A 72,089-nucleotide genomic window follows, 5' to 3' on the forward strand; every position below is an offset into this window, starting at 1 on the left:
CAACTGGAACACTTTTTTCTTGATTCCGTTGAATTGTCAAACTCAGAGATTGGTCCCACATTAATATTGGCTTTAGGAGGGGTGACTTTTTGGGCGACAATCTCTTTCTCCTTAAGTTTTTCTTGGGTCACCCTAGCTTTTCTTTTACTTTCTTTCTTCAATATTTCTTATTTCTCTTTATGTGAGGAAGGTGAGGACCCATTTTCATCATGGATTTCTGCCAAGGTTTTGCCACATATTAGAGTAGAAACAACCCTTTTTTCTTCAACCAAGTCAGTTTTAGCTTCTTCAACATATTGTCCCCCAAGTGTATCAACAACAAACTGGGCGAGAGGACCACTTCATCAAGTAAAGACTTAAAAATAGGCTCTTTTTTAATATCCTCTTTATCATTCTCTTCTTGGCCCACCAAAACAATTTTTTCTTCCTTCCTCACAAGTGGAGGAGGTGGGGACCCAACTCTATTTGGAGTTGATAACTTAGCTTTTGCTTTGGCTACTTCAACGATGGCTTGTGATTTGGCGCGCTATTGACTCCCAAGCTCTCACGTATTTTTTGGACGTTTTTCAAGATTTCTTTCTTTGATTCCTCAAATGCCCAATAAGCAGCTAGCCTTCTTTCCTCTTCAATTTTCTTAGAATCCTCCATTGGTGGGGAATGTTGACACTGGGGCTGAATAAAATTATATTGCCCCCCTTGTGTGTCAACATGGCTATTTGGATGAGAATTGGCTGAATAGTCATGAGGTTGGCTGTGGGGTTCCATGTGGGTGTGTTGCCCCTCGGCCGTGTCGCTAACTCCATAATAATCACCAACATCATCTCGGCTGCCATCACAGCCGAGATAATCGACCTTGGCTGTGTCATAAGGGTGAGAATAGCCATGATATTGGCCGTGAGGCTCAATATGGGTATATTGCCTCTCGGCCGTGTACCCATAATAGTCATCATAACTATTTTGGTTGCCATCGTGGTTGAGGGAATCATCCTCGATCGTGTAATCCTGCTCAGGTCAACATTCTGCCCTCCATATGGGTCCACATAGTCATTATAGTCAACATAGTCATCATGACTATATTGGTTGCCTTCATCTACATAGCTATATGGAAAAGCATAACCGTGATGTGGGCCATGGGGTTGAACATAGTTGTACTGCCCCTCAACCTTATCTCTGCAATAGTCGTCCTTATACCCCCAATAGTCCTTATAATAATAAGATCGGTCTTTAAGCTCATATGGTCACCAAAATAACTTTGGTTGCCATTGGAGCCTGAATAAGCATTTCTTGGCTCGTGGGAGTCGTATGAATATTGCCATCGATTGTTCATCTATGTCCCACTGGGCGTGCCAATCTGTTGAGGCCTAAAAATTACCCCGGCCATGTGGAGGGCCGAGATGGACCACAATACGCCACGTCGTTAATGCAACGACAGCGTTTCCAACCTTTAGAGCGGGTGCGAGTGTGCCACTAATCGGATGTGAGAAGCCGATTAGAAAAATTTAATATATACTAAAGCTGAACCCAACAATTACTGTTCCTAAGCATGTTCATGACTTTTCTGCCCCTATTTTTTCTGGTTTAGTCTTCTTTATCCCTATGATGTGTGGGCTTTCTTATGTTAGTTGGCCCACTATTTTGTGTGATGTAAACAGCCCACCCAAGATGTAATCAGGAGAAGACCAGATCGATGTGTCTGGTTAGAAAAGAATGAGGGCTGATAGAGAGAGCCAGACCAGATCGATGTAATCAGGAGAAGTAGATCGTTGGACTCTCTGATGAAGTGCGGTGGTGTCAGGCTCCTTTCCCCATGGAGAGTTTACTGTTCGGTGTTGATCTGTGCTCTTCTACACCGTCGATTTGTTTTGATGATTCAAAAATCACCTTTTTTGGTTCAGATAAGTCTCCCTCATTTCTGGTTTTTCTTTGGGATTTTTTTGTGCTGGTTCGTGCGATTCTACCTTCTCTTTCTTCTGGGTGACTCCCAACTTCTCTTTTCTTATGTTTTCTTCTGTTTTCATCTGTTTTCATCTTTTTTTGTTTTGCGTTTTTGCTGGATATTGTTTGTTTTTTTATCTTTCCTGTGTTTTTCCTCCCCATTTCGTTTTTAATAAAGAGCTTATAGTGCCACTTTTGATTTATTTATCTCTTGGTGCCTGAATGAGGCATGCCATAAAAGTGAGTATTTTTTCTTGATAGTTAATTTGATGTGTATCTGTTTAGTTGCTGAGGAAGTGGAAGAACAAAAAAGAATCAATACAGGAGAGGAAACAAGCCAAGTTTCAAACTTTACTGGAAAACCCATTTTTTACAAAGCTCGAATGTTAACAAGATAAAACTTTTGGGATCAGTTCCTCAACTTCCAATTTAAGGGAAATGCCACGGAGGGATCTTTCCATTGTCTTTTCCTACTGAGAATATGTAGAAGAAATGATTTTGTATTTGGTTGCTAAAAAAATAGTTGACAAATTCAGGAACTCATGTCCTATGTCTGTGTCTGGTTCATGATCATTTACTTAGGTGATGTCCTGATCATCTCTTCACTTCAGTAAATTTTAATCAGCTCTCAAAAAAATATGCCCCTTTCGTATGCTGCTTTTCTAATCCCCCACACGGTCACACCCCTTCCTTTGGTTGGTTAGAAAAGTAAAAGTAAAAAGTGAGTATATGAAAGGAGCATATTTTTTAGTAGGGCAGCAAGTCTATATCCAAGGGTACATTGACCATGGCCAGTATTTTTAACTTTCAACTTTGAAGCCTTATCTTCTAATTAAGCTGCAACCATGGATTGGTTAGCTGGAACTGTTGACTGTAGAATCACTAAAGGGAATTGAAAAAATCATGGAGCTCATGATTGCAATAATGAAGTGAAGTTAAATTTTATCTTTTCGCGAAAAGTTGTTATGGTGCCCAGCTTTCCTTGATCATCCAAATATTTTTGTTTGTTCACATGTTTTTAATTAAATCAAGTCAATCAGCTCATCCCCATTTTCGTTTTGATAATCTTTATATTTGCCTTTTGATTACTGTTGAGCCATTTACTGGTTGTTCAGTGCTGAGATTTACCTTTTATGCACAATTGATATATATAATTTTTTTGTTTAATGACTTTTAGATTTTTGAGTCGGATATGGTTGACATATGTTGTATGATTGTCTCTGGTTGACTATTTATCAAAATAAATCTGGTTGGTTATCATCCATTTATTGTTGAAGCACAAACATTATAGTTGCTTGGAATTTTTCAGGAATTGGTGGCAAAGATTGGACAACTTTAGACGAAAAGAGAAGATCTCCAAGGACAACTGAAAAAGGTTTACCCTATATTCCTTATGTCACTCTTACACTTTAGGAGATCATAGTTGTTTACAGTACTGTTTAATTCCTTTGTGATCATTCTTTTCTTAAAAATTGTATATCTGATTTTTTAATTTGATTAAGGTTGAAATCTTTGCCTTAGTTTGTGATGGTTATTTTCTTAAATATTTATGCAATTCAAATTTTCATCATCAGCCACACAGGTGTTGCCAAGGAATCTTTGATGAGTCTGTTTCTATATTCTAAATATAAATGCCAAGACTCTACATGTCCAGTCTTTTTGTAAATATTTTCCAGGAAATTTTTTTCTCTTTTTTAACCCAGTTTTTAAGTCGCTTTAAAACTGCTCTCCAAATTTTCACAACTTTAGACCTGCCTTGATTAGAAAGATAACATATATAGGGTACCATTTTATAACATTTTACCATCCGCAATATCAAGTGGCCACCTACAACATTCATATTACTATTTAAATTTCCATATATATATGTAAATAGTATTATATTTCCTATATACTTTTTTAAACTTTCTACACATTTTATACAGTTTTCGCACCCGCAGCATCGCGCCGGAGCAATCATACTTTAATCCATTTTAACCTTTCTAAATATAAAAATTTATGCTTTCAATGTGGTGTGAAATTTATGCAGCTATAAAAGGTCTAGGTGCATGGGAATCAAACTTTCGATTAAACAAGTTTTTAATAAATTACTTACAAATAGACAAAGGTTGAGAATCAATGGATCAAATTTCCAATTGTTTTATGTCTATTTTCATCAAAAACTGGTTGTGTTAAATCAAAAGACATTTAGTTAAAAAGCTAAACAAAGGTTCGAATCATCACAATTTCAAATATGTAACTACCTTACCTTTGTGTATCAATGTGAAAACATTTTATAATTTACCTATCAACTTTATGCACAAATCATGTGTATTAAACATTTTAATTTTACAAAAAAAAAGGCAAATGACATGCGCTTTTTCATAACCATATACACATTTTTTGTAATTGATGATTTAGTGGACAACCTTAAAGAACAACCATCAAATTTTCTGATAGAGTGATCTATCTGCACATGAGGAAAAATTTTTTTTTTTGCCCTCACAGAGTATTTCTTTTTCTTTAGCTGTTGCTATGATAAAATCTTTTCATTTGTGTTTTTCTATTTCTTTTCTTACTGTGTTTTTTTTTTTGGGTATAGGAAATGCCAAAAATAAATTGATTTGCTTATATGTGCATCTTCATTTATTTCCTTTTCTTGGGGTGAACATGCACATATGAGAAATGTCTATTGAAATAACAAATTGGTCCTAAAAATTTCTACACGTCACTAAAAATTAGTTTTTCATATTTTAGACTATTTCATTTTCTTTGATTGTTATGACAGTCAGATGTTTCCATTTGTGCTATCTATTCACCATAATAGGCAAATTTCACACCTTTAATGGCAAATAAATTTATGCTTTGTAGGTGTTGTTTTCCCTGCGTTTGGAATAGCTGTGTTGAAATTGCTTCATCAGTCGGTTGTGCATTGCTAAGCAACTGGTCAGTTTCTATTTAATGCGTTTTCAACACCTTTTTTTTTCCACTTTTAAATTTGTAGTACAATACCAATCTGCATCTATTGTTTTAAATGTGTTGCCTCATGACAATCTGCATGTGTGTTTTCTTTACAAATTGTATACTGTTTCAGTCTTTGTATTACTTGCCTTGGCCAATTGTTTATTTGCCCCTGTATTCTTTTCCAGCTGCAAATCTATTTGTCCGTGTATTTTCGTTTCAATGCAATGGGTACAAATACTAGACTGTCTAACAGAGCGTTTATAATACAACAAGCCCGTTGTACAAATATCCCGAAATCTATAGGAATACCTGGAACAGACAACTGTGATGTTCTTAGTGGTAGTCAACATACTCAAAAATCTGCAAATCATAGTAAGAAAAGGAAATCTATTGACAGTAGTCTAGCAGACGATTTCAATGCATCTGGCATAAGTGCAGATCAGATTCAATTCAATCAATTGGATTTTGATTCTAATCCTTTGGGTTGCTGTGCAAGTCCTTTTCATTCCAGTATTGAAACTTTGACTCCCTCATTTATTGAAAGCGCTTCAAATCAGACCAATAGGGGTCAGGCATATTATCACAAGAAAAGACAGAGTATGTCTTCTTCTTTGTTGAAATTTTTTTCAAATTTCAACATTGTTGCTATCTTACTGATAATGTGTGTTTGTCTTTTCTGCATTTCTTCTCTTCATAGGAACTGTTGATGAATATGTGGATTTTGGAGATAAGACTTATAAGTGCATTTATGGTGGTGCACTTTTTTGGTTAAAAGAATCCGTTCAGAAAAAAACAAAGAACAATGAGCCTATATTTACTCTTTGTTGTCAAAAAGGCAAGATCAAACTTCCAGCTGTAAAGCCCACACCTTATTTTTTGGACACTTTGCTTGATCCTAACAAAAGCCAATCAAGTTTGCTATTTAGGGAGAACATTAGGGCGTATAATTCTATGTTTGCATTCACTTCAATGGGAGCGAAAGTTGATCATTCAGTTAACAATAGACCAGGCCCTTACATTTTTAAAATTAGTGGTCAAGTTTGTCATTTAATGGGTTCATTAATACCGCCTGAAGGACAATGCCCAAAATTTGCTCAACTCTATATTTATGATACTCATAATGAAGTAATCAACCGCCTTAATGCTGTTAATTCTAAAGAAGCCAATAAAAAACTTGATGCATACATTGTTAAGGGTTTGATTACAATGTTCGATGAGTGTAATGAATTAGTCAAATTCTTTCGAACAATGAGGGACAAATTTGAACATAATTCTCTTGATCATGTGAAAGTCAAACTCTTGAGTAGGCAACCAAATGATAGTAAACAATATGAGCAACCAACATGCAATGAAATTGGTGGTCTGATTGTTGGAGATATAGGCATTTATGATTCGAATAGAGATATTGTCATAGAACTTAAGGATGGAGGATTAAAACGAATTACAAAATTACACTCAAAATTCATGTCTTTACAATATCCTATTCTTTTTCCTTATGGTGAGGATGGGTATGAACCTAATATCAAATGGAATGATTCATTTAAAGGCTGCGGGATTCAAAGAAAAAGAGTGCCTATGAGAGCTTTTATAGCTTATCAAATCCAAGAAAGAGAATTTGAATTTAGTACATTATTAAAAGGTGGAAGATTGTTTCAACAGTTTCTGGTGGATGCTTATGCAACACTAGAAGAGGACAGATTGGATTATATTAGAAAAAACCAAAAGAGTTTGAGAAGTGAAATTTTTAAGGGCATTTATGATGCCGTTTCAATGGGTCATGCAAATGGTAATGATGTTGGACAAAAGATCATATTGCCAAGCTCATATACTGGAAGTGCTAGATACATGATCAATAATTATCAGGACGCTATGGCAATCTGTAGAAATTATGGCAATCCAGACTTATTCATTACATTTACTTGCAATGTAAAATGGCCTGAAATTCTTAGAGAACTTGATAGAAAACCTGGGTACAAGGCAGAGGATAGACTTGATATCGTTTCTAGGGTTTTCAAAATGAAATTGAATGATATGATTGATTATATCAAATCAGGAAAACCTTTTGGAGAAGTCATTGCAGGTGAATGTTTAAAACCCAACATTTATCATCTGTTTCGTTTCTTCCTTTTTTAATAGACATCATACTAATTAAATTTTTTTATTCTGCTCATTGCAAACATATGTTTGTACAATTGAGTTCCAAAAACGAGGATTGCCTCACTGTCATCTACTGGTCTGGTTGAAAGAAAATTACAAGTGCGTGTCTGCTGTAGATATTGATTCCATAATTTCTGCTGAATTGCCTGACAAAACTATGAATCCAACCCTTTACAATGTTGTTAACCAATTTATGATTCATGGTCCCTGTGGAGAATTAGATTTTAGCTCTCCTTGCATGCGAGGAGGTAAATGTTCTAAACATTTCCCAAAAAAATATAACAATGAGACAATTATGGATGAAAATGGTTTCCCTACATATAGGCGTCGAGAAGATCCAAACAAATTTGTTATAAAAAATAGAACAAAGGTTGACAATAGATTCGTGGTGCCTTATAATTCAGAATTACTAATGAAGTACAATGCTCATATTAATGTTGAATCATGCTGTCAATCAATGCTTATAAAGTATCTTTTTAAGTATATAAACAAGGGTTCAGATAGAGCTAGAGCTGTAATTCAAGACAAACCAAAAGATGAAATACTAGCCTATATAAATTGTAGATACATATCTCCATATGAAGCTGTTTTGAGATTGTTTGAATTCCCTATTTATCTTAGGGAACCTGCTGTTGAGCGATTAGCAATTCATTTGCCTTTGGAGCAAAATGTTGTTTTTAGTGCTGATCAATCGCTTCAATCAGTTATTAATCGACAAGGTGTTCAAGATACAATGCTAACAAGTTGGTTTGAAGCAAATAAACAGTATCTTGAGGCACGAGAGCTATGTTATTCAGAATTCCCTACAAAATTTGTATGGGATTCTCGAGCTAAGATTTGGAAACCTAGACAAAAAGGAAGATGTCTAGGTAGAATAGCCTATGTTCATCCTGCATCTGGAGAATTGTATTATCTTAGAATGCTTTTAAATTTGCAAAAAGGTGCCTTCAACTTTGATCATATAAAAACTGTCAATGGCATTAGACATTCATCATACCAATCTGCATGCAAGGCTCTAGGTCTGTTAGGAGATGATAAGGAATGGGTTGAGGCCTTGGAAGATGTTAGTACAGCAACATCTTCTGAGATGAGACAATTGTTTGTTACAATAATTTTGTTTTGCAATGTAGCAAATCCTAAACACCTTTTAGATAGTCATTGGCAAAATATGTGTGAAGATATTTTAAACAAACTTCGAAAAGCTTTTGACAAGCCAAATCTAATTGTGTCTGAGTTTGAATTGAAAAATTCTCTTTTGTATGAATTAGAACAACTTTTCAATGCATCATCCAACTCTTTAAAAGAACACAATCTTCCAATGCCCGATGAAAATAGAATGGCAGACATTAGAAATAAATTGTTGAAAGAAGAAATGAATTATAATGTGAATGATTTAAAAATGGAACATTCAGCCTTAGTAACACAGCTTAACAAAGAGCAAAAAAGTGTGTATGATTCTGTCATTGCTGCTGTAAGTGATAAAAAAACTAGGCTTATTTTTTGTTTATGGGCATGGAGGAACCGGAAAAACTTTTTTGTGGCACACAATAATAAGCAAAATTAGATATGAGGGAAAAATTGTATTAGCTGTTGCCTCCTCTGGAATAGCATCTTTGCTATTACCAGGAGGTAGAACAGCTCATTCTAGATTTAAGATACCCTTGACTCTCACTGATTGTTCGACATGTCAAATAAAAAAGGGAACACATCTTGCCAAATTAATTGAAAAAACTGCTTTGATTGTTTGGGATGAAGCACCTATGAATCATAAAAATTGTTTTGAGGCATTGGACAAATCACTGTCTGACATTTTATCCCCCCTAGACAATTCATGCAATGATAGCCCATTCGGTGGAAAGCCTTTCTTACTAGGTGGTGATTTTAGGCAAATACTACCAGTTATTCCAGCTGGAACAAGAGAGGAAATAGTAGATGCTTCCCTTAACAACTCCTACTTATGGCCTCATTTTAAAATTTTTACTTTGAAGGAGAATATGAGACTATCAAGAAAAGGCCTTGGCATTGAAGAAAAACAGAAAATAGCTGATTTTGCTAGCTGGATTCTAAAAATTGGTGATGGTCAAATCAATGATATGAATCATCCAGATGATGAGGATGCATCTTGGATAGAAATTCCTGAAGATTTGCTCATACAATCATTCACAGATCCTATTCATTCAATTTTCTTAGCTACATACCCAGTTTGACAATAACTTCCACAATTTTGACTATCTAAGAGAAAGAGCCATCATTACACCAAGGAATCTAACTGTTACAGAAATCAACAATTTTGTGATCAATTTATTACCTGGCGATCAGTGCACTTATTTGAGTTCTGATTCTTTATGTTCATCGCATGGCAATTTTGAAAATCTTAGTGTAATGTATCCTGTAGAATTCCTTAACCAGCTTGAATTTAGTGGTTTGCCTACTCATAAGCTATGTCTAAAAATAAGGATGCCTATTATGTTGTTAAGAAATTTAAACCAATCCTCAGGGCTTTGTAATGGAACAAGATTAGTTATAACTCAAATGTTTGATAGAGCTATTGAAGCTAAAATACTCACTGGTAGCAATATTGGCCATAGAGTATTTATACCTAGAATTTGCCTTTCAGCCACAGAAAAAAAATGGCCTTTCATTTTTAAAAGGCGTCAATTCTCAATCAGGCCGTGTTATGCAATGACAATAAATAAAAGTCAAGGTCAATCTTTGAAAAAAGTTGGACTATATCTTCCTCAATCTGTTTTCACCCACGGACAACTTTACGTTGCATTGTCTAGGGTTACATCAAGGGAGGGGTTGAAAATCATGATAAACAATAACGGAGAAGTGCCAAATAAGTATGCTAAAAACATTGTCTACAAAGATGTTCTTCAACATTTTGTCACAGGTTGAAAGTGCTATTCACATACAATCATACAGTTTTATTTATTTATACATATTCAAACTCACTTGCATCTAGATATTATATATTATATTAACAAAAATAATAATGTGATTGCAGATTTGTAGCACAATGGCCATGGTTCCAATCCGCTCTTTGAAGCCTTATGAGTCCGACAAAAAAATCAGGGTCTGCATATGCCGAATGTGGAGGCCCAGAACTTTTGGTTCTGGTTATCAATATTCTGGCTTACACTGCATATTAGTGGACGAACATGTAAGAAAATTAGTTATTTATATTTGGTTTTTACTGTTTCTATTCCTGATTAGTCTCTTCCAAAATTAGATCTTCAACCTCAATACATTAGTTATATTCTATGGTTAATTCTGCACTTTCATTCCCTTCTTTTTAATTACCAAAAATTACTTTAAAAAAAGTGATGGCAAAAATAGCATGGCAACATGGCGGTAGGTTTTTCCAAACTATAATTTTTTTTAACCAATGTCTGTGTTTGGCATATCGATTATATATATTAGATAAAATAACATGCATGTTAAGGGAATGTTTGTGGCAAAATCACATAGATATGAAGGGAATGTAAAGTGAAATGACAAAGGCCAGGCATCAGTTCTTATTTTACTGCTTCTTTGACTTTGCCCCTTTCATAATTTAATCCTTCTTATTAATTATCTTCCCTCACTTAATTTTGATTAATCAAGCTGTTATTTATTTTAATTATGGATAGATTGATCTATCATATATTGAGTACTGTGACTGATCGAAGTATACTACTGGGGTTGTTTAATCTCCATGAAATAATAGCCACCACTTGAATTATATGCTGGAACACATAAATGAATCAAAATGTAGAATTTCAACATTTTGTCAAATGAGCATGACTTATGTAGAATTTCAACATTTTGTCGAATGAGCATGACTTGATGCTTATCGATATGATAATACTAAGGAAAAGCCAAATTAAAACATATATGCATTTTGTCTTGATACCCTTGCAACCCTATTAAGCTATTAGCTACCATTTCTTCATCAAATTGAAGTGACTCATGAATTCTTTTTATTAGTTCACTCTTCGGTGCATTCCAATTCTCTTAGTTCAGTCTTCATTTGGTAAGAAAAAATTAATACAAATAATTTATTAAAATTGTTAAAATAAAATGTTACAATTTATACATCTCCCATATATACTGTTACAATTGTTAAAATAAATGTTATTCAAAACCTCTGCCTTTCTCCAAATGATTAAAAATAAAAAACCCAAATTGCCAATACACTGTAATAGAAGCAGTACGTAAAAGTAGCCACCACTTGAATAATTGGGTAAGTAGACTCCAGCGACCAGCATATAATAGAGGTAGTACGTAAAAATATAATTGGCTCTTACACTTTTTCTTTTTGGTCATAGTTCCTGCAACATGTTTGCTCTTCATTTCCTTTTGTAACTAAACCATGGCTACAAATGACATTCATATCAGTTTGTAACTAAACCATGGCAGAAAAAACCCAAATTTCCAATAGACTGTATGATTGGGTAAGCATGTAGTTGATTCCCTTGAAGAAATAAGAATGTCTCTTTTTTTTTCCTTAATTATATTTTTCATTTTTATGTATTCTGTGACTGATACTGATCAAAACTGTTAGGTGGTCTAACTGGTTTGTTTAAATTTTGTTGTTTTTTTCTTTTCTCAAAGAGCAAACCCATTTGATGTGATACTGAGTGATTTCATGCGCAGGAAAGTTTTCTTTCCTCAAGTTTCAAAAGACATTAAACATATGACTGAGTGAAACTATATTTGAGAGACAAAAAGTCTTGGACTTAATTACTACTAGGAAGAACAAGCTAAGAAAGTAAAGACCATAATAGGCCTATAGAACAGAACAAAAGCATGGCAACAAGAATTAGAAGATGCTATGCAGACGCTTTATTTCCTTAATTGCAAAGACAATATATAAGACCCTTTTTAATGGCTTTTCCAATCAAATTTGAAACAAAATATATTTTAGATGGAACAAAATCTCTACAACAATAATTTACCATAGGGCATTTTAAATAAATGACTTTTCATGCAGCACAAAAATACCTAACAAGTGAAACTATTTGAGAAGCATGCTAAATCTATTTGACTTATACCAGTTTATTTCTCCCTCACTGTTGTTTTCCTTTTTAAAACTAATCCAGGCAGATGCAGTGCAAGCAACAATTGATGAAATTGATTATGAAGCTGTTGCTCCAAAACTGAAAACTGGCTTTGTATATGACATTTCCCAGTTTCACACTGTCAAAAGCGGACTCACATACAAAGTAGTTCCCCATATTGCTGTCGCATACTTCAATGAAAGAACAGTTTTCAAGCAATTGAAAGCTGTTGGTACCAAAACTCCAATGCATTGCTTCTATCTGCTTGATTATAGTCAGCTGGCTTCTAGAATTGATGTCAACACAGTTCTGACAAGTAACTAATTGGTTAAACAATTGTCCTTTAAATTTTATTTCACTTTGAAAAATCTTTTAAAATGTTTAAATTTTCACTTGCAACCTACTTTTACATATTCCGACAAGCTAACTATCCTCCTTTATAAATTGTAAGATGTTATTGGACGTATAATGGCCATTCAGCCCTTGGAACAAAAACGGGTTCAAAATACCCGAATTGAAGACAAGTGTGAAATTTTTATCGAGAATATGAGGTACAATTATTAATCAAATCTTCATGCATACATAATTTTTTACCCAAATCTCTTAAATGTTTGTCTTATATTAACTATTGCAGGAGAGAAGAAATCAGAGTGACGTTGTGGAGTGACGCTGCGAAAAGCTTTGATTTTGAAGGTGTCAAGCAGTTAACACCACCAGTATTTGTGGTCTTCACAAGCCTCAAAGTCAAACAATTCATGAGTATGGAAATAATCTTTTTCTTCTATTTTGTGTATCTAATTTTCAACCTCACAACACACAAAACTTATGTCAAATTTTTACATATACAGAAAAAACTATTTTGAGCAGCAGCAACTCGACTGTGACTTTCATCAACCCTGCAACACCAAACATTGAGTCCTACAAGCTAGCGTATGATTTTTGTGCTTTTTTATATACACATCTATTATTTTAATGATCTATCTTAAGTTCTTAACACTTTTGCTTTCTTTTAAAACAAAAAATTTCAGTTTTAAAGATTTTTCAATGCCTCTTAAGATCCTGCCATCATCCACATCCCCACAACTGTTGTCTGCACAACATCAATCTGCTCCCCAACAGACTGTAGCAGATTTGAATGTTCTTGACCCCAACAAATACAAGGTAAATACACATTAAACATCCCTTTAACTTTTTCTTTGATTTTACTGCTGTCAATATCTTAACCAATTTGCTCAAACATGCTACAGGATCAAATCATAACATGCAGAGCAACAATTACACGTTTTGATACAACTGCTGGATGGTGGTACAAAGCATGTCCTTCCTGCTACAAGCAATTGAGATCTATTCCACAGAGCAACAAATTTATCTGCCCAAGGCACAATACCATAGATTCAACTCCAGTCCCTTGGTAAAACAACTATACATATTCAATTTTCAAAATCATTTTCGTAGCATTTTAATACATGTATACTTTGCTTATAAAAAAAAACAATTCATTAAAAATGCAGGTTCAAGGTCAGCTTGCGCATTGCGCATTGAAGATATATCTGGCATAGCCAATGTTATTGTTATTGGAAAATCGGCTGAACAACTCTTTGGAGTGTCGATCTTGCCATAGCTTAGTTGTGGAGGCTGGTTTTGTTGATCAAAAACAATTGCCGGACGTTGTTCTTCGACTCAAAGGGCAAACAAAAAATTTCCAACTCAGATTTGGTACCATGAGAACTGATTCAAATAGAAGTGACCTTCTAATACATGGGGTATATGATGATCAGCCACTTCTTATCGAATTAGCATCCAAGCCCTCGAATGAAGAAATAGCTGCACAGAAGAAAGAGTTGTCTACACAAAGCATCACTTCTACTCCAGCACACAACTTACAAATAGCTCCAGTCACACCAATTCCAACCTCATCCACCAACATTCCATCAAACACAAAGTTGGTTAAACAAGCAAAACTTGCTGTGAAAAGGGCTCTTTTCACTTCCCAACAACACACAAAAAAGAAGTATAAAAGGTCAGTAATCTCTCAAAAGTTCATGCTTTGTATTAAAACCATACAATTTACTAATCATCTTTTTTTTTTTTTTTTCTGCTTTACATATTTTCAAGTCATGTTGCAATTCAAGGCAAGCTTGCAAGAACTACTGCTCTCCAAACTCAAGAAAGTAACTTGGATTTCGATGACCTTCCCATCAAAGCTTTAAAAAGCAAATCAACCACCAAAAAATCCAACAACAGGTTTGTTATCCTAACAAATATACTATCAATTCAATCCAAAGTGAACTTTGTATGTCTATCTTAAATAATCTGCTATCACTTCTTATTTAGTTGACTTTCGTTTTACAAAATTGTCTTAGGTTACTAAGGTTTTCTTAATTTGCATCTACTTTGTGATTCTAAGTTTGAAAATGCTTCAATAAGCAATAATTTCAAATGAAAATTGCACCTATGAAATTCAAAATTCAAAATTGCACCTAAGTTTGGGCCTGCTTTAAATTGTATCAATTTCAATGTGTATCATTGTCAATCTGGGTTCCAATTTGTGGACAAAATCTGCTTTCCTTTTATTTGTTTTTGTTTGGGAGCTAGGTCACCTTTATAGGGTTCATTCCCTTTCATTTATGGTGCTGGTTTTACTTGCTTTATGGTGAGGCCCACTTTTTCTGCTTATTTGTTTTGTTTTGCTATACAGCATCATACCTGCTTTGTTTATGCACCATGTTGATCATTAGTTCTAAAGTTATGGGCAGCAACTGTTAGGAAAATACTGATGGTTGGCTAGACAAATATAACTTATTCCAATTTTTATAAATGGAAAACCAATTCAATAAATTACAACCGCACAACTATAAAATTATTATCCATGCTCTTCTTTTGAACACATAACTTCAAATTCCATACAGTTGCCTAATTCCATGCTCCCATTTTTTCTCATCTCATCAATATCAATTAAACCACTCTTTTCATTTACACAAACTAACATTTTCTTAACTTGCAGCCAACAACAACACAGCACCACTCTACAGAATGATCCCACTGCTGCATAAAGTGAGGAAGGCAAGAATACCACTCCATCTGCTGCAAAACCAGTTGAAGATCCCACTGACAGTCCGGACGACAGCGTTTACTGACCTTCCTGTAACACCTGTCCCAAAATGTTTTGAACAATTAGCAACTAGGTTCTGCAAGTCTTTTCATTATGAACACAAACAAATCTACTACTAAGTTGTTTAATCATTTTTGTTGTTTAACCCTCTTTTGAATGCTGCTTGGTATATTAAGATATTGACAATATCTTAACATTCCAATCAGCATAAAAATTGCCTCATCAGTTTGGCTTTTGTAACTAAACCATGGCTACAAATGTTCATGCATCTAAGATATGTACAAAAAACTACACTGTCAGTGGTAAATCATGTATGAACATATTGCCAGTAGGTAAGTCATCTATATGTACAAAATACTACTGTGTCTAAAAACTTTGCTTTTGTCTTCAAGTTCTGCCAACACTTGCACTTACATATCTTAATTGTTCACTCAATTTCAATAATTATTTATACCCGCGGCAACGCGCGGGCAATTTACTAGTATAATACTAATTGCGAAAAATACAAACAAAAATGTAAATGCACCAAAATATCTAACTTCTAACAAGCGATTGTGTGATAGAAACGGAACGAGAGAAATCTATCTAAGTTCTTTTCTTGCCTAGATAGCCTAGGACTTTGAAGATGAACAACCAAAATGTAAATAAAAAGCATGACAAAAAATAACATTTAAAATAAACTCAAAGAACAAGAGGTGTTCTTGAAATACTCAAACTACAAGGAAATTGCATAAATATAAGGAAATAAAATTAAAAGGGGGCTTGACAAGCTAGACAGATGAAAATAAAGAGAGATTTGGGAAACAAAAGCTATGAGCTGATTTGGTGAGCAGAGAGTTTGTTGAGAATTAATTTCACATTGTGTGAGAGTTTTGGGGGTTTTATTGGGGGTGTTGATTGTTGTCCTTCAATTGCATGGTCTCTTCCTTTTTATATTGGTCTAATTCTTTTGTTCCCAAGTTTAATAGCCACATATGTGGCTTTAAATGAATTAGGGCCAGTTTGGTATTGCTGTGAGGAAAAACAGCTGTGAAATAAAACAGCTGTGAAGTAAAGTCAGCTGTAAAGTAAAACAGTTGAGTGTTTGGTAAACTATGTTTTCAAAAGTGCGGTGAGTGCAAAAAACAGTATCAAAGTGTTTGGTAAATATTATTTTAAAAGTACTGTGACTGTGTATAATTACTAAAATAGACATGATGCTTAAAGTGTCTTTCACTTATTTGTTTGGTAAAACTACAATGCTTTTTTACTTATTTTTTAAATTTGTGGCTACAAATTTTTATTAGCATTAATTTTTTAAGAACAACATTATTAAATAAGTATTCTTATTATTTTTTTAAGTATATTATAATTTTAATCATACAAATAAAATATCATAATTAATTATCACAATATAAAATATAACTAACAATTGACATATTTTTTAATTTAAAATAAACAAATAAAAATTATAGAAATCAATTAGGGTATTATGGGTAAAATAAAATATTCATTGTTGTTGTGATTCACTGCAGCTTTTAAAAATACCTAGAAACCTGCTTTCTGTTTTTGCTGTGAAGAGTTGAGAATTGTGGGAGAAAGTAGTTTTTTATTTTTTTACCAAACACCAAAACTACTATAGGTGATTGAGAATTGTCATGTATAGCAGTTTTTGGGTCCTCCACCGCAATCCCAAACGGGGCCTTACTCTCGAATAATTGTTGATAATTTTTTAGGTATAACTGTTGATAGTTTTTTAGGTAGGGGGACAGCTGTTGTTGAGTGGCTTTAATGTTGGACAACTGTAGTTAGCTTGAGAAAGAGATAAGATGTTTTAGCTGAGTCACTTTGGATTTCTTCATGCCCAGTCGGGAGAAACTTTGGGCGAGCACATGTTGCTACTGGGGCCGTGAGTTTTATTAATCACTCCATACTTTGTCTTTTCCTCTCATTTAATAACAAAAAGTTTTTGGCCAAAAAAAACAAAATGTTGATGGAGAGTGGGCCCACCAAAAGAACACTTCATGTAATTCTTTAGCTTTTTCCGACGTGCCCCTGCAGCACCTCATAGAAATATATATATAAAATCCCTCTTTTGAAGAGGACTAAGTTTTATTTTTTTTTTAACCAATTGGAAACCATTCCATTAAGAAGCCACACAAGGACTGTAAGTTTTTAATGTCTCTAATTTTGGGAGGTGTACAAACACGGACTAATTTGAAAGAGAATCCCAAAATTCCAAAGCAACGGACGTCTTCATATAGGAGAAATCGCAAAATGTGAAAAGCCAATAGCATTGGCCAAAAAAAAAAAGAAAAGCCAATAGCAAAAAAATCAAAGCTCTAACAACACGTACACACTGCCACCCCTATATAAGCGGCACTTTTGTTTGCAAGTAAACACTTAATTAATCCATATATATCATATATAATTGCTTACTTGAGTTCTTTAATCGATCAAAAGACAGACTGTACATACTTTGATCGAGCTTCTGGTTGTTTGATATCTTCGATCATCTTACAGTTTGGTTGTTATTTGATACACTACAAAAAAAATGGTCATAAACCACCTGCTACATTCTATACATCAATGATAAATGAACCATTATATACCACAGGAGACAGGATGGTCCTGCCTATGGTTTTTTCATTATTAGCCACAGTCCCTATGGCAAATAAACCTCCATGTTAGTAAATTCTGTCACTTTCTGACAAAAATATTTACTTTACGAAATCTTCAAATGTTTTTGCCATAAGTGATGTGGTAAAAGCCACAAACTTCATTTTTTTTATTTTGCTAAGGACAACGACTTTAAAAGTTTGAATCTTTGGCCGAAATAGGGGGTGTCCCCAACTCAGATTTTAAAGGAGTTTAATGGATTTTAAAATCCATAGAATCCATCAAAATTCAAAGAAATTGGATGGAATTCTCATAAAATTTGTTATGTGTAAAAAATGCATTCAAATCCATCCAAATCCATTAAAATCTTTCACTTAATGAAATCTATGACTTTTTTAGGACACCTGAATTTCATTGGAATCCATTAAAATCTGAGTTGGGAACACCTAAATTTCATTGGAATCTATTAAAATCTAAGTTGGGGACACCTAAATTTCATTAGACTTTTAAAATCCAATAAAATCTAAGTTGGGGATACCCCCTAGTTTATTTGGGAATCAAGTGGGTTTAAGTGTAGATGAGATTGAAATATCAATCCCAAATGTTTTTGCCATAGGTGGTGTGGTAAAAGCCACAAACTTCATTTTTCTATTTTGCTAAGGAGGACAACTTTAAAAGTTTGAATCTTTGGCCGAAAAAAATTAGTTTATTTGGGAATCAAGTAGGTTTAGGTGTAGATGTGATTCAAAATATCAATCCCAAATGTTTTTGCCATAGGTGGTATGGTAAACACCACAAACTTCATTTTTTTATTTTGCTAAGGACAACAACTTTGAAAGTGTGAATCTTTGACCGAAAAAAATTGTTTATTTGGGAATCAAGTGGGTTTAGGTGTAGATGTGTTTGAAATATCAATCAAATTTAAATTCCAAATATTATTTTTACCCCAAAATAAAGTGGACACATTTCTCAAAAAAATTTCTATCATTGTTTTTGGATCCCACTCTCCTTATAGATAAGTATAACAATCTTTTTCAATCTCTCTCTACTTGTCTCTCTATCGCTCTTTACACTCTCTAGATCTTTATTTACTCTCTCTATATCTCTCTCTACCTTCCTTCTATTTTTCCTTTAGAAGATCTGATCTTTTTTTTTTTTTTTTCTGGTATAAAGGGCTGAAGTAGAAGACCTGATCTTCACCATTGAATGCAAAAGTACAGTCACCTCCCCATTGTTTCCAGAAGCAATGCCCACTTCACAGATATACCAAGTTTGTATTTTCATTTGTTTTTTTCTTTTCTTGTTTTCAAAACCGCAAATTCGGTAATGCTAGCGTATGATTGGGAACGTTCACTTTTTAGATCACCTATTATAGATCATCTCTGTAAAAAATCAACTCAATAGGAAATTATTTGGTTATATAAATGTTGTCGATTAAATAGAAAAAATTATCGGTTTGGTCAAAAAATCACTCTTTAATTGGAAACCATCGATTTTTTCTACTTAATTGACAACAGTTATATAACCAAACGATTTTCGATTTGATTTTTTGTAGAGATGATCTTTAATAGATTATCTAAAAAGTGAACGATTCCAATCATGTACCGACATTTCCAAAATCAAAATTTAAGAGGTGGGGTGACCCAAGTACTGTCCATTTGCAATTGGCTTTTCTATTGGTTCAATTGAGTATGAGCATTTTCCCCTATTTTTTTTCATTTTCTTCTATAAATACAAAAATGTTTTTTCTCTTTCTCTTCTAATTCGTCCATTACCTTTTGTTATTATTAATTTTTGTACTTTTTTTTTTGCCCACTATTCTGCAGGATTTTTTCTAAACATCCATTGATAAAGAGTAAAATGCCATTGGGCGCTGAGTGTGGTATATAAGGTCCCATTGATAAAGAGTAAAATACCTCTTGTGCTTTTACTGCACATATGTCAGTAAAAATAGATTGGAAGTTGTGTTAGATGAGAAATTGTGGAATACCTGCAAAACAAATACCACAGTCACTTATTTGTGGTAGTTGACTTTTATTTGTGGTAGTTGACTTTTCTATACACCCGCAAGCACAACAGATGAATGTTTTGTGGCAAGCACAGTGGTATTTGCTCAAATACCACAGGAGCTCAGTGGCTTTTTTCACACATATACCATTGTCACTTGCATGTGGTATAGGAATAGTTTTCTAGTAGTGATAATTGGATATGGCCCTTGTTACATCATCTTCCAATATTCCGTGTGGTTCAAGATGTAAGTACGATGTGTTCTTGAGTTTCAGGGGCGAAGACACTCGCAAGACTTTTACTGACCACCTCAACACAGCCTTTCTCAAAGCAGGGTTTCGTACTTTCCGGGACGACGATGAACTTGTGAGAGGAGAAGACATTAAACCGGAGTTCAAGAAAGCTATCCAGCTGTCGCAAAGCTCAGTCATTGTGTTCTCACAAAACTACGCGGCTTCCGGATGGTGCCTTGATGAGCTTGTGATGATCCTCGAACGCAAGAGGACCTCTGGCCTCATAGTTTTACCAGTATTCTACCACGTCGATCCATCTCATGCGAGGAAGCAGACTGGAAATGTTGCAGAAGTATTTGCTAGACACGCCAAAAATCAATCTGCAAAACACAAGGTGGAGGGATGGAGGAAAGCACTTGCAGAAGTTGCGGACCTGGCAGGGATGGTCTTAGAAAATCAAGCTGATGGGTAACGACATTCAAATACTTTAAATATTAACATGCCAAACTTCTGCCATTCACTACCAAATTTTTTTTGTGCTATTTTAATTTTTAGTAAATTAAGGAAACCCCTTCAAATTCATTTTTCTTGTATAAAAATTAAAAACTCATGCTATGTTTTATTAATGAGTAAAACCCTTTGAGTACTTGCAAACTCACCAACTTTCTATTTTTAGATTTATTAGTCAGCATTTTTTGAATATTCACATATGATAAATTTCCAAAATACTCTCAATCCAATTTTCAAACCTTTTTTGTCCTAGTTGACTCTGAATTTATGAAAACGTCTTATTTATCTTTTTATATCTTGGGACTTTAAATGCTGCTCATTCAATTCTTGGAGGGTTTTAAAAAATAAAAAATAAAAATTCAAACATGAATTTATAGTTTTGTTTCCACCAAAATCCCATATGTTCAGCAATAATAATCATACACACCAATTTATCTAAAAAAACTTCTCATAAAAATAAAGCAATATATATTCCCATCAGCCTCCATAGATACATAAATCCAAAAACTTGCATAAACTATGCAAAAATGTCACCATTTACACCTCAAATTTCACCACTTAAGTAAAAGACCTGTTACGACGAATTTTACACTATTTGCGACAAATAGTGCCCAACAAAAATTTTTGTCTTTCAATTTTCAACTAGTGACAGTGTGACACGCACTTTTCCTGTGAAAAAAAAAAAAAAAACAAACACTACACTAGTGCCACCATGTATGATGTTAATTCACCTACAATATCATTTCATTCAAATATATCATGTAAATACGCATATCCAATCTAATTTTTATAAACAAAGAACCTACAACCCAGTTTACCTACAAATTTTTATAAATAAATAACATACAATCCATCCAATTTACCTACAAATCTTTATAAACGAAGAACCTACAACCCCGGCAAAAAGATTACCTACAACTCAATTTACCTTACAAAAAGAACCTACAATCCACCTTACTATGTAAGAGAAAATGATTGCTTAAAAACCAAAACAAAAACACAAAACCAATTCATCATATTGCTTAATCAGAATCAGTAATGAACCTAGCTAGTTAATGTTACAAATCTGATGGAATGTTGGAACTCCAAATATAGATGCTTACAATTTTTATCGTCAAATATTGGGGGCATTATCATTTCATTGAATCTACATAAGAAGGTTTCATGGGCTGGGTTTAATCATGCCATAATAGGTGCCTTTGTTATAGGAATTGAATGAACCCCTATATTTTAGGGATTTATTAGAGGAAAAACGTACTGAAATTGAACATTCAATGGCAAGATGTGTAAATTGTGTAGCATATATGGGTTATATGACAGGACCGCCTCCAGATTCCACCTTGAAATCTGGAGTGGTCCTGTAGGATCCAAAGTCAAGGAAAATCCTACCGAAAATTTGGCAGAACCTCCCTTGAAATTGGACTAACCCAACTTTTTAAAACCTGCAGAAAAACACTTCTATGTCTTTTAGCCACCTCTACCACAAAGTATATAAGAGTCTCTGACCCTTCCAAAGATAAATACGACTAAATTATAGGTTATCAGAGCCATTTTAAGTTTTTATACAAATAAAATAAAATAAACTAAAATAAAAGGGGACTCTAGCTTACAAAGTCCTCAAATGTTTTCAAAATGCCTCGACGCTCCTCTTGACTCGACCGCTCCTACCTGGGGAAAATTTACAACAAGAATAGACGAAACGTGAGAGAAAAGTCTCGGTGAGTGGACATAAAAAGTTTTAATAGCGTGAAGTTTGTCGTAAACATCTAAACTCGATTTTTCCTTTAAAATTTCCCAGTTTTAAAACCAATTTTCAAACCTTTCTGAAAACATCATGGAACCTTCAAACGCATAGATTTAAATAACTCAAGTATACAAGTGACTTCAAAGTTTCCCACAAAATAAGTTAGATAGTAATATCATTTAAATCCTTAAATAAAAACACTAATAGTCAAATTATTAAATCTCACAACTTAAAACTTAATCAAAGTAAGACCTCAATGACCGTATAAAATCACATCGTACTAGTACCCGGGGAACTGCTGGTCATACGTGCACACAGAGCTTATGATGCTGGTTATACATGCACTCAGAGCTTATGATGTTGGTCATACACCGCTGAGTTATCTCGAGGCGGGTGCAGAGCAATATGTTATGCTGGTCATACACTGCCGAGTTATCTCTAGGCGAGTGCAGAGCAATATACTATGCTAGTCATACACTACCGACTAGGCAAATGCAGAGCGAATATGTAATGGTGTATTTATGCTCGTCATACACTGCTGAGTCATCAATAGGCGAGTGCAGAGCAATATACTATGCTGGTCATACACTGCCAACTAGGCAAGTGCAGAGCGAATATGTAATGCTGGTCATACACCGCTGAGTCATCTCTAGGCAAGTGCAGAGCAATTTATACCTGTTAAGAGAGGGTACTACTTGGACGATTTTAACTGCTCATTTTAGAATCAAAATGTTCGTGTCCAAACAAGATAGTCCGACAATCCAAGATCACCTCCTTCCAAATGGGCCTCGAGGATAAAACGATCTTATAAATCCATATAATTTCTATTAGTTGTAATCAACCCGTAACACATATTGCTCTAGGCCTTTCTTGAAATTTTATTTGAAGACAAGTTGACATAAGTATATAAATGTAAACCATTTTCGTTTAGTTTAAAACTCATGCTCAAAATTAAACCCATGTCAAGGAATGTAATTTAAACTATTGAAATTCACAAAACATGTTAATAAAACAATATCCAACCCGTAATCACTATTTTTAACCAAAACTCGAGATAACCAAACTAAATTAAAAAAAAAACATAAATTTTCAAGAAACACTTTCAAAACAAGGTCCAACTCATAAGTTATTGTTTCTCAATCAAAACTCAAGATACCAATAAGAGTCAAAACATGAAATTCATTAAATAATTTATAAACAAAGGTCCACTCATCTTGAGAAGTCTAACTTCGATCCTTAGTCGGATCGTCTTGTGCCACGGTAGTCTCACCTATTTTCGAGGTGGATAGCGCCGGAGCTTGGCCGGACTCTGACGACACAGCAAGATGCCTCTGGCTTCGTCACTGTACGCGCAGGGGCTGGGCTGCCAGGGACGTCGGCTGGTGGTCAACGCCAGTGAAAGAGGGTCGTGCGGTGGCTCAGGTTGGTGGGTGGTGGCCGGTGCTACTGGCGGCTGGTGGTTGCGCACAATGAAGGAGAGAGAAGAGAGTCACAGATAGAGAAAGAGAAAGAGAGAGAGAGAAGTAAGGAGTCTGGGGGGGTTGTCAGCGACGATGAGAGAGACCCATCGCCGGCCTCTGGTCGTCGGGAAGTTGGCAGGAGCTGGCCGCGCCGGAGAGAGGAGAGAGAAGAGAGGGGGGAGAGTGAGCTCGGGGAAAGAGAGAAAACGAGAGAGTGAGGGTGCGGGGAGAGAAAAAATGAGGGAGGAGAGAGAAGGTTGTAGAAAATTCTAAAGAGAGAGAAAAAAAAAAATTCTGATTTTTGAGCTTTAAAAATTTTAAAAGTCCTTATAATCAAAGAGTCTAAAATGCCTCTACTTTGGTAGTCCTTAATTCTTAAACTGAAACTTCATTTGATGCACGGTTCGTGTCTACGTGCTCGTGAATTCGAGACTTTCCTAACAAGCCCAAATTCGAAATCAAAAGCCCGTTAAATAAAACGTCAACCTTTTTGGTCAAACCCAATTTAAAACTTAAAAAAATAAATAAATAAAATAAATCTAAAATCTTTTATTTTTCAAAATAAATTCTCTGAATATTTAAAATAAATCTTTGAAGAAAAAATAAGGGATCTCACAATTCAGCTTCTCACCACGCCTCTAAATAGCCATTATAAATAAAGATTAAAGATTTAAATTTCCCGTGAAATTTGGTTCGTGTTACATTATAGATATCATATGTGGCTTATGAATATAAAATTGGGTCTCACTTAGTAATTAAAAAGTCATAGGGTTAGAGTTTAGAAAAAAAAAAAAAAGTGTCAAGGGATAATTTCCAATTCACCCTTTTAATTTTGAAATAATTAGATATAAAACCAAGAGGCATACATGACTTTGAGTAAAACGCAAGGGTTTTTTGTTTTCAATATACACCCATTTTAATGATGCCACGTCCGATTACTTTCCTTCTATAGATTTTGCAGAGTCAACCTTATTACTTAGCATTTCTATATTACCCTTCTGTATTCAAATGGAAACATTTAATGTGGATTAATAACTATATATCATATTTCAAGCGACTTGGTTGTAAATTAATGTTGGTAGTCCGTTCTTATGTAACTTATGGAGTCAATCTTCTTTTATTCGATCTTGATATTGTTCTTCTTCTTCGATCTTCTTCGAATAAATTTTGTTTTATCGATCTTCTTCTTATATATATATATTTTTTTTCATTATGCTTAGAGATCTAGTCTTTTTTTTTTTCTTTAATTCTATTCTTCAATTTTTTTTACTTCATTTGTTTCTTTTTTCCAACCTAAGTTGGAGATATATTCTTCCTCTTCCATCTTCTTTTTTCAAACTAAGTTAGAGATATATTTTTTTTTCAACCTGAGTTAGAGGCTAGGGATCTTCTTCTTCTTATTATTTCTCTCATCTATATTTTTTCCTGAGCTAGAGGTATATTTCTTCTTCTCTTTTTAGACATGCCTTAGAGATAAATTATTTTTTCACCTAAGTTAGAGATACATTCTTTTTCAACCTGAGTTAGAGGGATCTTATTCTTTTTATTATTTCTCCCATCTCTTTTTTTCACTTGAGCTAAAGGTATATATTTCTTCTTCTCTTTTTAGACCTTTTGTTCTTGTATTTGTACATATTATGCTTTATATTTATGTACCTTAGGGGTAGGTTTGTATATATTTGAGTTGACTTATTATGTTTCTTGTTTTCCCTAGATAGTAGGTAGACTATATGTATATTAGGTGTTTAACGTGTTTATGGTAATTGGTGTTTATATGCTAATGGTTATAATTGCTAACAATGTTTTTTTTTTTTTTCTTTTTAATAATATATTTGGTTCATGTATTCAACAATCAAAACAATCAAAATTAATAGTAATGCTGCAAATCATGGATTTTTAATTAATTTCCATATTTACCTCGAAGGGCAAAATAGACATTATGAATTGTTGACGTGGAAAAAAATGGGTTTATATCTAATAACAAAGTCAACTGGGCCGCACCTAATTTCTTATGGTCAAAATGGGGCTATATCTAAAGCTTTATGAACATTATGTTATATTTGTCATATAATTTCCATGAGACTCCTATAATTTCTTTTTTATTGAATGATGGCTTTACAATTTAATTATTTAAAATCATATATATAGGGTGACATGTCTGACTTGCTTTTCACTTTGATTGCAATTTTCTAGGCACGAGTCGAGATTTATTGAGAAAATTGTCAAAGTGATTGAGGATAAACTAAGCCGCAGGCCCTTAAGTGTTGCTCCTGATCGCCCAATTGGAATTGGTATTCAACTCCATATTATAAATAAATGGGTAGAATATGAAACAGCTGAAGTTGGCATACTTGTCATTTATGGGATGCGTGGAATTGGGAAAACAAACCTTGCTAAGTTTGTATATAACGAAAATCGTAAAAGATTTGAAGGAAGCAGTTTCCTTCAAAACATTAGCAAAAGTTCAAGAACACCCAATGACTTAATGCATATGCAACAGCAATTTCTTTCTGATGTTTTGAATGGGAGGAAAGTGAAATTACACACTGTTAGTGAGGGAAAAAAGAAGATTGAAGATGCTGTCAACTCTAGAAGGGTTCTTCTTGTTCTAGATGATGTGGATCATGTGGACCAATTAGATGAAGTAATTAAGATGCAAGGTCAGTTTTACCCCGCAAGTAAGGTTATCATAACAACTTGCAATGCAGGGTTGCTAAAAGTTCACCACCAACATATTAAAGTGCATAACGTTAAACCTCTTGGTGATAGTGAGTCACTAGAGCTCTTCAGTTGGCACGCTTTTGGTCAAAAGTATCCTAATGAAGATTACATGGAATACTCAAAGAGGGCAGTAAACCTTTGCGAGGGACTTCCATTAGCTCTGAAAGTTTTGGGTTCCTCTCTATCCGGACAAAGTATAAATGTATGGGAAAGTGGATTAAAGAAGTCGGAAGCTATCCCAAATGCTGAAATTGTGGATAAACTCAAACTAAGCTACGACTCTTTGCAAGATGACCATGACCAAAATTTATTTCTCCATATTGCATGTTTCTTTGTTGGAATGGACAAAGATGTCATTGTCAAAATACTAGATGGTTGTGATTTCTACACTATTGTCGGCATTCAGAACCTCATTGAGAGGTGTTTGGTTCAGGTTGATGAAAATAACAAAGTGCAAATGCATCACATGATTCGGGACATGGGACGAGGAATTGTTCGCTTAGAATCCAGGGAGCCCGAGAAAAGGAGTAGATTGTGGCATCACAATGATTCTTTCAAAGTATTGACAAGAAAAAATGTAAGAAATATAATTTGCTTCTCTTAATTATATAAGGGTAACATATAATGAATTAACTTTTTTTTTTTTCACCTGCAACGTTGGTTAACTTATCCAAATATATATATTTTTTCTCTTGTTGTTATTAGGGTACGGGAGCAATTGAAGGTCTTATCATGGACATGGAAATGGCCCAAACAATGGTTACTCTTCCAAGAAAATCAAATGTGATTTTGGAAACAGATGCATTTGCAAGGATGCAGAATTTAAGACTACTCAAGCTTAGTCATGTACAACTCAATGGATCATATGGAGAATTTCCAATGGAGCTAAGATGGTTTTGTTGGAATAATTTTTCTTTTGATTCTTTACCCAAAGATTTTCCTTTGGAGAGTCTGGTTGCTTTTGAAATGTGTTATAGCAACTTGAAACAAGTCTGGAGGGAGATAGAGGTATGCTACTCTACATAATATCTTCTACATTTCTTTAACTTTTTTAGGTTTTCAATGATTATTATACAGTTAGTGTAATTGATTGGCTACCTAATTTCATTTTTCTTTATTTCACCAGAATCTTCCATTATTGAAGACATTAAATCTCAGCCACTCCCATGAGCTTACTGAAACCCCCGACTTTTCATACGTCCCCAATCTAGAGATTTTGATTCTTAAAGATTGTGCAAATTTGGTTGATGTCCACGAATCCATTGGAAACCTACAGAGACTTGTTCATTTGGATTTGGAAGATTGCATAAACATTCGAAAGCTTCCACATAATGTTTTTATGTTGTCACTTAAAACATTAATCATATCTGGTTGCTCAAATCTTAGTGACTTTCCGACATTGGAGATGAAATCTCTGCAAACGTTTCAAGCAGATGATATTCCAATACACGCAGTATTCACTACCAGTGGGGAGGAGGACAAATTATGGCCAAGCAACAAACCAAATATTCTCTGGGCTTCATGTTTATTACCACAGAGTTTGGTGAATTTAAGTCTTGTAAATTGCAATCTTTCTGACGATAATTTTCCCACAGATTTGCGCCTTCCGAAATTGAAAAGAGTAAACCTAAGCTCAAATCCAATTACTTGCCTACCAAGTTTCATCAAAGGTGTTGCTAGGCTGAACGAACTCACTTTTAGAGACTGTCCGCAGCTCAAATCGCTTGAACAGTTACCAGGTACAGAAGTCATAGATGTAACCCAATCCACATTGTTGGAAAGAATAACAGGTGACTCATTACATGAAGCACTTCAAGACATTTCTTGGAGAGACAACTGGAACCTACTCGAATTTGGGAACTGGTACAAGTTAGAACCCATTGAAAGATGTGAGGTAGAAATGACCCAACTTTTTGGCTCACTAAACTTCAAACCCACGGACACCATACAGGTGGATAATTTTGGGAGGGATATAACGCTGCCCATCCAGGTTAATTTTTGTTTTTTTCCCATCTCTCTATCTATGATAGTTGGCTATATGCAATTAAAATAGTTGACCAAAATTTTGATTTTAATTAATATATGGTATGTATGTCTAGGCATTTTATGAAGATGGTATGATCAGCATATATTTTCCTGGAAATGAAGCTCCAAGCCAATTTAGCCATAAAAGTATAGGGTCTTCGATAACTTTTACTGTGCCTTCTCAACCCAATGAAAGGATCCAAGGCTTGAACGTCTTCTGTGTTTATGCCGAATCTAATATTGACTGTCGTAGCAGCATTGATGACATGAAAGATGCTCTTCCTCAACCAATAATGGCAACAGTCAGTAACAAGAGCAAGAGTCTGATGTGGATGTATGGCCCAATGTTCTACGGCATTCCAGTAAATGGACAAGACATGATATGGTTAAGTCATTGGAAGAACTATAGGAACCAATTGGAAAGTGGCAATGAAGTGACTGTTTCGATATTCACGAGATCTCAGCTTCAGGTAAAGGAGTGTGGCATCAAGCTTCTATATGAGCAAGAAGACCAACCCAACAGTACCAGGGAAATTCGTTTTCTGCTGCAGTCATCAGGAATATTCCGGATATACTGCCTTTGCTGGTCATTTTGCTCTTGCAACTGGAATTTTGTTGAGTTGGATTGTTTCAAATACATCATGGAGCACTCTTTTGAAATAGCAGGTCTGTTGATCAAATATATGATGTCCCATTTGATTTTATTCCAACATTGAATTTAAAAATATTTCTCTGATTTCTATGTGGGAACTAATTTTCTGAAATTTCTATGTTGTATATATAGACAAAGAAGTAGGGGAACATGGTGAGGACACCATCAACTCTATAACAGGTGTGTTCAAATGTCCCAAAATTTTCTATTGCATTCTGACTATATCAAAATCCTTGGTGCTATTAGTATAGTGGATCCCAAACTTATATCTTGATTGTTGAGTTACTTTTCCATCCTGTGATTAACTCCACCCACACCCATGACTTGGGGTCGAGCCACACAACTCGAACACATTGCTTATAAATTAGCATCAAAAGTTTGTTATAAAGAAATAGTTCCACTTTGATATGTTAGACTTGATTTTCTCATATGTATATTTTGTATCTTTTATAGACAAAGAAGAAGAACAGGAGCAACAGATTGAAGCACAGAGGGGCAGCAATAACCGTGGAGGTAGAGGTTGGAAAGTGCTCATCATGGCAGCTGTCTTATTTCTTTTGCTTGTGTTGGGGGCCTACCTCTTTTGGCCCCCAGAGATTACACCGACAATGGTCCCAACTTAATTCATTTGTCACATTTGGTTGCTCGCTCTTCTCTCTTCCAGTGAAAGAAGCTACAGGTAACAAGCCCTCCATATATCTGTTGTATTTGTAGTCATGTTTGGTTCTTGCTCAAATTTCAAAGTATATTTGAATAAATGTATAAATCTTTTGTTGGTTTTATTGTTTGTTGATTAGTTTTTCAATAGAGTACGTTGTTCTGCCTTCATTGATAAGAGTATCATTGAAATGTTTTTATCCTTCCAGGCTACAATTAAATAGAACACAATTAACTGGAATCTCAGTACTCGTTGCATGATTTTGACGTTGGTAATTGTTGTGAGGAGAGCCTAAGCCCAATAAGAGAGGATATTGACCCACAACCATAGTGTGCCTCAAAGGCAGACTCTCAGACAGCAATACATTAAGATAACCCATGCGTGTCCAGAGAATGGCCCAAGTGAACATGATTGACATGAGTTTCTAGGATATCCTCTCATTGGCCCAAGTTAACAAAACGACAACTTGCAATAAAAAACAACAATAATACTGAATGTTAGCTAGATGTGAGTATGTTCCTCGTAAATATAAGGCTTATTCATACCATTGCCCCCTGTAAGATACACTTTTTTTCACTTTGCCTCCTGAAACTTAAATCCTCTCAGTTTGCCACCTGAACTTCAAACAGTTGTTGCAAAAAACTCTATGCCGTCAACTCTGTCAATTTTTCCGTTAAAAAAGATGACGTGACACCTATATGGCATAGATGAGACCCTTTTCTAGTTATGTAACATCCATACAGACACTAAAAATTATAAAAAATTGACATTAAGCTCGAAATTTGCAACGTCCCCTACTCATATAATCATATTTTTTATAATTTTTAGTGTCTGCATGGATGTTACATAACTAGAAAAGGGTTCCACCCATGTCATATAGGTGCCACATCAGCTTTTTTAACAGAAAAATTGACAGAGTTGACGGTATAGAGTTTTTTGCAACAATTGTTTGAAGTTCAGGTAGCAAACTGAGAGAATTTAAGTTTCAGGGGGCAAAGTGAAAAAAATTGTATCTTACAGGGGGCAATGGTATGAATAAGCCTAAATATAATATGGTAGCTCATCATTTAGCACAATTTGGTTTATCTTGTGATTCCGATTGTTTTTGGAGAGAATGAATTAAGCACCTCCTTGGTTGCTTCCCATTCTCGCTGCTGATTTGTAATTTTGCCTCTTCTAATGCAATCTTCGATTATAAAAACAAAACAAAAAAATGTTTTTGTTTCCCAACTTATGTGATCTTAATTAATTTATATGACATGTTTTTGCTCGAAAATGCCAAAACACGCCTCACCGTAAATGAGGCGAGGTCATGGGTGCGGGCATGCCACTAATTGGCTTGAGATAGCCCATTAAAAAAAGAAATAATATTTAATACAAAAACTAAAAATGAAATTAAATGCGCCAAATTAAGTATCTAACTTCTAACAATAATTGTGTAATACCCCAGTTTTTAATGATTTTGGTTTAAGGGTGCTTCTGAATTAATTAACTAGCTTAGTGCTAATTTTTACATTTTGAAAACTCAAGATGTGGATTTAATCCACATGTTTAATTTTATGAAAAATTATTTTACTCTATTGATGCACTTATGTTAATTTAAGTTCAATTTGGTTGAAATTATTATCTATATACTTGGTTAATATTTTCGGGTTTCATATATGACTATACTTGTGTATTTTTTTGTGCTTATGCTTGGTTAGTTGTTAGGATTACAAGAGGGAATACCAAAGGGTTAAGGATTTGACCTCTTGAACCCTAGTGTTGACCGACCATAGTGACTAGAACTAGAAATCTAGGTTACTTGGAGAAGAGAAGGAAGGTAACCTTGATAAGAGATAGTGATCATGACATAGGTTGAGTGTGGATTTGGGTTTAAAGAGAAGAAATAAAAAGAAAATAGGAATGATGATCCCTTAACTAAAACCCAATTACTTAAGTAAAGGGCTATGATTGGTGGATGGGTTAGTAGGCCTAGCCCATTAGACTTAGTGATTAGCTGGAGAGAGAGAGAGAGCAATGGGATTAGTCAGCCAATTAGAGCCCTCTTGGAAAACTTAAAAATCTGACAGCTGCTCCATAAACTTCTTCCCACGCCAAAAAGAGACAGCCTGACCATGACTCTTTGTTTTCCTTCCCAACAGTCACATTCATCTCTTTAAAAGCCAATATCCCTTGAGACAAACTCTTTCCAATCCATTACATCAATTCAGAAAAACAAAACGAGAGAGAGAGGAAGAGAGGGACTTGAAGGAAATTCGAGAGAGGAGAAACCAACCTGCAGGGAGAAGGAAAGAAGGTGCAGCCTGCATTGTTCTTCAAAGAAGACTTTGGTAAGAACCTCAACCCCAATCTCTAAGTTCTTTAGGAGTCTAGTTTCTGGAAACTAAGTGTTGATTGAGTGGCTAGGGTTAGCAATCCGAGAAGTCCAAGAGTCTAAGCAATCCTTTAAATTTTTGTTTGGCTATTTCTGATATGTGACCTTGTCTGCTTGTCTTCGATTCTGGTGTTTTTTAAAAAGTATTTTTGTTTTGATATTCTAGGGTTTGAACCTAGACACCCTAATATTTATTTTGAGTCAAGAATCACTTGAATCTGACTTGTTATGAATTTATAGTGCATTTTACAAGATACCTTAAAAGCTGCAGTTTTCTGCTATGATTTTCAATGAAATAGTGTTAGACTTTTGTGCACAAATTTCTTTATATTTGGAATTTGAATCTGAAATTATTACAGTATCAATTAGACATGTTTACAAAGCTTTTCCAATTGGTTTCACTCGATTTGAAGTTGTATAACCCCAGTTAGGCATTTTTCTATTTGAAACAGAAAATCTGCAGAATCAGTTTTCTGGTGTGAACAAAACCTTTTCGAAAACCATACTTGAACTACTTCAATTAATGTGATTATTTTTGTACATGAACCTATGTATGTCTAGAAGCTTTCTGTAAAATATCTTTGCCAAATTATTTTTGCGTGATTTTCTAAAAATGGCAGAGTCTGTATTGCTCACCTTGTTTCTTTAATAAAGGCTGTTTTGAGTGGAATGTGGAAGTCCTTGTTCCTGAGTCTTATGGCTTATGCACAGGGACTGAACATATTTTATTTGACCTCTAAAGATGTTCTAAATGAAGATAGGAATTTATTGACAAATGGATCTCATTTCGAGGTATCAAACCTCACTTTTTAGTTTAAAAACATGAACTTTGCTGCAAGTGAAAGGTCATTTTGCTGCAAAGGCTTTTGAAATGCTTTTAGGCCTTGGTTTCTGTTTCAATACCATATTTGTAACTTGTACAAAGTCATTTCCCAGCCAAACCTTAGGAAAGGGACTCGGATGCTACCTAACGTAGTCAACAAGCCACTTGGCACTAAAAAGCCTTAAGTTTAAGTTATAAACCCTGATTGTGATCTTATCATGTCTTGAACTAGGACCTTGATCTACTTTGAAGTGCAGCAAGGACAAGGAACCTCATTAAGTTAAGGGGAGCTAGTCCACTTAAAACCCTATGCCTTTTTCCTTATACCTACAAGTATATATATGTGTGTGTGTGCTTGTTTTCTGGTGCCATGTGTTCTATATGCAGAAAATATATATAATGTGATGCTTTGTTTACATTACTGATTGCTATACACTAGGACAACCAAGACACTAAACAATAATTGAAACACTGCCTAGTTTATTTGGTTGGTTGTTTGGATGTTAATTTGTTGGTTTGATTAATTGGCTTTGCATAAAAGTGATGCAGGAGCATCTGCTAGGGTTTCCAAAATAATTTCCTTGATTGATTAGGAATTTAGGAGTCTAGTTTCTTGATTATTAGATCTTAATTAATAAGGATATGCCTTTATATTTTCCTAGTTAGTTTAGGTTTATGCTTTCCTAGTTATCTTAGGTTTATGTTTTCCCTATATAAGCTTAAGGCTTAGGTTGTAATAGACAGTTTTTTTATGCAATATATTTTTCTGATAATTCAGATTTGAGAGTTTCTTTTGGGTTCCTAACCCTAGAACTCATTTATCTACGTTCCAACTTTGATTATATAGCTTTATTCTCTTCTCTTCCTATTGTTTGTTGCTGGAAGTATTCTCTACAGTGGTTTTTTGCCCTAAAACTACAGCTGGACAGCAGCCTTTGCTCCTGTCCTGCATCAATTGGTATCAGAGCAAAACCCTAGGTCTACACCATGGCTGGACGTGGTCGAGGCCCTGGCAGAGGCACTCACGCACAACAAGCAGCGATGGCGGAGATACGGCATATGATCGGAGAGTTGTCACGAGCGGTGCAAACCCTCCAACGTCAGGAACGCGCGGCAGTCCGTATGGAGAGACCGGAAGACGACCGCAACCCCTCTGACATGTCGGAAGGCAATCATGAGGATGACGCTACTGAGGCAGGTGGACACAACCCCTTTTATGCTGCTAAAAACCAAGAAAATCTGGGTCACGGCAGATTGGAGGAGCGGTTGGTTCGTGCCTTGGTTTTGAATGGTGGGGGAATCAAGATTGAAGTTTCTGATTTTTATGGAAAGATGCATGCAGAAGATTATTTAGATTGGGAGGCAAGTTTAGAGAACTATTTTGAATGGAAGCCTATGGACGAGGATCGAAAGGTGTTGTTTGTCAAGCTGAAACTGAAGAGTACTGCCCTTCAATGGTGGAAGCGAGTTGAGGAGCAGCGATCTCGACAAGGGAAGCCAAAAATCAACACGTGGGAACATATGAAAGCGAAGTTGCGTAAACAATTTCTGCCTGCTGATTATACAATGGAGTTGTATGAAAAATTTCATGCTTTGAAGCAACGAGAGATGTCCGTTGACGAATATACATCTGAGTTTAACAATCTCTCAATTCGGGTTGGTTTACACGAAAGTACTGAACAGATGACATCGCGTTATCTCGCTGGTTTGCATCAGTCCGTTCGAGATGAGATGGGGGTGGTACGTTTGTTCAATCTCGAAGATGCTCGACAATATGCTTTAATGGCAGAAAAACGAGTGCTGCGTCGTGCCGTCAGACGACCCAATTCTGGTGGTGTTTGGCAGAGAAACCCAGCTGCTGTTCAGGGTGTTCGAAGTGACCAAATTTCTAACTCCAGTGTCCGAACAAGTGGTGGGAATGTTGTGGGGGCTGAAAGGATCGACAAGGGTAAGGAAATACCAAGATTTGTCCCACACAACAACGCTGGTGTAAGTAGTTCTAGGGCTACCAGCATGTCACAGGTTCGATGTTTTACTTGTGGAGAAAAGGGACACACGTCTTATGGTTGTCCACAAAAAAGGGTGAATTTCGCCGAGGTAGAAGATGAAGAAATTGCAATTTCAGACCCAATCTTTGATGAATATGACGAGGAGGAAGAAGTTATCGATCTTTTGCCAGCAAAGGGAGAATCTTTGGTGGTAAGAAGAGTGCTGACAACTCCCAAGGTTGAAGAAGAGGACTGGAGACGCCATAACATATTTCGTACACGAGTTCTATGTGGTGGCAAAGTTTGTAATGTGATTCTTGATGGCGGTAGCAGTGAAAACATTATCTCGAAAGAAGCAGCGGAAAAACTTAAGTTACCAATAGAGAAACATCCTAATCCCTACAAGGTTGCATGGTTCCGAAAGGGAAATGAGGTACCAGTCACTTCTCGAAGTTTAGTTAAGTTTACTATGGGAAATACTATTGATGATGAGGCTTTGTGCGATATTGTGCCTATGGATGCATGTCATATTCTCTTAGGACGGCCTTGGTTATTTGATAAAAACATGATCCATCACACTAGGGCTAATACATATTCGTTTCGTAAAGATGGGAAGAAGATGACCTTGCAGCCTCTTAAGGAAGAGGTCTCTAGCATTTCAAAGACAGCCAAGATTAATGGGTTTCTGACTGGGAATCAGTTTGAAATTGAAAGTAAAGAGGTGGGAATTATGTTCGCATTGGTTTCTAAAACAATACAAGAAAACCAACACTTAAAATTTGAGGAATATCCAGCTGAAATTCAGCATATCTTGATGGAATTTCAAGAATATGTTGGTGATCAATTACCACAAGGGCTACCACCAATGAGGAGCATTCAGCACGCGATTGATTTGGTACCAGGTGCATCATTACCAAACCTCCCTGCTTATCGAATGCCACCCACACAGCGAGCTGAAATTCAAAGACAAGTGGAAGACCTAATGGCCAAAGGACTTGTGCGTGAAAGCAAGAGCCCTTGTGCTGTTCCAGCGTTGCTCACACCAAAAAAAGATGGGTCTTGGAGAATGTGTGTGGATAGTCGTGCCATTAACAAGATTACAGTGAAATATCGATTTCCTATTCCTCGCCTAGAAGACATGCTTGATATGTTGGTTGGATCCAAGATATTTTCCAAGATAGACTTGAGAAGCGGCTACCATCAGATTCGTATGAGAGACGGTGATGAATGGAAGACAGCATTCAAAACACCGAATGGACTTTATGAGTGGTTAGTGATGCCCTTCAGACTTTCTAATGCTCCTAGCACATTCATGCGAGCGATGACAGAGGTACTAAAACCTTTCTTGGGTTCATTTGTAGTAGTTTATTTTGATGATATATTAATTTATAGTCAAACAAGAAATGAGCACTTAATCCATTTACATAAGTCATGGAGGTTCTATGTAAAGAGAAGCTTTATGTCAATTTGAAGAAGTGCTCCTTTTTGTGCGACAAAGTTGTGTTTCTTGGTTTTATTGTTTCGGCCGAAGGTTTGCAAGTTGACACTGAAAAGGTACGGTCAATTGAGGAGTGGCCAGTACCTAAATCTTTGAGTGATGTTCGCAGTTTTCATGGATTGGCTTCGTTCTATAGAAGATTCATTCGCAATTTTAGCTCCATAATGAGCCCATTAACTGAATGTTTGAAAAGAGCTGCATTTGAATGGTCAAAGTCAGCACAAAGGGCCTTTGAAGAAATAAAGAGGATGATGACAGAAGCCCCGGTACTTACCTTACCAGATTTTGAAAAGCTCTTTACTATTGAGTGTGATGCATCTCATACAGGAATAGGGGCTGTTTTGAGTCAAGAAGGAAGGCCCGTAGAATTTTTCAGTGAGAAATTTTCAGATGCTAAGAGACGTTACTCCACCTATGATTTAGAGTTTTATGCCCTAGTTCGAGCAATTCAACATTGGGAGCATTACTTAGCATATAAAGAATTTGTGGTTTATTCAGATCATCAAGCTTTGAGGTATTTGAACTCTCAAAAGAAGTTGAATGCTCGACATATCAAATGGAGTTCATATCTTCAGGAATTCAATTTTTGTCTCAAATACAAAACTGGTGAGTCCAACAAAGTTGCAGATGCTTTGAGTAGGAGATCTTTACTATTGGCTGTCATGAGTACTCAAATCACAGGGTTTGAGGAGCTGAAACATCAATATGTTGCAGACCCTTATTTCAGCTCAATAGTTGCTGCACTTGAAAGTCCTACAGGCTGGAAGATGTTGCCATTCAGAACGCAAGATGGATATTTATTTAAGGGAAACTTGTTGTGCATTCCAGAAGGATCTCTACGCGAACAAATCATTAGGGAACTTCATGGGAATGGATTAGGAGGACATTTTGGTAGAGATAAGACATTGGCAATGGTGGCTGACCGCTATTATTGGCCTGGAATGTACAAGGATGTTGCAAAGATGGTTCAAAGGTGTCAGATTTGTCAATTTGGGAAAGGCAACTCACAAAACACAGGATTGTACACGCCTTTACCGATGGCCGAAGCCCCTTGGGTTCACATTAGCATGGATTTTGTATTAGGACTTCCTAAAACATCAAAGGGACATGACAGCATCTTTGTAGTGGTGGATCGATTCTCCAAAATGGCACATTTTATTCCATGCTCTAAGACTTTTGATGCTTCACATGTGGCTGATTTGTTCTTTAAAGAGGTGGTGAGATTACATGGTGTGCCAACTTCTATTGTTTCGGATAGAGATGTTAAATTTACAGAGCATTTTTGGAGAACCCTATGGAGAAAGTTTGGGACTGATCTAAAATATTCTAGCACCTGCCATCCACAAACAGATGGCCAGACTGAAGTGGTAAATCGGAGTTTAGGGAATTTGTTGAGGTGTTTAGTTGGAAGTCATGTGAAGAGTTGGGATATGATTATTCCACAAGCAGAATTTGCATACAATAATTCAGTTAATCGTACTACAAAGAAGACCCCCTTTGAAGCTGCTTATGGGTTGAAACCTCAGCATCTTCTTGACCTAGCACCGCTACCACAAGAAGCAAGGGTGAGTAGAGATGGAGAAGCTTTTGCAGATCATGTTAAGAGGGTGCACGAAGAAGTGAAGGCTGCCATAAAAGCTAGTAATGACTCCTATGCAGCAGCAGCCAATGAACATCGACGGGTCCAAGAATTTGAAGAAGGGGATATGGTTTTAGTGCATCTGAGGCGAGATAGATTTCCAAGAGGCACATACCATAAATTAAAGTCCAAAAAGTTTGGTCCATGCAAGGTGCTGAAGAAATTCAGCTCAAATGCTTATATGATTGAGCTGCCACCTGACCTTCAAATTAGCCCAATTTTTAATGTTTCTGATTTATACTTATTTGAAGGATTTGATGGGGAACCAGTTTCCACAGAGGCACAAATACAACAACTTCCAAAAGCACAACCCGATGTTATTGAAGATGTTTTAGACGTCAAAGAGGTGAAATCAAGGAGAGGGAACCAGTATCGGCGATTCTTGGTCAAATGGTTGGGAAAACATGCTAGTGAAAGTACATGGATTGCTGAAGAAGAGTTGAAAAGAATTGACCCAGAGATATATAATGAAGTTGTGAAGACTTTCTCGCCGGAGTCGAGTTCTTTCCAACCCGGTGGAGTTGATGCAGGAGCATCTGCTAGGGTTTCCAAAATAATTTCCTTGATTGATTATGAATTTAGGAGTCTAGTTTCTTGATTATTAGATCTTAATTAATAAGGATTTGCCTTTATATTTTCCTAGTTAGTTTAGGTTTATGCTTTCCTAGTTATCTTAGGTTTATGTTTTCCCTATATAAGCTTAAGGCTTAGGTTGTAATAGACAGTTTTTTTATGCAATATATTTTTCTGATAATTCAGATTTGAGAGTTTCTTTTGGGTTCCTAACCCTAGAACTCATTTATCTACGTTCCAACTTTGATTATATAGCTTTATTCTCTTCTCTTCCTATTGTTTGTTGCTGGAAGTATTCTCTACAGTGGTTTTTTGCCCTAAAACTACAGCTGGACAGCAGCCTTTGCTCCTGTCCTGCATCAAAAAGAAAATCAACATGTGCAAACATGTTAATGACTTCAACTTGCTCTAAAAAAAGGAAATAAAGCATGAACTAGTTTTGGTCATGACTTAGAATGTACTTAAGTTGAATTAAGTAAAACTTGCAACCTTCCCCTCTGCATGAACTCAAGCCTAGTAAGTAAATAACATACCTCATAATGAATTATTTACACCCTACATAATTGGAGCTGTTATATAAACAAATTAGGATAATATGAACCTGGTTTCATTGCTTTGCTTTAGTATTGTATGTCTTTAGGATTGTAAACTAATTGAACTAAAAGCTAGGAACTGAAACTGATAAGGTAGTGGTTGACTATCCTACTTTGCTTCGAAATAACAATGAAACTAATACAAGTCTGCTACATTTAAATTGATGCTCTTAATATGATTTATTGGTTTTATTTTTTTAATTAAGAAACATGCTTGTATGATTTATTTAGTGAACTAATCATGCATTTTTGATACTGTCGTCACTTGATTTCATATGCATAATTGATAATGGTTCATTGAAGGCATAATTACCTTTATGGAAACTGCCATTGCATTACATTAGCATTCATGTATATTAAATCAAGAATGTATACTTTAATGTGTTTAGAGTGTTTGAACTTCCTAATTAGAGATGAAAGGACAAAACAAAACTTTATCCTTAAGTTCAATCCCCTAAAAGTATGCGTACGGTTTTATCTAGAGTTGGTTATGTATTTTAAGAATATGCTAGATGGGAAGAGATAGACTTATTTGCTTCCAATAGAGAGCATCTCACTATCTTAGGCCTATCTCTGAATAGGATGTTGTGATAGGGGTAATGAAAATTACAAATTAGGGATAAGTTCACTGTTTTTACACATTGACAGGTGAGCTTTGTCATAGAGAAAAGATACGCACTGCATAGTTATTTATTTGAACATGCATCTGCATTTCATGAACTTATTCATGGTTAATTGTAAGGAATCAATAACATGTGAATTAATGCCATTATGATATGAGGTCAATGATTATATACTTATGTTTGGCATCTGTTTATCAACTGTTTTAGAACTTCATTTAATTCAGAATTTGAGTATGAGAAGTTGCTGATTGGATGAGATTGGCTTGAATATAATAATCCTATTTTACCTCCTGTTTCTATGCATTGTTTTATTGTTTGTGCTTAAGCCAGTTTGGCAAAAGATTATGGTTTTGTTAAAGTTTATTTTTGGTAATCAAAACTAGCTAGTTTGAAATGTATGCAAATGCTTTTGGACTGGTTGAGCAAGGGATCAGCTGTTTTGATGATGCTCATCCCTACACAGTTTGTGAATGCAGGATCAATTTAGGAGAATGGTTAGCATGGTTGAACTTTCATATTCAGAGGAGAAAAGAAGTTGGTGGAATAGGACCCCTAGCTTTGACATCCCAACACCCCAACATCGAAGGACACAAGTGAGGAGGAAGATCCCTCTATGGATGAGTGTGTAACAACCCTTTTACTTTATTTACTACCTTAGTCGTGAAATCTATTGAATCAAGGATATAGAGGATTAGAATGGCTCATTGTTTGTTTTTAATTGTTTTAAATCTTCAGTACTTTGAAAGATTATCGTTTAGGACTCCAATATGATTATTATTTATAAAGGTTTTTCCTTAGTGTGTTTTAAAGCAATGGTGTGCTTATTATTTTATAAATTCATATTTTCAACTACTAAACCTAAGAAGCTCATCACTTTGATAAAGCTTCTTTGTTGCAAACTCTCTGTACTTTAAAAAAAAAAAAAAAATTCTTCTACCCTTTTGCAAGGTATTTAATTAAGCCTTGCATTGATTATTAGCTTTGGAGTATTCTCATTAGGTTTTAGTGAGTTTAATTCAAGGTTAATAACCAATGTGGCACTGCCACATGCCCAAAAGTGACAAACCTCATTTTGGGGTATGACAGATTGTGCGATAGGAAATGATTGGGAAAAGCCTATCTAGGTTCTTTTCTTGCCTAAATCGACTACAACTTTGAAAATGAACAACCAAAATATAAATAAAAGAGCAACATCAAATAACACTAAAATAAATTCAAAGAAGCAAGAGGCGTTCTTGAAAAACTCAAAATATAGAGAAATTGCATGAACATAAGGAAATACAATTAAAAGGGAGCTTGAAAGACTAAGAAAATGAAAATAAATAGAGATTCGAGAAATAAAAGCCACCGAGTTGAATTGAGAGCAAAAACCTTACTCGGCGAATTTCACATTGTTGTGAGTTTTTGGGGTTGTTTGTATATTGGAGATGGTTTTTGAAATTACCTTGTAAGCTTCCTTTTATAGTGGTCTAATTCCTTTGACCCCAAGTTTTGTAACTGTGTGTGTGACTTAGAATGACTATCTTTTTGGAGTAGGAAAACAGCTGTAGATGAGCTACTTAAGTGGTGAACAGTTGTCCATGAGTTGAGAATGCATGAGATAAGAATGATAAGTTACTCGAGTTACAAATACGTTTAGCCGAGAGTTTGGATTAATACTTGATGGTCCTCCTTCTATCTTGCTGAAATCTAATTAGAAATAACCCAGCTAAACATTCATGTGGGTTATGACCCATTTTGGATGGGGGTATACACAATAATGAGCAAATTACACATAGCTACCTCAAGCATACACCTCATTTCAAGTTAGTATCTCAAGTTGTTAGTTCTAGGATTTTATAAATTGGCTTTTCCTTGCCAAAAATATTGTAATTATTTTACATTTTCCACATTCAACAAGCTCTAGGATATAATTAAGAATCTAGTTTATTAGAGTTTTTTTTGGGATGAAGAAGTCAAGATTGAAAGAACCAAAGCATGTGGTCTAAGGTAATGTGCATTTCATGCATCATAATATATTCATTTGAGTACATGAGTGTGTAGTGTAAGTTGGGTTTGTCATTTGTTCAATGGACTCAGCCCATTACATGTTTTAATGGTGTTGTAAGTGGACCCATCATATGTGGTTGTTTCTGAAAACCCATTATTCTTTTAAAGAACATGTGATGTGCACATGAGTTTTTAATTGTCCCAGCTCACACCAGCTCACATCAGCTCACATTTCATACAAGTGTGCACTGTTCACTTTCTTCTCCAGCTAACTCACGCATACACATGCTGATTTTCCGAGCTAAAATTATCCCTTTCTCCACATTACCATTCTTATCAATAACCAACCAAGGATTCTATTTCTTGGACATTCTGTTTGCTGTCATTTTGTTTTTTAGCTCAAACCAAGTGGGATCCTCCATGTGTCCAAGAGTTGGTAAGATTTGTGTTTGAACAAAACAAAGGGTACTGCCTCTCTTATCTCAACCTCTTTCATTTGGGTTTTTAACATTTTTGAGCTTTTTGAGAGAGTGTTATTGATATAACAGTGAGGAAATTAAATTATTTTTTGAGAAAAGAAAATGTTTTCTAAAATCTGAGTGGATCTTGAGTGTTCTTTATCATCATCAATCACTCATGTGGATTTTAGATATGGATTCTCCATCGACTTCTTTAAGTTTTGTAACTTGAGGAAGCTGATTTCTATAGAATCCAAATTGCATTTCATAGCTTAATCTTTGGAATCCACTTGCTTGGTTGCTATTGGTGCCGTGCATTGAAGATCTCAAGGAAGAGCTGCCAATTCATGATTGACTGACCGTTTGGCTCAAAATGTTTGCACAAAGATGCACAAGGGTAAAAAGTTGCCACTTAAAGTTACGACTTAGGTGTTGAGCTTGTTTGTGTGATTTCTTGTATTGAAATTCTTGATAGTGGATTGCCCGATCAGCCGAAAAAGACCCCCAGTTTTTAAACCCTTTTGTGGTTTTTCTGGGTAAACAATCTTGTGTCTTCCACCTTGATTATTTCTCTTGTGTTGTTTCTTGTTAAAAGATGAAATTATGAACACAACAACACACACCTCACTCATATGCATGATAAGTTGAACCTGCTGCCAAATCACACACCACTCTAGTTGTTGATAACACTGAGATGCCTAAACTGATGGATCCTTTGAGTACGTGCTTAGGTTGTCACTTAATTCTCTTGTGTGTTTGATTTGGGTTAGATGCAAATTTTGTGTATTGGTTTCAGAGTCAGTCTGTTTGTGCAAATTTATATTTGTTTGATTAGTTTCTGAGTCATCACTTAAGCAAAAATTGAGATCCGATTACTTAGTGTGATTCTAACTAAGTATATTAGGCAGCTAAGCCACCTAATACCAAATTACAATTGGTATCATGAGCACCGGCTCTAAAAGCAAATAGAGAGATCCTTGTGTACTGTTTGGTTTTAGGTGTGTCAAGATTGAAAGGGACAGAATTGCGGGCTCTTGCAATTCCCCTCCTTTCTTTGATGGTAGCAACTATGTTGCTTGGAAAGAAAAATTTGAGATTTTTCTTGATGTATATATTGAGCTTGCATACGAATATCTTACAATTGAGTGGATTTCTCCTACCAAAACTGTTGAAGGAAACAAAGTTCCTAAGCCTAGGTCTGAATGGTCAAATGCCGAAGTCATTGCCTTTAGTTCAAATAAGAAAGCTAGAAATGCCATAGTCACTGCATTGTCCTCTTCACAATTTGCACACATTCAACATTGTGTCACGGCTAGACAAGCTTGGAACAAACTTAGAGTAGTTCATAAGGGTGATAAACAAGTTAGGTCACTTAAGTTGCAAATGATGCATGCTAAGTTTGAGCAAATTAGGATGAGGGAAACCGAATCTTTTTTTGAATTTTATGAAAAATTAGAAGCTCTAACCAATGAAGCCATGTCTTTGGGAAAGCCTTATGAGGAGTCAACAGTTATTCAAAAAGTTATTAGGTCTTTGCCAAAGAGGTTCTAATCTAAAAAACATGTCATTCAAGAAGTTCAAAACTTAGATGAACTTAGATTTGAAAAGTTGGTTGGAAAACTTAAAACTTTTGAGATGGAACTTGAAATGGAAGAAAAAGATAACAAGGGGAAATACATTGCATTACAAAGTATTGAGAGTGTCTTTGATTCTAAACCGAAGAAGTCAACAAAATCTAATTATGAAATTGCTTTATTTGTTAAGAAGTTTAGAAGAATATTTAGAAACAAAGGAAGATAAACTAGGATGAATGGCGGCCCCTCTAACGAGTTCAAGTTCAAACCTCAAGATGAGAAATCCTTTGAGAGAGAATATGAAAGAAAATCAGTTTATAGAGAGGGTAGATCATCTAGGAAAGAAATCAAGTGCTACACTTGTGAGGGTATTGGTCACATGGCTGTGGAGTGTGCAAGCAATAAAAAGAAACAAGTCAGTGACAAGAGCAAAGCCATTAAAATCACTTGAATTAAAGTAAAAGTGATCAGTCCCAGGAAAGTAAGTGTTCATCCGATGATGAACAAGATGAAATCACATTTGTTGCATCAATCAAGGAGATTTTAATTAACATGATGAAGAGTCTGACTTAGAATCTGCTCTAGATAGAGTCGTACATTGCACTGTGTGCAAATATGACTTGCTTTTTATTGAATCTCTCAGCATAAAGGAAGAAAAGAATAAAATGGAAAACACAACCAAGTGTATTTAAAATGAGAATTTAAATGTCAAAGAATCAAGGTTGAAATTAAGTGAAAAAATTAAGTCTCTAGAGAGTGAATTAGAGTCACTAGTTGTCTTGAAAAACAACCTTGAAAGTTAAATCAAAGTGCTCAAGGAGAGCGACATTAACTTCAAAAATGCAAATCAAAAACTTCAAAATGAAGTGGATGCTACAAATAAAAATATTGTTGAGCTCACCATTGGTGCCAAGAAGATTGATAAAATACTAAGGAAAAACATTATGGTGACAAGACTGGTCTAGGATTTAATGAATGTGGTTCAAGTGCACTCAACACAAAGACAAACTTTGTCAAGTCTGTCATTGGTCAAAGGGACAAGAAAGGTCTTGGATTCACTAAAATTGGTCAAAATGTATCTCACCCCAAGACTAGTTTTGTCAAGGCAATTGTCAAATTTGAAGTTAAACTCATTCCACACAAGAAACCTAAGTTCATCCCTGTGTGTCATCATTGTGGTGCTAAGGGTCACATTAGGCTGAATTGCAATTCACTTAGAAGGAAGAAAACCATCTCACTTCATAAGCAAGTAGATCACTTACTCGAAGAGGTAACCAAGATTTCAAAGCTTGTTACCACAAGACCCGAACAAAAGTCAAATCCAAAGCAAAAATGAGTTGAGAAAAATGCCACCAAGTGTCTTGTAGCATTAACCGCACTTTCAGCTACAAAAAGAAATGTTTGTACCTAGATAGTGGGTGTTTCAAACATATTATCGGAGATAAGGAAGTATTCACTTCACTAGCTCTTTATGATGGTAGTAGTGTCACCTTTGGAGGTCGTGAAAAGTCTTATGTGAGTGGTAAGGGAGTGGTCCATATCCCTAATGTACCCGAGTTGTCAAATGTGAGATTTGTGGAGGGTTTGAATTCAAACTTGCTTAACATTAGTCAATTGTGTGATGAGTGGGCAGTAGAGGTCTGCATGTCAAAAATGGGCTGGAGAATTGTTGATGCAAAGGGAAAACATCCCTATCATTATGCAGATGCAAATCCTTTTATCAATCAATTTAATTCCCAATTTTTTCTTTCTTCTGCTACTCTCATCATAATCATCTTTATCCACCCTTAACCACCCAAATAAAAATAAAATTAAAAAATCATTATCATTCTCTTTTTTTTTCTATGAAAAATATAAATCTCAAAACACCATGAACCCTAAGAATTTCAAACGTCTAACCCAAAATTAGAAAAAAAAAACAGCCCATAACCCCTGCCTCAGCCACCCCTCCTCCCCACACTCATCGACAACTCGCCTCTGAGGTCCGCCGCCGTTGTCACTTGGAAGGACAAGACCCTCCACTATATCAGATCTGGGTTGTTCTGCATTTTCTTGTTTCAAATTTGGGTTTTTTTATATTTATTTTATATTTATTTTTTTAAAATTGTAAACAATACAAAAATTTTCTTTGATTGATTTTAAGGAGAGAGGGGGGGTCGTCGGACCGGCGAGGAGGTGTCGCCGAAACCAAAGGACTCGCCGGTGAAGGTGGGTGGGGCGCTGCGGGCTGTAGGTGTGCTTGGCTTCCATTTTTTTTACTTTGCAGGTGAGGGTGGAGATGGGCTACAGGTTGGGAGAAGAAGAAATGAGAAGAATAAAAGAGAAGAAGAAAGGAGAGAAGAAGATGGGCTGCAGGCTGCAGCTATGGTTTATTTTCTTTTGTTGGTCTACAGGTGAGGGTGGAGATGGTGGGGATGGAGGAGTGGCTACAAGTTGGGGAACCTACACTTCTTTTTTTTTTTTTTTGTCTTCTTTTGTTTTGTTTTTTTATTCAATTATTTCATTTTTATAGTTTTATTTCAATTATGATTTGTGTTGATTTTTTTTTATGATTTTGTGTTGATTTTTTGATGATTTTTTGTTTTGTTTTGTTTTTTTTTTAATTGAATTATTTTATTTTTTTTTATAAATATTTATTTCATTTTTAAAAGTATTTTATTTTTTATTATTTTTAAAATTAAGTTACGTTAGTGTGCCACATCGACACTTCACGGGCTCCAACAGAGGTACTGGAGTGTCAAAAAATGAGAGTTGAGGTATTGACGGGCAACTTTTAGAACTTGAGATTCTAACTTGAAATAAGGTATATACTTAAGGTACCTACGTGTAATTTACTCAACAATAATTCTTTCATGCCATGTAATTAAGTGATTCATATAAGGACAAGAGTGTAATATTGGGAGAAGGAAGAAAAGTTGGCAATACTTGCCGAAAACATAAAGGAAACGACAAGGAAGAAAAGTGAGAAACACATGGTGGATAAGGGACAACGCACTAAAGAAAAGAAGAGCTAGCTACCACAAAGACTAGAGAGGAGATAGGTTGGGGACCGATTTTGAGGCTCCATTTATCATTCATGAACTGCTTGTAATTGTTAAATAAGTTGTGTATTTAGGCTTTTTCCTATTGTAATTAAGTTCTCTTGTGCCCTACGCTATTGGGCTTACATGTACTTGTATATAGACACTTGATTACTAATGAGAAGATCAATCGTTTATGCAAAACTCATATGGTATCAGAGTAGTCTAGGTTTTTTTTTTCGTTTCTCCTCAACCCTTAAAACCCTAGTTCTCTCTCTCTCTCTCTCTTGCGGCGGCTCTCCCTCTCTTGATTAGCTATGTCGACTGCTGATCTCCCTGCACCCTTGGTTGCATCCTTTATTCCTGGACCCAACGTGGCTTACTTTTTCCGCCTCGCAGATTCTAATTATCTTCTCTGGGTCAGTCTTATGCGCCTTTTTCTCGTCGGCCATGATTTATGGAAGTTTATGGATGGTTCTTTTTCTGCACCCACTTCGACTATTCCTCCTGCTGCAGAGTCCGCCGCTGGTACTCCCCCTACTCCCAATCTGGCATATCTTGTGTGGCATCAACAAGATCAACTTGTTCTCTCCTACATCACCTCCACCTTGTCCGAGAATATTCTTGCTCTCACAGTAGGTTGCTCCACCTGTAGGGATGTTAGGGAATGTCTTCGCCATCACTATGCTCACGGTTTGTTGCTAACTCGACGAATATTCGCTTTCAATTGCTAGTGATTACTATGGGCTCTCGCACCATCTCTGCTTATCTTTAAGAGGCTAAACACCTTGCAGACTCTCTTGCCTCCATTAATGAGCCTATGTCCAACAATGACTTAATTACTGCTGTCCTTCGCGGTCTTAATTGGCCCCGACTATCAGATGTTGGTCATAGTGGTTCTCAACTCGCCACCCTTGCCTGACTTTCCCGATCTTCTCTCTCGCCTCCTTTCTTTTGAGGCTCAACAGTTGCGTCCATCTATTGATTTTGGCTCTTCCCAGACTGCTCTTTTTTCTGCTCCACCTCAACATACTTCTCCACTACGTGCTACTATCCCTTAAGCTTAGGTTAATTACTTGGGCTACCAGCAACCTTCTTCAAGCTACCGTGGTGGCGATGGTGGTCAGCGAGGTCACCGTGGCAACTAGCAGCAACATTAACAGCCTCCTGCTTTTGTTCCTGTCCCGTACTACCCCATGCCTTCTCCCTTCCCACAGAATTATTTTTCTCCGGGTCCTTATCGTCTTCAACTTGCCCAATACCCAGAGCCTTTTACTATGTATTCGAACACTGGTGCCACCAATCACATGACTGGTAGTGCTTCCTTCATTCCTCAAGTTGTTCCCTATCCTAGCTAGTAATACTTCTGTTCAACTTGGGAATGGTGAAACTCTTAACATTGCCCATACTGGTACGGTCCCCATTACACTCAAATGTCATCTCTTTCATCTTTGTCATGTTTGTCATGTTCTATCCTTGAATAAGAATTTGTTGTCTGTTGCCAAATTCACTCAAGATAACAATGTTCAATTTGTTTTTGAGCCATCAGGTTTTCATATTTCTGACCTTAATTTTGGTGCAATCCTTTTTCAGGGCCCATGTAAGGATGGTCTATAACCCATTCAACTTCCATCTCCATAAGCATTGTCCGCTGTCTCCTCTAATTTATGGCATCATAGGCTTGGTCGTCTGTCTTCTCAAGTCTTGTCTCGTTTAGGTTCTCTTTTTAGTAATAAAAAGTGTTTTTGTAAAGGATGTGCTTTGGGCAAATCCTCACATCTACCATTTAATAACATTTTATTTTATGCTTTTGAATCCTTCACAATAGTTCACTTTGATGTATGGATGGTCACAGTTTCCCCAATCTATGGTTATAATTACTATGTGCTATTCATTGATGAATACACTCGTTTCACGTGGTTATACCCTATGCGCCGCAAATCAGAGGTACTCCACCATTTTAAAATTTGTCACCATGATTCAAAATCCTTTTAATAAAACTATTAAATATTTGCAAAGTGATGGTGGGTCAGAGTATGTTAATCACTTGTTTTCTTCCTTCTTTCAATCTTTTGGTATTCAGCAGAGTTTTTTTTGTTCGCATACTCCGCAACAAAATGGGCTTGCTGATGTTGTGTATTGATATGATGATCAATTACTCGCAAGCGCACGAATCGATTGTAGTATAGCTTATGCAAGTGCTAGGTCATACCCACAGAGAATTGTTTAAGGATAGATAATACTATTACTAAACTTTAATAAAATGCTAGTTATAAACAGAAATTAAAAAGGTTGATTTGGAGTGATGATAAGAACAAAATGTAACAAAGTAAATAAAGTGAAAAGTAAATACAGTGATGAACAAATATTTGGTGACAAGCAAATATTTGAACAATGAGATGAGAGTAAATACTTAAACAATTATATAAACAATAATAAAAAGCACTAGGGTTTCAATTTCACCATTACAATCCAATTTCATGTCTCAAGTTTAAATAGATATCTTAATTAATTAATTCAATTTCTAGAGTTCGTTCTCCAAATATAATTATCCATATGATGTGTGGTGTTAATCAAGTATTTAGGAATTGTAATTTAACTATGATGTTTAGTTTAAACCACAATTTTGAACCCATTAAGTACAGAAGAACAATTAAAGAACCAAGTAGAGTTTAGACATGATGTTTGTCTTCAACGACTACTCATTTATCCACTAATCGGTTTAAGAATCATATGATCGATGTTTATGTAGACTTAAACAAGGCAATCAACATACATATTCCAATTTTGATCAGGTATTAAAACAAGTATAAAGATTTAGTTATGCACAAGTGGATAAAACTAGATATTAGAATTAACCGATAAGGATATTATTAATTTAGAGACATGAAATCTTATTGATAGGCTATATTAAAACCCTAGTTGTGGAGTTTAGTTACATATAGTAATAATAACAAGATAAGAACAACGTAGATAAGTATAACATAATTATAATAACGATAACTTGAACAGAAATTAAAAACACAATTCAAATATAAATTACAACACAATTAATAACTTAAATATAAATTACACAAACGTAAATGACATAAAAGTAAATAACACAAATGTAAATGACATAAATGTAAATAACATAAATGTAAATGACATAAATTTAAATAGCACAAATGTAATTTATAGAAATTTAAATAGAGAATTAAAAGGGGGAGGGAGCAACTCAAGAGAAAGACTCAATGAGAGCTCAAAGCGTGAATGTTGATGGTGAATTGGTCTGTGAATTGGTGAACTATGAAGGCAGCAAAGCCTTGTATTTATAGATGAAGAAGATGGGCTGATGCGCAGGGGAGGAAGCAGCTAATGGAATAAACAAGTGACAGTGGAATTGTTTGGTGCAATCAGGTGCGATTGCAGCAATGCAACAAATAAACAATGCAAAAGTTGGCAGAAGTGCAGCAGTGATTGGTGGAATACTCATGATTATTCCTCATGCGCGAATCAGAAGAGGAAATGGAAGATGCGTCAGAGGAGAGAGGAATGCCCAAGCCCATGCCACAGCCACCGCCCAAGGTCACCGAGCGCTCGGCCAGGCCCCGAGGGCTCGCCGGAGCTGCCGACCGCTCGGCAGGTTGGGGTGCTGTTGTCCCACACGCCATGTGCTGCTGGTCTGTTTTCTGCCTGGTTGTTCCACTTGCCCATGCTCCTGAAAAGTTTGGTTCCACGTGATTTGTTCCTCTGTAACTGTATGTTCCACTTTAGATGATTTGATTAATATGGTTTGAATGCACTGCATTGATGTTCTAATGCCTCAATCTCAGCTAATAGCGATCATACTTCATAAAAGATTTAAACAAAAGCAAGTGAATACATAGCTCATGGATTGCATTATTAATCAGATTAAGTTGTATCCTTGCAGTGCAAAAGTGATGGGTTGTTGGCATTTTATTTTAAAAACTTACATACACAAAATAATCTAAAAGGAGAAGGAAAACTAATAAAAACCAAAAATTACTTAAAAGTTAAAAATAAGGAAATAAGACCTTAAAAATACTAATTTTATTGAAGGACAGAATTAAGAATGTATATTTTAGAGGTAAAATAAAGGTATAAAATGTGTCCAACAGCTGAGCGCAAGCACTATCACATTGCGGACATGATTCACACCTTGTTGTCTACCACCCATGCTCCTTTACATCCTTGGGCTGAAGCCGCCAACACTGCAGTTCACTTAATTAATCTACTTCCTACACCAATCTTAAATTGGTCTACTCCCTACATGAGTCTCCATAATACTCCTCCGTCATATAGTCATCTTCGGAGTTTTGGGTGTGCCTGTTACCCGTATTAAGGGTCATATGTTAAGAATAAGCTCATCTCTCATTCACTTGAATGTATTTTTGTTGGTTACAGCTTGCAGCACAAGGGCTATCGCTGTTATGATCCGGTCACAGGGCGTATATATCTCTCTTGGCATGTTATTTTTAATGAGAAAGATTTTCCTTTTTCCAGTTTCACAGGTTCTTCTTCCACTCAGCCTTCTACAGTGCCCTTGGAGATTTTTCAGGTGCTTCATGTTACTCATCCACTGCCATAACATCCTGCCTCGCAACCTGAACAAGAGGTTACACCATTGAAGCCACATGATGACTCACCTTCTCCCAACCTAACAGCTCCTATTCTTGCTGCACCATCTGCAGCCCCAAAGCCTCTTCCTTTTTGCAATCACTCCATGCCCACTCACTCCTAATTTGGTGTTTGCAACCCGCTCATTCACACGGATGGCATAATTCGTTATCCCATTCCGCAGGCTCTCTCTACTCTACTTCATTCTTCTGATCATGAACCTACTTGTTACTCTGATGTAGTTCGTTATCCGCAATGGCGACAGGCCATGGCTGAAGAGTTTAATGCTCTTCTTACAAATTAGACGTGGTCTCTTGTCCCTTCGAATGCTTCTCAGAAATCCAATAGGTTGTAAATGGGTTTTCTGGATCAAGCGTCATTCTGATGGCACCATAGAACGGTATAAGGCCCACTTGGTGGCCAAAGGTTTCCATCAACAACCTGGCATTGACTATGACAAAACGTTCAGTCCGGTCGTCAAACCAACCACCATCCATACAGTACTCACTCTTGCTGCCCATAATGGTTAGTTCATCAGTCAATTGGATGTCAAAAATGCATATTTGCATGGTATTATGAATGAGCAGGTGTTTATGGTTCAGCTGCCAGGGTTTGTTGATTCTCTTCATCCTACTCATGCATGTCACCTTCATAAAGTCTTGTATGGGCTTAAACAAGCGCCTAGGGCCTGGTTCACTCGGTTTAGCTCATTTCTCATCCGATTTGGGTTCATGCAAAGTCCTCACTTTTTATTTTTAAATCATCTCAAGCTATGATTGTGCTCTTATTATATGTGGATGACATAGTCATTACAGGATCCATTGACGCTATTTTAGCTGAGTTTATTCAATCATTGGGAAAGGAATTTGCAGTCACAGATCTTGGCTTGCTTCATTACTTTCTTCATCTGGAGGTTATGTTGTGTTTATTGATATGATGATCAATTACTCGCAAGTGCACGAATCATTTGTAGTATAGCTTATGCAAGTGCGAGGTCGTACCCACAGAGATTTGAATAAAGACACTTATTACTACTACTTAATGTCACAACAAACACTACATAAAAACATGAAATGAAAATGTTGTTTTGATAGGAAAGTAGGGCAACAATAAAATTAAATAAAGAAAGTAAAAGAACAAACAATAATAAAAAGCCCTAGCGTTTCAATTTCACCATTACAATTTAATTTCATATCTTAAGAAATAGACATCCAAATTAATCAATTCAATTTCTAGAGTTCGTTCTTCAAATATGATTATCCATATGATGTGTGGTTTTTATCAAGTATATTCAGGAATTGCAATTTAACTATGATGTTTAGTTTAAACTACAATTCTGAACCCATTAAGTATAGAAGAACAATTAAAGAACCAAGTAGAGTTTAAACATGGTGTTTGTCTTCAACGACTACTCATTTACCCACTAATCGGTTTAAGAATCATATGATGTTTATGTAGACTTAAACTAGGCAGTCAATATACATATTCTAATATTGATCAGGTATTAAAACAAGCATAGAGTTTTAGTTATGAACAAGTGGATAAAACTATCAAATAGAATCAATCAACAAAGGTTATATTAACTTAAAGACATGAAATCTTATTGATAAGCTACATTGAAAACCAAAGATTAGAATTTATTTATAACATGAAAAATATAAATACAACACACATACTAAAATAAATACAATACATAAAATAAATACAATACATAAAAAATAAAAAAAATAAAAAAGAGAAAAAAAAAGGGAGAGAGAAGGAGGGAGCTCTCAAGAGAGCGACTCTTGAGAGCCCCAATGCTTATTGCATTGGTGAGAATTGCTTGTGAATTGGTGGTGAATGAAGGTTGTGAAACTTTCAATTTATAGGAGAGGAAGAGGGAGCAACTCTTGGTGGATCGTTGTTGGTGAGTAATATAAAATGCATTAATGATTTGATGTACGTGAAGTGCTAAGAGTTGGTGATTTTGGTGTAATGCAATGAGTTTGGTGAAGGATTATTTTAAGTGTAAGGCCAATCAGAGTAGGAGGTGGAGCGCCTGTGTCAGAGGGGGGTGGGAAGCCGAGCCATCGCCGAACCACTGAGGGGTCGCCTATCACCGTCGAGCCCTCGCCGGTGGGCGGAGCGCTCAGCAAGCCATCGAGGGCTCGCCGGCCCCACTGATGCCTTGCCGGTGCTTGCTACCTGCAGGTCCATCTCACGTGCTATGCTGCTCTCACTTCGCATAGTACATTACTTTGTTGTATCCGTTTTGCTAATGGCAACCCATTTTATTTTAAAATCCTACACACAAAATTAACAAAATAAAATTAAAACAAACTAACACAATAAACAACTAAAATAATATAAAAAGAGAAAATTAACTAAAATTAACCAAAAATTACAAAATAGTTAAAATAAGAAAATAAAACACTTAAAATACTAAATTTATTAAAAGACTAGGATTAAAAATGTATAATTTAGAGGTAAAATAAAGGTATAAAATGTGTCCAACAGATTACCCGTTCATCTGCTGGCTTGCGTGTTGCTCAAAGCAAGTATACCCTTGATATTCTTAAGCAGCATGATATGTTGTATTGCAAGCCAAGTGCAACCCCCGTTTATGCCAAGGCACATTTGTCTGCTTATGATGGTTCTCTACTTTCAGATCCTACTTCTTTTCGGCAGCTTGTTGGAAGTCTTCAATACCTGACTTTATCTTGCCCTGATATTGTGTATGCGGTGAACATATCGCCCAGTTCATGAGCACACCCCGAGAGCCTCACCTCATTGCAACCAAGCGAATTCTTCGCTATTTAAAGGGTTCACTTAGTCCCGACATTACTTTTCAGCACACCCCTGGTCCAGTTGCTCTATATGTCTTCTCTGATGCCCATTGGGCTGGCTGCCCGGATACTCGCCGCTTAACTACTGGCTATCTGAAAAGAGAGAAAAGTGAAAATACAAACTATTAGTGAGGGGAAAATGAAGATTGAAGAGGCTATTAACTCTAAAATGGCTTTTCTTGTTTTTTATGATGTGGATCATGTGGAACAATTAGACGCAATATTTAGGATGCAAGGTCAGTTTTGTCAAAGAAGTAAAGTCATAATTACAACTAGCAATGCAGAGTTGTTAAAAGTGGGCCACCAACTTACTAAGGTGCATACTGTTGAAACTTTTGGTTATAATGACTCACTAGAGCTCTTTAGTTGGTACGCTTTTGGACAAGACTCTCCCAATGAAGATTACATGGAGTATTCAATGAGGGCGATACATCTTTGCGAAGGACTTCCATTAGCTTTGAAAGTTTTGGGTTCATCCCTATCAGGGAAAAGTATAGCTGTTTGGAAAAATGCATTGAACAAATTACAAGCTATTCTGAATGGTGACGTTATGAATAAACTCAAAATAAGCTATGACTCTTTGCAAGATGGAGATGACCAAAATCTATTCCTCCATATTGCGTGTTTCTTTATTGGAATGGACAAAGATGATATTGTTAGAATACTTAATAGTTGTGGTTTCTACACGATTGTGGGCATTCAAAACCTCATCCAGAGATGTTTAGTTACAATTGATGGAGATAACAAAGTGCAGATGCATCACATGATTCGAGATATGGGAAGATAAATTATTCGCTTAGAATCAAAGGAGCCAGAGAAACGGAGTAGACTGTGGCATCATAATGATTCTTCCAAAGTATTGACAAAAAAGAATGTAAGTAAGAAATATTTGAAATATATATACGGTTAACGTATAGTGGATTTCGTTGTTTTTTATTTATTTGCTACCTTTTGCAGTATTGTTGGTTAACTTATCCAAATTTTTGTTTCTTTTTGTTATTAGGGTACACATAGAATTAAAGGTGTTATCATGAACATGGAAATGCATCCTACCTACACTCTTCCAACAAATTCAAATCAAGCAATTTTGGAAACAGATGCATTTGTAAGTATGCATGAACTAAGACTACTCAAGCTTAGTCATGTGCAACTCAATAGGTCATATGGAGAATTTCCTAGGCTAAGATGGTTCTGTTGGAATAAATTTTCTTTTGATGCTCTTCCCAATGATTTTCCTTTGGAGAGCCTAGTCATTCTTGAAATGTGTTATAGCAGCTTGAAACAAGTTTGGAGAGAGACAAAGGTATGCTACTCGATCTACACAATATCGTTCACTTTTATTTATTTTTAGTTTTTTAGGCGTTCAATGATTATTATCCATTTATTATAATTGAATGGCTACCTAATTTCTTTTTTTCTTTTTTTACCAGTATCTTCCATCACTGAAGACTCTAAATCTAAGTCATTCTCATTACCTTATTGAAACCCCCGACTTCTCAAATGCGCCCAATCTAGAACGTTTGATTCTTAAAGATTGTGCGAACTTGGTTGATGTGCATGAATCCATTGGAAACCTAGAGCGACTCGTTCATTTGGACATGGGTGATTGCATAAACATTCGAAAGCTTCCAAAGAATATTTTTAGGCTAAAATTCCTCAAGACATTCCTCGTATCTAGTTGCTCAAATCTTAACGAGTTTCCGAGAGTGGAATTGAAATCTTTGAGAACGTTTCAAGCAGATGAAGTTTCAATACACCCATTATTCCCTACCATTGGGGAGGTCCAATTATGGCCACACAGTTTGGTGAATTTACATCTTGTAAATTGCAATCTTTCTGATGCCAATTTTCCCAAAGATTTGCACTTATCTGCATTGCAAAGAGTAAATCTAAGCTCAAATCCAATCACTTGCATACCAGATTTCATCAGAGGCATTACAAGGTTTGAGGAACTCAGTTTTAGAGATTGTACGCAGCTCAAATCACTTGTACAGATATCAGGTACAAGAGTCTTGGATGTAACCAGATCCACATTATTGGAAAGAATAACAGGTGAATCAGTAAATAAAACACTTAAAGGTATTAGCTGGAGAGACAACTAGAACCTACTCGAATTTGAGAACTGGTTCAAGTTAAAACCCTTTGAAAGATGTGAGGTAGAAATGACCCAACTTTTTGGCCCCATAAACTTCAAACCCACAGACACCATCCAGGTGACAAATTTCGAGAAAAAAATCACGCTTCCCATCCAGGTTTTTGTTCTTTCTCATCTCTCTATCTGTGATATAACATGAAATTATGATATTTGAATATTTTGATTTCAATGTTATGCATTTCTAGGTACTTCATGAACTAGGTATGGTCAACATATATCTTCCAGGGAATGACATTCCGAGCCAATTTAGCCATAAAAGTAAAGGGTCCTCGATAACTTTTACTGTGCCTTCACATCCCAATCAAAGGATTCGAGGCTTGAACGTCTTCTGTGTATGTGCCGAATCTAATATTGATTGTCGTAGCAGCATTGATGACATCAAAGATGCTTTTCCTCAACCAATAATGGCAACAGTCAGTATTAAGAGCAAGAGTCTCAAGTGGATGTATGGCCCAAAGATCTATAGCGTTCCGGGCAATGGACAAGACATGATATGGTTAAGTCATTGGAAGAACTATAGAAATCAATTGGAAGGTGACGATGAAGTGACTGTTTCGGTATTCACGAGATCGCAGTTTCAGGTGAAGGAGTGTGGTATCAAGCTTCTGTACGAGCATGAAGACCAACCCAACAAGGATGAAGAAATTTCGTCTTATAAGGTGCAGTCATCAGGGATGTTCAAAATACACTACATCTGCTGGTCACTTTGGGTTTGTAATTGGTGTTTTGTTGACTTGGATTGGTTCAAATACCTCATGGAGCACTCTGATGAAATAGCAGGTGTGTTGATCAAATATTTGATAAATTAGCATTGTTAATTAAAGACATTGTTGATAAATTAGCATATACGTGATTGTGTTTTGTTGATTTAGACCGTCGTTGATGGATTGACACTCCAGGATAAGCAATTGTAAATCGATGCACTTAGATTAATTTCAAGAAAGTTTCTCTAATCTGTAGGAATTAGCTTTCTGGAACGTGTATTTTGTATGTTTTATAGACAAAGAAGAAGTGAAACAAGGTGACAACGTACACTATTGAAACTATAATTGCTGAAACAAATGTCCTTATATTTGAATTTCTTCTTACTATATTACTGATAAATTAGCATTACAACTTCGTTTTGTTGATTTTTCTCGTTGATAGATGATGCACTTGAAGCCCCGGCCAGATAAAGCTTTAAGTGCAAAGACTGAATCTTCAATGGAAAAGGTTGACCGCAAATACAACAAGAAAGAATCATCTCCTTCGAGAGAATTGAGTAACATCATTGAAGATTGCATGGAAGTATTGGAGGCTATGGAGGGTGCGCACAGATGATGTTGCTTATGTTAATGCTCGTGCTAGTCCAGAATGAAGGAAGATGTTTATAAAGATGTCTGACGCAAGGAAAAGAGGATGGATTAATAGCCTAAAATGATGGTTTGTGATCATCTAAATTGTACGTAGATTAATACTAGAGACATGTGTTTCCAATTTTTGTTTGGTTTGATTGAGTTGAAGCCACTACTAGAGACTTGTATTTCAATTTTCTGTTATTATGTGGTTGTTAAGAGTGTGGCTTAGAATCTTGACTGGATCTTCATTTTGTGGCATACTATTAGATTATGTGGATCTCTTCCATTAGCTTCATTCAGCAGAGTTTGTACAAGCACAATTGTTTCATTTGATAAGATTCTTGTAGTCACATTATGAATATAAGAAAACCCTAATAGATATATGTTGCCTAGCCTATGGGGTTTGGAAAGCCCCAACGTGATGGTTAGGGTTTTAAAAGCTCCCGCTTAGGTGGAGAGTCCCGTTACGTATCCCAATTAAATTAATTTTTTAATTGTATCATTATTATTACTTATCATGATTATAATTAATTAATGGTGGTTCAGCAATGTGGATCTAGTCCAAATCTTCTTACCATTTAGCTTTAATAATCTATATATGCTTGTTTTTCATAAGAGGACCAGCAAAAACTTTTGGTCAACGAGTTTGGGGAACTTACTTTAGTTCTTATATAACCTGGTAATGGTATACAATAGGATTTTGCTTACACCACAGAATGTTGCATCGCATGTGATTGAGCTGATATATGTTCATGAATCATGTTACTCGAAAGTCGAAACTCACAGCTAACAGCTAGTCTAGTGCATATGTAGTAGCAGCTTTACATATATTAATTAGCCAATCAGAATCAGAAAAAAGAAAAGAAGGAAACCCTAATGCTTGCATGCATTTCAACAAGAAAACACAGATGGATCGAAGACGGTATGGGAAAAGAGGCTGAGAGAACAACCATGAATATGATGCATGCAATATTGACCATGAAGAGAACAAGCACAGGCTGCACAACCAGACACGTCCAGGAAAGAACTGTTTAATTAATTAATAATTAATATATAATAATGCCCTTCCAATAAATATTCCATATATACCATCTATAATATGACAATCAATGGTAGCAGATTCTTTGATCATTGATCTGATCGAATTGAATTCTCTATTTGTTGATCACTTGTTTTTCAGCCAAGGTTGGCCGGAAGCAACACTTTGGTCATTTTTTGTATGAGTGCGGGGCGTGCCACCGTCAAGCCAAGTTTTGGCTCGATCAGAATGAGAATGTGATTGGGTTGAGTGATTGCACCTAAACTGATTTTTATCAAACGATTGATCAGCCGAGCTAGGTACCACTCTTGGCCTAGGTTCTTTTCTATCTTGGGGGCAAGGCTCTGTAACAAACAATCAAAGAAGATGGATGAAATTGAGAATGTAAATAAGGCTTTTAAATAAATTGCAAGGAAAGTAAAAAGCATCAAATATAAAGAAAACTGAAGAACGGACACATAAATCAAAGGAACTTGAAAGTAAAGTTCGGAAAATATAAAGGCAATTGTATTGAAATTGAATTGAAGAACAAGAACAAAAACTAGAATACTTGAAAGTAAATGGACAAGAAAACTAAATCGATACTAAGGCCTTGCAAAGGCTTAGTAGAGCAAAAAACTAGAACAAAGACTATGAGGGACTAAATTAGGTAGACATGGTGTCTGAGTGTGTTGAATGTTGAATGTGTCCTCTTCTTCTCTCGAATGCATCTATATATAAGCGTTAGGATAGCAATGGGTCATTACTTGGCCCGGAATTCCCTCTAGACTCCTTGTACGGATGAGATTTGAACTCTCTTGAATTTAAGATTTCGACCAGATTCTTCCATGATAATCACGTGATCTTGAGCATTGATGACTGATCAGAATCCTTTCCAAACTTGAACTCTTGGCTTGCATGCCTTGGCTTCTTGATTCACTTGGGATACTTTGTCTCCAAGACTTTTTGAATTCTTCCTTTGGTAGGATTTGTATTGATCTTGCATTCAATTTCATCAAGGAAAATCTTTAACTCGGATTCGAGCTCTTCCTTGGGCGGAATTCTAGCTTGAGTAGGACTCCTTGGCGAATGGGTAATCCTTGTATAACCTTAGCGGAGCCATTATTGGTTAAGAAATTTCCATCAATGAGCTTTGGACTAGATGGGCTCTTGATAAAATCAATAAAATCTCAACCCAAATGTTAGAAAAATTATAAGGCTATCGTCCTTTTTAAAAACAAAAGAAAGAGATGACCCGACCATAAAATAGGCCGGAATCACTCTTTTCTTCTATAAAAATAAATTGGGCCTCCTATCTATCAATAATTAATAAAATGCTTTAGCCTCTTCCCACTCAAGTGTAACGACCCGACCCAAATTTTCACTAGAAATTTGGATTTTTATCTGACTATGGTTTTGAGAGGATTTTAAAAGATGTTGGATTTTATTTTAAAGATTTTGGGATTTATTTGGGAAATAAAAAGGGTTTTGATTTAAATATTTATTTCTGTTTTAATTTAAGCTTGAACCAAAGTTGACTTTTAAAATAAACGTGTTTTCGACTTTGACTTTGGGTCTGTTAGATAGGTTTCGGTCCCACGATTTCATAGAAACGTAGCACGCTTCGATCCGAGTTACGGTTTGGAAGTTATGGCCGTTTGAAGCGAGGGGCAATTTCGTAAAATAAAAAATTGGGGTTTAAAAGTCAGATTTTCTAGAAATTTCTCTCTCTCTCTAGAACACTCTCTCTCTCCTTTATATCTCTCTCTCCCCGCACTCTCTCTCTCCCTGTCTTCACTCCACCCCCCGCACCCTCTCCCCTGCGCGCACCAGCCCCAGCCACCCCCACTCACCTCGCCGTCGACCGCCACTCGCCGACTTGGCCTCTGACTCCGGCGAGCTTTTCCCCAGGCGCCGACCCCCCCCGGCCTCCTCTCTCCCCGAGTTCTCTCTCTCTCCCTTTTCTCTGTGCGCGGCCAACCCAGCTAACCAGTCACTTTCGGCGGCTTTTCCATCGACCCCGACCACCGGCGACCTCCCACGTCGGCCGATCAGCTCAGCCGCCCTCCTCCAGCCAGCCCAGCCGCGCGCACAGGAAACCCAGAAAACCAGCAGCTTGGTTCCCCTTGGTCTCGTTGGATTCTGACCAATTTTCGGCGCCAATCACCTCCGTTTTAGGTGAGTTTTCTTCCTCTTCTATTGGGCTTTCACTTCCTTTCGTTTTGTAGTGTAAAAACCTTAGATTTAGAAACTTAAATTTTTGGATTATAGGGCCTTTTCGAATTTCCTTGGATTTCTGATTTGGGGGTTGTTAATTAGTGATGGTTTTTAACAAATTTCATCTCTAGGAAACCTATTGGATGTTTGGAATTAAAGATTTGAGTAGAATTGAGAAGTTGGATTTTGCAAGGGTTGGAACCCATTTCGGGTTTGCTAAGGATTGGCTGAGTTTTGTGGTGATTTTTGGGGTGGAAGAATAAGTAAAGTTCGGATTGCTTTTGGTCAGTGTTTGGGTGCTCTTCGGTTACCGAAACTAACCTTAAAATAAATCGCGGTTTTGTGCGTAGGCTATATTATATTTATGTTTTTATATTCGGATTGAGTTTGGGTAGAGCCGAGTAGTTTTCGAGGAAGGAGGGAGTGTTTAATTTGGGATTTTTGGTGAGTACGTAATTGAATCGTTGAGATGAACAAGTAAGAGGCGTGACGTTAGGTTCGTTCACACACACACACCCTAATTGTGGTTGAGTCGAGATTAATGATATACCATATGGTTTTATTTATAGTGAGACGACCGTAGGTCGAGACGATCCGGTGGAGAGTCGAAGCTAAGAATTTTATACTGTGAGTGGACTTTTATTTGTGAAAGCATTTTATGAACCTTATGAATTTACTTATTTGATTATCTCGAGTTTTAATTGAGAATGAGTAAATCAGAGTGGACTTTCGGGTTTTCTAGTAAGAGTATAGAAATTTATTAATTTTATTAATCTTAATATCTTGAATCTGATTTGGGATTTGGTGAATAAATGTTGACATATGGATTTAAAGTTCTTTTGGAAAAGTACAATGACAATTTATTTTTGGAAGTGGAAATGTTGTGAATTGAAAATGCAAGTACTGATCGTATGAGCCTGCTTGTGCGGAGTGACCCCTCCGTACGAGATTGTGGCCAGGATACGAGCCTGCTCGTACGGAGAGACCCCTCCGTACGAGATTGTGGCCAGGATACGAGCCTGCTTGTGTGGAAGGGTCATCCGCACGAGATTGTGGCCAGGATACGAGCCTGCTCGTACGGAGAGACCCCTCCGTATGAGATTATGGCCAGGATACGAGCCTGCTCGTGTGGAAGGGTCATCCGCACGAGATTGTGGCCAGGATACGAGCCTGCTCATACGGAGAGACTCCTCCGTATGAGATTGTGGCCAGGATGTGAGCCTGCTCGTGCGGAGCGATCCTTCCGTACGAGATTGTGGCCAGGATGTGAGCCTGCTCGTGCGGAGCGACCCCTCCGTACGAGATTGTGGCAAGGATTTGAGCCTGCCCGTGCATGGGATTATGGCCAGGACGATGTTTACAGTACGGGTATAAGTATAGTGCGACTTTTAAGTATAAATGTTTTGAGAAAATCAGCTTACAAAGATAATTTCAGTTCAGAGTTGATATTTCTCAGCTTGAAAAGTTTTATTGCTTTTTTTTTCAGTGTATCAAGGTTTATTTGAGATGATTTTTACAAAATGGATTTGCTAAATGGTTTTAAAGTTGGGGGATTGCAAAGAACGATTGTGAAATCTTAGAGATTCTTATTTTAAGATTTCTAAAAGAATAAATAAATTTTATGTTTCGTTTTTTTTTTGAAATCCGTCCACTCACTGAGTTTGTCTCACAGTTTTTCTTGTTTTGTCTTAAATTGCTTTCCCCCCAGGTAGTAGCTGGTGGAGGTCGAGCCAAACACGTCGAGGCAGTTACATCCATATTCCTTCTCGGACCAGTAGGCGTCATTCTATTTTTCGATATAAAATTTCCTTGTAATAGAATAGCAGGTCTGATAACCACTCTAAATATTAAGTTGGATTCTCTGTGAAATTGTTGGGTCTGAGACCCTATTTGGTTGTGGTAGAGGTGGTTGCTGTTTAGAAGTGTTTTTAACAGGTTTTGAAAAGTCTGGGTTAGTCCATTTTCAGGGGAGGTTCTGCCGAATTTTCGGTAGCATTTTCCTTGATTTTGGATTCCCGCAGGATCCCTCCGGGTTTCAGGGTGGAATCTGGGGGCGATTCTGTCAACTTGGTATCAGAGCATTAGGTTTAAAATTTCTGTAGACTAGGCACCTTGTGTGCATCCTTCGAGGAATGGAAAGGTTTTCCTTAACTCGTATGGATACGCCTCCTCGACGTGGCCGACCTCACAGAAGTTGTAGTAAGTTTTGGGGGATATAGTTTATTTTATTGACGTGACTTAAAGGAAATGATAGGAGCTTGAGGGTGACCCTTTAGTTCACGATCATAATTTATTTCTCATTTTCATGGATACGTAAGGAATGGTGTGGAAGACGTAGTAATTAACGATACTTGAAGTTGCGATCATATTCTATGATTGGATACATTTAGAGATCGAAGGGTTAATCAGAGTGGCGCAGCGGAAGCGTAGTGGTGTCCAGTCCAGCTATGTCAGTAGAGGTGGAGAACAACAGAGGGGTCAGCCAAGACGCCCCAGAGCCCAGGGCAGAGTCTTTGCCATGACAGGACGCGTTGATTTCATCGGACGTCATCATGGGTACGTTGTCCATCCTTGAGCATGATACGATATTTTCGATATGAGATAAACTTTCTCGATTTGTGGATTAGAGTGGTTTTCAAATGATTTAAAGGTTTTAAACTGATTTACTTCGTAATGGTTTTATCCCTGAAAACTTTATCTAGGGTTTGGCGTTCTATCACATTTTTAAGTTTTTATTTTTTAGGCTTACTAAATTTATTTAGGTTCGTTGTGGAGTGATCTTTTTAGTTTAAATGTTTTTGGTTTCCTCAAACGGAAGGAAATGTCAAATTCACGCATATTTCAACTTATGGTTGTTGAAAGGAGGTTTGACTTGATGAGCGATAAGAATTTTACAACAACAATTCACTTAAATTAAAGTTTTCTACAAATTTCGAGGACGAAATTTTTGTAAGGGGGGAAGGTTGTAACGACCCGACCCAAATTTCCACTAGAAATTTGGATTTTTATCTGACTATGGTTTTGAGAGGTTTTTAAAAGATGTTGGATTTTATTTTAAAGATTTTGGGATTTATTTGGGAAATAAAAAGGGTTTTGATTTAAATATTTATTTCTGTTTTAATTTAAGCTTAAACCAAAGTTGACTTTTAAAATAAACGTGTTTTCGACTTTGACTTTGGGTCTGTTAGATAGGTTTCGGTCCCGCGATTTCATAGACACGTAGCACGCTTCGATCCGAGTTACGGTTTGGAAGTTATGGCCGTTTGAAGCGAGGGGCAATTTCGTAAAATGAAAAATTGGGGTTTAAAAGTCAGATTTTCTAGAAATTTCTCTCTCTCTCTAGAACACTCTCTCTCTCCTTTATATCTCTCTCTCCCCGCACTCTCTCTCTCCCTGTCTTCACTCCACCCCCCGCACCCTCTCCCCTGCGCGCACCAGCCCCAGCCACCCCCACTCACCTCGCCGTCGACCGCCACTCGCCGACCTGGCCTCTGACTCCGGCGAGCTTTTCCCCAGGCGCCGACCCCCCCCGGCCTCCTCTCTCCCCGAGTTCTCTCTCTCTCTCCCTTTTCTCTGTGCGCGGCCAACCCAGCTAACCAGTCACTTTCGGCGGCTTTTCCATCGACCCCGACCACCGGCGACCTCCCACGTCGGCCGATCAGCTCAGCCGGCCCTCCTCCAGCCAGCCCAGCCGCGCGCACAGGAAACCCAGAAAACCAGCAGCTTGGCTCCCCTTGGTCTCGTTGGATTCTGACCAATTTTTGGCGCCATTCACCTCCGTTTTAGGTGAGTTTTCTTCCTCTTCTATTGGGCTTTCACTTCCTTTCGTTTTGTAGTGTAAAAACCTTAGATTTAGAAACTTAAATTTTTGGATTATAGGGCCTTTTCGAATTTCCTTGGATTTCTGATTTGGGGGTTGTTAATTAGTGATGGTTTTTAACAAATTTCATCTCTAGGAAACCTATTGGATGTTTGGAATTAAAGATTTGAGTAGAATTGAGAAGTTGGATTTTGCAAGGGTTGGAACCCATTTCGGGTTTGCTAAGGATTGGCTGAGTTTTGTGGTGATTTTTGGGGTGGAAGAATAAGTAAAGTTCGGATTGCTTTTGGTCAGTGTTTGGGTGCTCTTCGGTTACCGAAACTAACCTTAAAATAAATCGCGGTTTTGTGCGTAGGCTATATTATATTTATGTTTTTATATTCGGATTGAGTTTGGGTAGAGCCGAGTAGTTTTCGAGGAAGGAGGGAGTGTTTAATTTGGGATTTTTGGTGAGTACGTAATTGAATCGTTGAGATGAACAAGTAAGAGGCGTGACGTTAGGTTCGTTCACACACACACACCCTAATTGTGGTTGAGTCGAGATTAATGATATACCATATGGTTTTATTTATAGTGAGACGACCGTAGGTCGAGACGATCCGGTGGAGAGTCGAAGCTAAGAATTTTATACTGTGAGTGGACTTTTATTTGTGAAAGCATTTTATGAACCTTATGAATTTACTTATTTGATTATCTCGAGTTTTAATTGAGAATGAGTAAATCAGAGTGGACTTTCGGGTTTTCTAGTAAGAGTATAGAAATTTATTAATTTTATTAATCTTAATATCTTGAATCTGATTTGGGATTTGGTGAATAAATGTTGACATATGGATTTAAAGTTCTTTTGGAAAAGTACAATGACAATTTATTTTTGGAAGTGGAAATGTTGTGAATTGAAAATGCAAGTACTGATCGTATGAGCCTGCTTGTGCGGAGTGACCCCTCCGTACGAGATTGTGGCCAGGATACGAGCCTGCTCGTACGGAGAGACCCCTCCGTACGAGATTGTGGCCAGGATACGAGCCTGCTCGTGTGGAAGGGTCATCCGCACGAGATTGTGGCCAGGATACGAGCCTGCTCGTACGGAGAGACCCCTCCGTACGAGATTGTGGCCAGGATACGAGCCTGCTCGTGTGGAAGGGTCATCCGCACGAGATTGTGGCCAGGATACGAGCCTGCTCGTACGGAGAGACCCCTCCGTACGAGATTGTGGCCAGGATACGAGCCTGCTCGTGTGGAAGGGTCATCCGCACGAGATTGTGGCCAGGATACGAGCCTGCTCGTGTGGAAGGGTCATCCGCACGAGATTGTGGCCAGGATACGAGCCTGCTCGTACGGAGAGACTCCTCCGTACGAGATTGTGGCCAGGATGTGAGCCTGCTCGTGCGGAGCGATCCTTCCGTACGAGATTGTGGCCAGGATGTGAGCCTGCTCGTGCGGAGCGACCCCTCCGTACGAGATTGTGGCCAGGATTTGAGCCTGCCCGTGCATGGGATTATGGCAAGGACGATGTTTACAGTACGGGTATAAGTATAGTGCGACTTTTAAGTATAAATGTTTTGAGAAAATCAGCTTACAAAGATAATTTCAGTTCAGAGTTGATATTTCTCAGCTTGAAAAGTTTTATTGCTTTTTTTTTCAGTGTATCAAGGTTTATTTGAGATGATTTTTACAAAATGGATTTGCTAAATGGTTTTAAAGTTGGGGGATTGCAAAGAACGATTGTGAAATCTTAGAGATTCTTATTTTAAGATTTCTAAAAGAATAAATAAATTTTATGTTTCGTTTTTTTTTAAATCCGTCCACTCACTGAGTTTGTCTCACAGTTTTTCTTGTTTTGTCTTAAATTGCTTTCCCCCCAGGTAGTAGCTGGTGGAGGTCGAGCCAAACACGTCGAGGCAGTTACATCCATATTCCTTCTCGGACCAGTAGGCGTCATTCTATTTTTCGATATAAAATTTCCTTGTAATAGAATAGCAGGTCTGATAACCACTCTAAATATTAAGTTGGATTCTCTGTGAAATTGTTGGGTCTGAGACCCTATTTGGTTGTGGTAGAGGTGGTTGCTGTTTAGAAGTGTTTTTAACAGGTTTTGAAAAGTCTGGGTTAGTCCATTTTCAGGGGAGGTTCTGCCGAATTTTCGGTAGCATTTTCCTTGATTTTGGATTCCTGCAGGATCCCTCCGGGTTTCAGGGTGGAATCTGGGGGCGGTTCTGTCATCAAGTCAGGCCATTCTCATAATTTTCATCATCACCCAGCCTCGAATAAGCATTTCCTCCCGGTCTCATATAGGCATTTTCTCTCGGCCTTATATATGTCTTTTCTCACGACCTCATATAAGCCTTTTCACCCGGCGAGAGGTTGGGCGGATGACATTTTTGATACCATGAGCGAAGTAGCCCGGATGGATTTTAATTGACCAATTTTGTCATGCCCACAAGGTTGGGCGATCACTATAGTTGTTATTTGGGTGAAATAATCATGAAAAGAGATCGGGTGATCAAAACATAAAAAATAGAGAAAGAAAGTCACCCGGGCTAAGTAGAGGGTATTTGGGTGTGGAAAATGATAGAGAAGTTGAGCGGATGGAAATAATGGGAAAAAGCAATTCGGGCCAATTAAAGAATACTTTGAGGGTGGAGGTAGCCTAGGTAGCATAGAAGAAATTTTTATAGAAAATGATAAGAGGGAAATGATAAGAGGGAGACCGGAGAGAATAGAAGAAAAAAGGTCGGAAGGAATAGGAAGAAGGAGGCCAAACAAAAGAAGAAGAAAGAGGCCAGAAGGAATAGGAAGAAGGAATTTTTATAGAAAATGAGAGGAGAGAGACCGGACAAAATAGGAAGGAGGCCATAAAGAATAGGAAAAAGGAGGTCGGACAGAATAGGAAAAAGGAGATCGGACATAATTAGAAGAAAGAGGCCGGAGATAATTTATAGACTTTGGATGACCACCTGTCATGTCTCTTTTTCATAATAGACCGAGCCCACGTACTCAAGAAGTAAAGACCACATTTTGGTCATTAAACCCATATACTTGGCTTGGCATATATATACATATATACATATGTATAACAATATACTTATCTTCCAAGCCACATTCTTATATATATACACATATATATATAAGCTAGCATATACATATATATAGCTAAACATATGTTTCACGCCATTGGCTTGCTGGCCTTTTTCCTCTCCTGTCTTAATGCATGTATATATACACATATATATAGCAATGCCAAGTTTGCTGGCAGCTTTTCAATGTATATACACGGGCAGCCCAAAGCCAAATTAACTTGGAAATTATCAAGACAGCCACCCCTTTTCCCCTTCTTCTATTCACGCAAGTATCACTGCACCTAGCGGCCCACTCGAAATTATAAACGTCTATCGGAATTATTTCAACAAGGCCGGCCAATATTTCTAAAAATTGATCGAGCTAAAACAAAGTCAATCAACTCAAAATTGATCGAAATTTACTTCTATTGGGCCGTTTATCTCTTTTAATTGTCGATCGGAATCTATTTGATATCCAAAACTTAGAGTGAAATAAATTCAATTAAAAGAAAATTTACCAAGCCGATCGGAATAAATTCTATTGGACTAATATTGATGAGATTCATCAGAATTTTTTGGTACCCAAGATATAATAAATTCAATCAGAAGAAATCTTTATCAAGTCAATCAGAATTTATTCTAATCAGACTAAAATTGGAGAAGTTGATCGAAATATTTTTTCATCGGGCCGCTTGCTCCATGTACCAGACCAACAACTTATGTCATTTAGCCTTCTTTTTACTTTCACATTTTGATCGGACTCCAACCCACTTTTCTTGTCTAAAAACCAAGTCATGGCGGAACTATTTTCACTTGACAATGTGACCCACAAAAAAGGTACCCAGCCACTTCCTTTTCTTTACTCGATCAGTCGGGCTCACATTTGAAACACCCATCTGATTAGCTTGGCTACTCTGGGCGACAAACATCAAGTTTCTACCAGCTGCCCCACAACATTCATGGTACCTCTCCTCTTTTTCTCTTTGATCAACTAATGTATATATATCAGTAAACCCAATTCTTTGGGCTGACATCATGCATCCCATCACCTTCTTTCATTCTCTTTAATTACTCTTTCTCTCTATTCTTTGCGAACCAATTACTTGGCTTATGACCCATGTATTAGAAAGGCCTCAATATAGGTAGATGATATTAGTAGACATTGCCCAACAACCACCCTTCCTCAAACTAATATACCAAGATGTACAAATTAGCTCCCTTTGGGGATAACCTCAACTAATTTCTTTCTTTTTTTATATGTCGATCGAGATAAAGTTGGTCGGAATAGATCATTCAAATTTATTCCGGTAGAAGTCGGTCGACGGGCTCAATCAAGAAAAGTTGGTTGACTTCTACTTGAATCTCAACTGACTTCCACACCCACCAAGTATTTGATTTTTTGCCAGAACCAAAGCCATTACATCTTTCCAGACAACCCAATAGTAATCCGGCACACGTTGATCCCCTTATTTTTATTTTGGTGGACTTTTCTACCGATGTCAAGATATGTCCAAACACTATTCACAAAAAAAATAAAAAAAAGAATGATCCCTCTTCTAGTAATAGGTAGGTAGTATATGACGACAAAGATTCTGAGTAGAGAAGAAGGGACTGTGCATCATGGATTTGCTCAAACCGGGGTGCTTAAAAGCAGACAAGAACAAGAGAAAGAGATCATTGACACCAGAGAAGAAGAAGATGATCAATATTGCATCAAATGCAGGGAGAGGGAGGTTGACTACTCTAGAAGAATGGTTTTAGCCTCTCCAGTTGGCATGAAGCCTGCTGATTGCTTCAATGGATCAGGTGAGCTCTATGTGTTGAGACACTACTCTATAAGAGTTTCATCATCATCATCATCATCATCTAGGCCTCGTAATACAGCTTTAGCCTCCAAAGCAAGAGACAGCTTCTGCCTTGAGAGACTTGTCAAAAATGATGAAAAAGTTGATGAGTCATACGTGCACAATATTTCATCAATAAGCTGCAAGAGCCAAAGTGGGAAGTTGAAAAAGAAGGTAAGCTTTAGATTGCCTGAAGAAGCTGATGTTATTATCTTTTACCCCTCAGAGGAGATCGATGATGAGTACAAGCAGTGATCATGAAGACTTTGTGTAATTGAGAGACCATTTTGATTCATGATGATCATCATGTTAGATATAATTTGGTATTTGGGTTTTGATGTGAATTTAGTGGGGCTGAATGTATTACTTTAGTTGGTGATCCTTGTTAAAGCCCTCAGAAGAATGCAGAGATAGAAGTTAATAATCTATGTGATGAAATCAGTTGGGGCAAGAACATGATGCAAAAGCTTTGGTCTTAATTGTAAGCTGCGAGTGAGTGCGAGCGACTTCATTGCTTCAAAAGCAGTCTATCAAGTATGTGGATTTGTTTGTTGAGAAAGCAAGTTGCTTTCTCCTTTGTGCCTTCGCATTATGTCTTCTCAATCTCTTCTCTTATTCATTTCGAAGTGTAGTGTATATGATGATCAAAACCATTCATTTTATAGATCACCTTTTAAAGATCATCTATGTAAATTATTAATAAATTAGAAATTGTTAATTCATCTAACTATTATCAAATAAATAAACGGTGACTCTAATTATTACTAAAACCGTCTATTTATTTGATAAAAATAATATGGCCAAACAATTTTCGATTTGATTAATCATTTGCATAAATAATCTTTAAATAGTAATTTAGAAAATAAATAGTTTCGATAATTGTATTACCATGAGGAATGAGAAGAGAGAATGCACATACAAAGCAAAAGGCAGTTAGCTTTCCCTTTTCTTTTTTTGTTTATATTGATAGGCCAACAAGTGTAACTCTGCTCTATATTATATGGTTATCGTGATATATGGTACAAATAGTAAACTCTTATGTATTGTTGCTAGTTGCTACTACAGATAACTCTCTATTTCGCTGTTGATAATTGTTGCTACTAGTTTCAATTCCATAGTCAACAAAATTATCAGGGTTTTAGAGCATTACTACATACATGATTCAAAACATCTGCTAAACATCAATAACAGGCTTCAAACGTTCATGGACTGAATTTAACGGACCAAACCTCTGAAAATTAGAAAACAAAATAATAATAAAAAAAAAATCAAAAACAAAATAAAGAAGGATATATGCATGGATGGGCCGGTTTCGTTTGTTTTTTTATTTGTATGCTGAATATGTATAGCTTCATTTGAATAGATTATCATTGCCATTTAGATAGGTATACCTAAAAGTCCTAGATAATATATATTGATATATATATATATGAAAGAATTGGGTTTGTATAAACTATAAAGGGTGGATCTTCCTATATGACATGAATACATGATGCTTTTCCTTACCATATCATATTTTTATTTCCTTGTATATACACATTTGAAATTCTTCATACCTTCTTCTCAAAAAAAAAAAAAAAAAAAAGAAATTCTTCATACCTCGTTGGGCATGATAGTCCACAATCTTCTGTAGTAAATTAAGACAGAAGTCCCAAGAAAACTAAGATGTGGCTACTCTTTATTTCTCTACAAAATTGGAGAGAGTCAATTTTCATTTTGATTTTTGGACCACAAGTTGTACGTATACGAATGAAGTTCACATGAGACCTGCTCTGCTCTGCTCCAAAAAATAGTGGGCCTCTCCAAAAAAAAAAAAAGGAAGAAGGGATATACATACATAACCTTCAAATTTCAAAATCTGCATTTTATATAGGAAAATATTTAGGTCACTCCTAGGGGATATTTCAAGGTCACCCCATCCCCTTAAATTTCGATTTTGACAATGCCAGTACATGATCGGAACCGTTCACTTTTTAGATAACCAATTAAAGATTATCTCTATAAAAAATCAAATCAATCAGAAATCGTTTGATTATATAACTGTTGTCAATTAAGTATAAAAAATTGATGGTTTTCAATTAAAGAGTAATTTTTTGACCAAACCGTTGATTTTTTCTATTTAATCAACAATAGTTATATAACCAAACGATTTCCGATTAACTTGATTTTTTACAGAGATGATCTATAATAAGTGATATAAAAAATGAACGGTTTCGATCATGCACCGGCATTACCGAAATTGCAA

At 36.4% G+C, this 72,089-nt stretch overlaps 6 protein-coding genes and 1 pseudogene across 6 annotated transcripts; all 7 read left to right on the top strand.

Annotated features, from left to right (window-relative positions):
- The first annotated feature begins 1,584 nt into the window (after window positions 1-1,584).
- Window positions 1,585-13,619, top strand: LOC147299726 (uncharacterized). Its single transcript, XM_086232084.1, has 10 exons — window positions 1,585-3,310; window positions 4,786-4,860; window positions 10,043-10,198; window positions 12,120-12,393; window positions 12,529-12,628; window positions 12,712-12,836; window positions 12,926-13,007; window positions 13,106-13,238; window positions 13,325-13,488; window positions 13,589-13,619. Exons 3-10 carry the CDS (start codon window positions 10,055-10,057, stop codon window positions 13,617-13,619), a joined length of 1,053 nt encoding a protein of 350 aa, XP_086088210.1. The 5' UTR covers window positions 1,585-3,310; window positions 4,786-4,860; window positions 10,043-10,054.
- On the top strand, window positions 5,830-7,011 carry LOC147299727 (uncharacterized). The gene has a single exon (XM_086232056.1). It carries the CDS (start codon window positions 5,830-5,832, stop codon window positions 7,009-7,011), a length of 1,182 nt encoding a protein of 393 aa, XP_086088182.1.
- Window positions 7,331-9,242, top strand: LOC147299728 (uncharacterized). The gene is made up of 2 exons (XM_086232067.1): window positions 7,331-8,506; window positions 9,024-9,242. The coding sequence occupies exons 1-2, from the start codon at window positions 7,331-7,333 to the stop codon at window positions 9,240-9,242; spliced, it is 1,395 nt and encodes a 464-aa protein (XP_086088193.1).
- Window positions 9,415-9,933, top strand: LOC147299729 (uncharacterized). The gene has a single exon (XM_086232075.1). It carries the CDS (start codon window positions 9,418-9,420, stop codon window positions 9,931-9,933), a length of 516 nt encoding a protein of 171 aa, XP_086088201.1. The 5' UTR covers window positions 9,415-9,417.
- A 41-nt stretch (window positions 13,620-13,660) lies between the features above and the next one.
- LOC147299730 (uncharacterized) lies at window positions 13,661-15,562 on the top strand. Its single transcript, XM_086229899.1, has 3 exons — window positions 13,661-14,097; window positions 14,193-14,321; window positions 15,082-15,562. Exons 1-3 carry the CDS (start codon window positions 13,799-13,801, stop codon window positions 15,128-15,130), a joined length of 477 nt encoding a protein of 158 aa, XP_086086025.1. The 5' UTR covers window positions 13,661-13,798; the 3' UTR covers window positions 15,131-15,562.
- Window positions 15,563-19,707: 4,145 nt separating this feature from the next.
- LOC147299731 (disease resistance protein RPV1-like) lies at window positions 19,708-29,762 on the top strand. Its single transcript, XM_086232095.1, has 7 exons — window positions 19,708-20,495; window positions 25,935-27,039; window positions 27,168-27,470; window positions 27,589-28,452; window positions 28,562-29,153; window positions 29,272-29,319; window positions 29,593-29,762. The coding sequence occupies exons 1-7, from the start codon at window positions 19,996-19,998 to the stop codon at window positions 29,760-29,762; spliced, it is 3,582 nt and encodes a 1,193-aa protein (XP_086088221.1). The 5' UTR covers window positions 19,708-19,995.
- A 21,298-nt stretch (window positions 29,763-51,060) lies between these two features.
- Window positions 51,061-57,872, top strand: LOC147299732 (disease resistance protein RML1B-like; annotated as a pseudogene).
- Window positions 57,873-72,089: the final 14,217 nt, after the last annotated feature.

The sequence above is a fragment of the Dryas octopetala genome, chromosome 1 (assembly GCF_963921425.1).
Source record: "Dryas octopetala chromosome 1, drDryOcto1.1, whole genome shotgun sequence".
In the NCBI taxonomy this organism is placed as follows: Eukaryota; Viridiplantae; Streptophyta; class Magnoliopsida; order Rosales; family Rosaceae; genus Dryas; species Dryas octopetala.

Bases quoted from the DNA above. Each gene is read 5' to 3' on its own strand.
- LOC147299727 (XM_086232056.1), top strand. From the start codon at position 5,830: ATGTTTGCATTCACTTCAATGGGAGCGAAAGTTGATCATTCAGTTAAC.
- LOC147299728 (XM_086232067.1), top strand. From the start codon at position 7,331: ATGGATGAAAATGGTTTCCCTACATATAGGCGTCGAGAAGATCCAAAC. The intron at 8,507-9,023 runs GTAAGTGATAAA...TTTACTTTGAAG, and splicing joins ATGATTCTGTCATTGCTGCT to GAGAATATGAGACTATCAAG.
- LOC147299729 (XM_086232075.1), top strand. From the start codon at position 9,418: ATGTATCCTGTAGAATTCCTTAACCAGCTTGAATTTAGTGGTTTGCCT.
- LOC147299726 (XM_086232084.1), top strand. From the start codon at position 10,055: ATGGCCATGGTTCCAATCCGCTCTTTGAAGCCTTATGAGTCCGACAAA. The intron at 10,199-12,119 runs GTAAGAAAATTA...AAACTAATCCAG, and splicing joins GCATATTAGTGGACGAACAT to GCAGATGCAGTGCAAGCAAC. The intron at 13,239-13,324 runs GTAAATACACAT...AACATGCTACAG, and splicing joins TTGACCCCAACAAATACAAG to GATCAAATCATAACATGCAG.
- LOC147299730 (XM_086229899.1), top strand. From the start codon at position 13,799: ATGAGAACTGATTCAAATAGAAGTGACCTTCTAATACATGGGGTATAT. The intron at 14,098-14,192 runs GTCAGTAATCTC...CATATTTTCAAG, and splicing joins ACAAAAAAGAAGTATAAAAG to TCATGTTGCAATTCAAGGCA. The intron at 14,322-15,081 runs GTTTGTTATCCT...CTTAACTTGCAG, and splicing joins ACCAAAAAATCCAACAACAG to CCAACAACAACACAGCACCA.
- LOC147299731 (XM_086232095.1), top strand. From the start codon at position 19,996: ATGGCCCTTGTTACATCATCTTCCAATATTCCGTGTGGTTCAAGATGT. The intron at 27,471-27,588 runs GTATGCTACTCT...TTATTTCACCAG, and splicing joins AAGTCTGGAGGGAGATAGAG to AATCTTCCATTATTGAAGAC. The intron at 28,453-28,561 runs GTTAATTTTTGT...ATGTATGTCTAG, and splicing joins ATATAACGCTGCCCATCCAG to GCATTTTATGAAGATGGTAT.